At 45.5% G+C, this 57,028-nt stretch overlaps 2 protein-coding genes across 4 annotated transcripts; one reads left to right on the forward strand and one right to left on the reverse strand.

The window, feature by feature from the left end:
• The first annotated feature begins 1,982 nt into the window (after positions 1-1,982).
• Positions 1,983-14,621, forward strand: LOC142582671 (leucine-rich repeat-containing protein 58). The gene is made up of 2 exons (XM_075692602.1): positions 1,983-2,531; positions 12,828-14,621. The coding sequence occupies exons 1-2, from the start codon at positions 2,008-2,010 to the stop codon at positions 13,438-13,440; spliced, it is 1,137 nt and encodes a 378-aa protein (XP_075548717.1). The 5' UTR covers positions 1,983-2,007; the 3' UTR covers positions 13,441-14,621.
• A 7,730-nt stretch (positions 14,622-22,351) lies between these two features.
• Positions 22,352-40,555, reverse strand: LOC142582672 (uncharacterized). 3 transcript variants are annotated; one of them, XM_075692603.1, is made up of 6 exons: positions 39,966-40,555; positions 31,708-31,864; positions 30,483-30,638; positions 29,419-29,655; positions 25,009-25,167; positions 22,352-22,698 (listed from the first exon to the last, which is right to left on the reverse strand). In XM_075692603.1, the coding sequence occupies exons 1-6, from the start codon at positions 40,286-40,288 to the stop codon at positions 22,531-22,533; spliced, it is 1,200 nt and encodes a 399-aa protein (XP_075548718.1). In that variant the 5' UTR covers positions 40,289-40,555; the 3' UTR covers positions 22,352-22,530. The 3 variants fall into 3 exon arrangements, with proteins under 3 accessions (XP_075548718.1, XP_075548719.1, XP_075548720.1); XM_075692604.1 differs by lacking the exon at positions 30,483-30,638 and having other exon boundaries at positions 39,966-40,554; XM_075692605.1 differs by lacking the exon at positions 29,419-29,655 and having other exon boundaries at positions 39,966-40,554.
• Between the last annotated feature and the right edge of the window lie 16,473 nt (positions 40,556-57,028).

The following is a 57,028-nucleotide window of genomic DNA, read 5'->3' on the forward strand; positions in this document are numbered from 1 at the left end:
CGATCATTAATCGGCTTTTCGGCAGCCAAAATGCGCTCACGTAATTGTTCACTTTACGTGTGTGAAATTTTGTTTAAACATCCTTTAAAACATTTCTTGCCTTCCAGCCTCGGCGAGGAAACTTCATGTGCATGCCGAAAAACAACGCATCGCTTTTTGTTGCAACATAATGCGCGTTTGCACACGAGCTTTAGAGCTGTTTGAGCCACGGGCGCAGTCAGGGTTTTATTTCGGGGAATCGAGGGGAGTCCTACCTCCTATATGCACGTTCGTGTGTGTGTTTATATATACATATATATACACGCACATATACAAACTAAAGATTTCGGGTGGTTGCAACTTTATCTCGCTTCTACTGCGCCAGTGGTTCGAACATATGGCCTGTATTAAAAGGTGCCATCTTTCTCAGCACTTGCGAACAATTGCCGCATGTAGCTCGGGACCATCAGACAAAAAAAAGCAAATGGAACACCGCGCTACATTTGCCTCCTGCGCGCGCGAGGACTGGCTTCATTGCATAGCTGGAACATAATGCCGGACCTCTGCGCAACTCTGCCCCCTGCGGGCGCATATACAGGAACACTAGATGCAACGGCGGCTCATACCTTTGTGCGTGCTGCGTTCTCGCCACTCACTTTGCGTTGAAGCGATACACAGCACGAAGGTCACTTCGCTCGCTGCCGTTGCCACGCTTTCCCACGCCAGCGTTTTGACAGGGTGTGTCCGCGGTCATCAAGAGTGATGTGTTCGTGTTTGCTTGCGCGCTGACACCGTGCTTGTTAATTTAGATAGTAAGCGAATGTTCGCAAGTTTATACGGTCGATAAGAGTACTATCATTCGTATAGCTGTGTACGCAATACACGCAAAGTGCCCCGAGTGGCCAGTCGCGCAGCAATTTGCGTGTATTCGCGGGCTTCTTTCACGCCCGGAAAAAACAATTTTTATGTAGCATGTATAGCGCAACAGAAAGCTGTATCGGGAATGTTTCATGTTGCTCTACAATTTTCTCATTGACACTTTTCGTGTAATTATAATAGTTGAGAAGATGATTAATTAATTAAGACTAATTATGTCAGGCGGAATGCAAGAAACTATTCTAAGTATCTCCACGGTATGTGGTATTTGCATACTTTTAAATCTTGGTGCATGATAGTTCGGACACCCAATGTACGTGTGTGTGTATATATATATATATATATATATATATATATATATATATATATATATATATATATATATATATATATATATATATATATATATATATACACACACCAGAGGAGTCCAAGCGCAACTCTAAACCTTATCACTGTCAGTGCTTTGCACTTCTGGCGAACATGCCACAATTTTTTATTTAAAAGCTTGCTGTTGTCATACTTTAATAGATAAGGACATTATTTTTTTGCACGCGATAATTTTCATGCAAATCGGTTCACCAGTCACCAAGAACATTTCTGCATCTAGCGTGATACGGATTGTGCTCAAACTGAAAGTTATTTCTAATAAATACAAAAATATAGTCGAACTCAACTGACAGACCGGTGTTCTGAGGTAAGAAATGCGTCACTGGTGACTTTAACAAACCTTCATTAAGCAAGGAAAATACGTAAACATGATAGAAGAGCGATTGACACCAATGTGTAAATACGGCTTGTAAAAAGAGTATCATGACATTGATATACAATCTTGAAATAATATACAGAATATGTGAAAATAAAATGCAAGTTTTTATTTTCTTATCTAAAAAGCTCGGGTGCTTGTCCGGACAAGCTAGAGACGGAGCAGGAACTGACAGCTGCTCTTTAGTCTGACGCCGGTAGGCTCTTAGGAACATAAAAGAAAATAAATAAAGGCGGTGATAAGGTGCGGCGATGCGCACGTGTTTGCTGTGGACCCGAGACTGGACTTTGAAACGCGCGCGCAGAGGAAAGGTGAAAGGAGGACAGCCCTCATGACAGGTGACGTAATTCTGAGGTCAGCGAACGTCACCCGGTCTCTGCCAATCTATGCTCCCATCACATCTCATCACGCCTGGCTCGACGGCGCCTCTTGCGAAGATGGCTGTCGACTGGGGCGTCGACGAGTCGCCACCGCCTGTGGTGGACCTGTCTGGGCAGGAATTGAACGCAGAAAGCTTGGAATCACGACTGTCGGACGTAGCTGCGTCGCAGGAGGACGATGGCACGGCGCCGCGGTCGCTGCGGCTGGAGCGCAACCGGCTGGAGAGGCTGCCGTCGGCCGCCCTGGCGCCCCTGGGACTGCGGCTGCACACGCTAGACGTGAGCAACAACGGATTGACCAGCCTGGGTGAACAGCTACCGTGCCCTACTCTGCGCGTGTTGTTGGCGCGGGGTAATCGGCTAAACGAGCTGCCTAAACAGATGCCGGCGCCACTTCTGGTGCTCAACCTGTCGGGCAACCAGTTTACCACACTGCCCGACCAGCTGACTCAGCTTAACGAACTGCGACACCTCTACATGGGAGGCAACATGCTAGACCAGTTACCGGACTGCGTCGGAAACATGCTCAGGTAACTACCGATTCGCAGCGTCAGCTGTCATCTGCGACTCATTATAATACTACTTACAATGCGATGACGCGAGTGAAAGGGCTTCAGAATGAAAGTGATGATAGCGCCCTCTCGACAGCCGCTCTCGGCGGCCGCGTGTGTTTTTCTTGGCAGGTGCACAGCAGTTGCCAACACGCCGTGCGCAGTAGTTCTGATAGACCCCGTCTTGTTCCACGAGTCCAGAAAAGCCAGCGTGCCGAGCTCGTAAAGCTTTTAGGAAATATAGTTCCAACGAACACTGCTTTAATCACATGAACATGTTCCTTGGTCTGTACACGTTATTTCGTGCAGAGTATCGTGCTGGCCAGCAGCAATACCATCTAATTCATGTTGACAGTAATTCATAAGTTTTTACACAACCTGTTCACTGAAGTTTTTATGCTGAGAATGTGTCCTCAAACTGTACTTTAAGGCTGCATTTTGTTTGCACCACATAGAGTGCTCAATATTTCATCAGCTCTGTTGGAAACTTTACAGCACTGATTCCAAGCTGCTGTGATAACGTTTCTTTGTAGAGTTGGCCTGCACTATGTAGGCAGAGATATCTCACAGAGCAGCAGCAATTGCTTTGACTTTGAAAGAGAATGAAATGCAGATTTGTACACTGCTTAATCCTAATTCTTCTCATGCTTTGGTGTGTCACATGATGAGGTAAAGCGTAAAGTGATGTTGGACAAGAGCAAGTGCAATGGTCTGCAAACATACTGTTTATAATTCAAGGCATGCACTGTTATGTGTTATGCGTAAAGCAATAAGCAAGTGTTTGGTAGACTCTGCATGTTCAGAATCCATCAGTGCAATAAAGTTTTGCAGTGGGCCTGACAAGATAATGTTTGTGGGAACTACAAAGCCTGTATTTTTAATACACAATTTTTGACCACCTCAAGCAGCTGTAAATGCATAGGCTTTACTTAAAATTGTGTTCATGACTGCGGTTGCTTGCCTGTTCTATGTATACCCATGCCACTCGAGCACAGAAAATAACATTAACTTGCTAATGCCTTAAATTGTAATGCTATTTGCATGATGCCGCATGGACAAACCTAATGCCATTTGCCTTAATGTCATTCGCTATCTAATGTGTTCACCAGAACTAATTTCACTGAGAAATGCGTACCCTCGACTCTATACCTTGTGCAGTGTGGTACAGTTGAAGTATTTGAAAGAGTCTCTACCATGTAAAAAATCATTTCTACATAACAATCAACTACAATGCTCCTGCAACTAGTTGTTCTTGGTTTACTTCCTCAGGTCAGCATTGGCTTTGACTGGCCAAACCATAGAGGTTCTCACTATAACACCTAGAAGGAAATCTGGTGCCACCGTCTATGGGAGTTTCCTAAGGAGCGCTGTGCCATCATGGGAATGACGGTATATGTGTCTGTGAGGCTTGTGTTGGCTGGTGTTGTAAGAGGCTTCATCTAAAATGTGGATATGGCTACATAAATAACACATTCTGAAAGTAAAATCTTCATGAAATGTTTCCATTCATGCATATTACATCTTCCAGTGAAGTTTACTCACCAACAATGCATAACCAAGTGAAGAAAAGCAAGGACAGATGACAAACTCTTCCAAAACGAGCACGAATCTTGTCATCTGTTCTCCAACTGTAGCGGCCTGCTGATACGTTTTACGTTTCATATAATTGTACATGCAATAACAAGTTCCCATAGTTAAACAAAACATGTTTTTGTGTGATAATGAAGCTAAAACAACTTTCTACGTGCTGTTTTACCAGAAAATTAATCATTGTGACTGACAGAACGGTGCTTGCCTGGCTCTCTGAAAACGATGCCAATCCAAAGTCACAATATACCAGCATTCCCATGCATATCACAGCACAGCAGCGCCAGATTTCCTTCTAGGTAATATAGAGAGAAACTCTATGGGCCAAGCACCGTTCTGATTTTGGGCTTTGGATTTGACTTGGAATGGCCAAAGTTGCTGTGGTCGATGGCAACGTCGTAAATGACAGCTGCAAACTCAATATAACGACACTGTAGTATGCTTACTTTTATGATTCACTATTTGTAAAGGGAAAAAGTAAACTTGTAAATGCATATTTATTTTTATTTAGTACCTTAAAATTGCTCACTTCAGAAGATGTTGTCATCGACATCACCACATCAAATGTCGTTAAGTTTGGATGTGTAGTTGCCCCACGAAAAAAATTATTAGGGAACTTAAGGCATTAATGCATGAATGTCATTTTTTGTGCCTGTGTGGCACGGGTATTGGGTTACTTTATCATTGTACATTTTGCTTGTTTGACAATATCACTGTAGTATGGCAACATGGTTGTCAAAAAACTTAAAACTTGTATAATGTTGTCCTAGGTTTTACAAGCAAGTTTCACAACTTTCTTTTTGTCCTTTATTTTGCTACAAAGCATGAACACATATTCATTTATGTAAAGCAAAGCTTGGGGCAGTGTATTATGCACTGGTACTCAGCAGAGGCTTTTCTTGTGCTTATATATGCTGCTGTAAATATTTTAGAAGTGCATTATTTCGATGAGAGCGAAAAATGCTCATGTACTTAGATTTAGCTGCGCGCATAGGTACCAGGTGGTTAAAATTATTTAGTAGCCTTCCACTATGGTGTGTCTCATATTCAGATCATGTTCTTGGCTTGTAAAATATGAAAACTTAATTTTATTTTATTGCATTGTCGATCAGAAAATACTTGGTTCACATGAGCAGCACTGATTGCCCAGCCTGAGTATGTCCAATATCTAAGAAAACATTCTAAGTTGGGGCATACTTCCAGATTTTCAAGGCATTGGATTCTGTATCACTTCACTTTAGCGAGATAAAGATGTGCATAATAAACTTCTCAGAGCCATTAGCTACAGTAAAGAACGAGAAGAAAGGGGGTTAACCGAGGGGCCCAATTTTTATTAATCGTATCATGAGAAGCCAACAAACAGACGCCAAGGACAACATAGGGGAAATTACTTGTACTTACTAACTGAATTAAATAAAGGATAAATTCATGGCAATGAAAGTGGATGAAAAAACAACTTGCCGCATGTGGGGAACGATCCCACATCTTCACATTGCGCCTGTGATGCTCTAACCAACACAGCTATAGTAGCATCTTAACAAAGGCGCAATCTATTTTTTTTGTTGTTGTGTAACATTCTGAGCACTCTTGTACATCTTGCAGAGCACAAGGAAGTGAGTTCTTATAATTTTTTATCTTGTCTCATTCAATGTGAGTGATCTAGGTCCATTTAAGGTCCTTGCTTGCAGCAATGTGATTACAAACATGTTAGGAAAAAGCGTCTGTGTTGCAAGTCATACGTTTTCGTGTTACTACTTACCTTTAAATGACAAAAAATGCAGAGTGCATCTCTTCAGGACCACCCACATATTGCTGAAATGTACCATGCAAACACAGATACTCATTTACTCCTATTTGTCTTGCTCTATTATATTCTTACTCTCGGCTTACATTCTTCCAAATGAAGGTATCATTACTGAAGCGACTGGAAACCTAATTTACCCTCTTAGTGCACGCTCCTCTAAGTATTGCAAAGTTTGCAGTTTAATCGGTTATTTATTTCTGCGTGTTCGACTACAGCCGTGTCACAGGAGAATGCCTAGCAGCGAGGAAGACTTATGAATTAAAGAGTGTCTCAAAGGAAAATAGTTCTTGTGAAGTGATACAAAAACAATAGTTGCTGTTCCTTTGCTGTGATAGGCACTGACAACAGGGGGAACATTGGTCTTAGAAACACTCTTAGAAACAGAAACCTTTCAACTGCTGAATATAGCAGTGTCATTTCATGTAAGTATGGTGGTAAGGGCACAGCACTCGCTGCAGCTTTCATCTTTATTTGAGCAATCTTGCAGGCCTGTGTTCACAAAAATGTTCTTACGCTAGAACTGTTTGTAAAGGCTAAATACAAGTCAAGTGCATTGACATTATTAGTAAAGGTGGCCAGCCAGTGGCAAACAGCTCTTGCAAGCTTTGTGCCCTTGTACCTTGGGTGTAATTCACGTATGGGTCTCATTCAAAAGATGTTGCTTCTGAACAAATTGCTGTGACTAGATAAATGCTCGGGTAGTTACGAAGAAGATGTAAGTGCCTTATGTGGGTAGGCTGTGATTGTTCACGCTGCTGTAAAGATAAATTTTATTGACCTACAACAACAACGTATGTACTCTCGGCTGAGTCATTGAAACTTGCATACATTGACGTGGTGCATCTGTGTGTGTGTGTATATATATATTTCTCTCCTTCCGTGCGTCTGTTCAGTGTGTCGCAGGGAAGATAATCTAATTTAATGGTTGATAGGTAAACTAAACTGTAAAGCTGTTCTGTGAACGGCGTTTCTGGTTTCCTCACAGCGCCGTAAGTGTCAAAATGCAGCAATGTCCTGCTCTCACGTGACCACACACACCGTGTCACGGCATTACAATGCAGTATCTTCCTGGGAAACGAAACCGAAACTGCCGTAGAAAAGCTATTATGTTATATTATTTATGGCGCTGTGAATTTTGTCATCATTTTTTTTCTAGTGTTTAAATTATAGAAGTTGTAGTTAAGCAAAAATAATGAATATCGGAAATATCATGTCAGTACCCCTTTAAGCTGTTTTATCAAATTACGCGTTTGCATTAGAAAAAGTCGCAGTTTCGCCCGAAAAACGAAGCATCAATTGCGATAGCCAATTAGTGGACAGCTATACGAAGTAAGGATGGTAGTTTTATCGGCCGTATAAGAGTAGTAAACATAAGCGTACTAACTAAATTAAACATGGTGTCACACGTGCACAAGTAAGCATGAACACATCTCACTCGACCGCGGAAGTACTGCAGCAGCAGCGAGCAAATTGACCTTCGTGCTGCCTCTCGCATCAACGGGAACTAAGCCGGGAAAACGCGGCGTACGGCGGACTCTGCCCCGTCGTAGGTGGCTTTCAAGATACAGTGGCCCGGGCGGGCGAGCGCGGCCACTTAGAGTAGAACCAGCCTTACTTGAATTCCCGCCGGAGCCTTGTGCGCTTCCTCCCCGCTTTCTTCCCTTGCGTGCGCGAGATTGAGCCGCGATCGCCGGCTCACCCTCGTACGCTTTCACTGGCACATGCAGCATACGGCGCACGGCGACAATTTTATCGCCCTTGGATTTTATACGGAACCTCACGGCGACGGCAGAAATACGCCTGGAGTGTCCATATAATTGGTATGGCAATAAAAACTGACACTCTGTGAGAGGAAGCTTGGTAAGGGAGAAAAGACACGAGAGCGAAAGACTGGTGGTGACGCCGCCGTGAAGTTCTCGCACCAGCTTGCTGTAACGTCATGAATTTTGACACCGTCTGCTCGGATCTACTTAATCATTTATCTGTAAAGTAAGACTACAGTGCATTAAAAAAAAAACCATAACTCAAACAAGCAAGTTACGGTCACTTCTCTCGAGACAAAAATGCCCAAATACGAGATAATGCCTTTGACTTCGTAACGCTGACTTACCTACTTCTGGCGAGAAGTTCAAGTAAGAGAAGTTTCATTTTGTCCGCTAGTGACCGACCTGTTACCGCCTAATAAATACTGATAGAACCTTGAAATACTATTGTGTCTAAATTGCCTTCCTGTTCTACTGTTTCCTTAATTTTTAGAGACAATGTAGTAGAGTTAAATAGGATTTTTTTTCTGCGGGATAACTTGAATGGTTCAGCGTCGGCGGACATCAGAAATTGTGTGGCGACATCTGACGTTTTTATTAATTGCGTTGTAACACGTGTTGCAGGCGCCGAATTGAGACCAATGAGAACTCAATGTTGGATCACATATACCTGGTATCCATAATGCAGTGACTAGCTTTGAGAGAAACTTGCAGCGAAATGTCCGTCGACGTCCTGTTTATTATTTCACGGAAAGCCTTCCTTCCGCAGTGAGCGCGGAAACCATGCGCACGGAGCAGAATTTTGGGGGCAAATTTCGGAGACGGATATCTTAAAGCTGGTGAATTAGTATAAGGATACTAACTTAAGCACTGACCGGTTTCAAATTACGCGATTTCAACATGTGCCCTGAAATAATTAAATACAGAATTCAATCAGCGAATTTAGATTGTTATTCCATGATAACTACACAATTTCTAATGGCCGTATCGGCGCTCATTAATTCGTTACCGGAGATGACTGCCTTTATATCGCTGCAGCAACAGTTGTTCCATCTTTTCTTTAAAAGAATTTCTAGTTCTGTGCCAAAATAAACAGTATAACAAGTATTTCTATTATTTTTACATTCAATTTAACTATCTTTTTTAGCCGCCTTGGTAGCACAATTCTATGGCGTGAGATACATTATTCGAAGAAGTGGACACTAATTGCATAGAAAATCGCAGTAAATATACTGCTAATTATCAAAATATTATTCAACTACTGGCTATACAACTCTAAGAATTAAGCCTTACCTCATGAGCTCCTGTCTAGATGCATGGTAGCGGAGAAATCGCATTTCTCGGCATTGACTAAGCCAGTTGTGATCAGGTTTGTTACATTTAAAAGTGAATGTTAAAACCTATCGACTTAGGGAGTAGAGCTTTGATTTAGGCCATTTATGTTTCTTACAAAATTTCTAGAAAATCGAAAAAAGAAGTAACTGAAACAGTAGACTCTTTAACTAGCAATAAAAGATTATATAAGAAATTCTGGAATCTAATTTGTGGGTCGGTAGAACAAGTTCTTGCAAGAACAAGTGTTGTAATTCAACATCTTCACGTAAGCTCTAACGTATCACATGCGCCCGCTTTAAAAGCTCTAACAAATGCTGTCTTCTCTCTTAAACAGTTCAAACCAGTTCAACGGTTGTCTACTGAGAGCATTTCTTTCTTTTACACGGTTGTCACACGGAACACGTTCGATCGCGATCGAACCCGATTGGGGCCCAATTTCTCTATCGCAATTGGCTCCTTAGAGCAAGCTGCGGGAAGGAGCCAATCGGCGGTCTATAATTCCGATCCAGATCGGGCTCAATCGCGATAAAAAGCGGCCGTGTGACACCGGTATTACATGTATTTGAATTGGGAAATCAGGGTTGGCTGCCAATTAAAGCTTCGTCTCGGCAGTCCTGCTTCTTCTTATGCCCTCCCCCCCCCCCCCCCCCATTTCCGGACGTCACACATTCCATGACAAATGGCGTTCGCTATCCGTGGGAGAGGCTTAGAGGCAGCGATTTCGCTTTAAAATTTCGAATTAATGGCCCACATCAAGTCGCGATTGGTGAGTTAAAGCCGGCGAGTTCTTAAGGCGTGTCCACTTGGAACGAATGTTGAAACTAGTACTATGCATTTGAAATAAGTGCTGTCAAACTTGCGGCCAGTAGGCACAGTTGTCCCACTAACATTTAACCAATAAGCGCGTTCCAAAACTGGGCGGGACAAGTTTAACTAAAGAATAGAGGGTCTTTTAAGTGGTACACCAGTGCATTTCGTCGCACTATTTGCGCTGAGCCGTGCTCCCGCAAGGGCTGCAGATGATAGCGCCTACCCATTCCTTTCCCGCAACGGACCACTTCTCTGTCGCACTATTTCGTAACGCGCATCTCGAAAACTGATGCCAGCCTCAGAATTCGTTATTAGTGGATGTGTCTTGCGAACTCGCGCGCTCTGTTTCTTTAATTGTAATATGCGCCTTAAAGTCACTATACTATATAAAAAAAGTAGTCATTCAATTGCTAATTAGTCGGTCGTGCATTTGGACTTCACATGCAAGTAATGTACGCCTATTGAAGTAATATAGCTCAAGGAGGCACAATTGTGCTATCTCCTGCGGGTTAACTTTTTATGAAATTCGGTTGAGATAACAAGAAAGAAACACCTGGTATACGCTACTGTCACAAACTGACGGAACAAATGGGATGCTTGAACGTCGTTCTTGGCTCTGCACCAAAATGAAGGCGGTAAGCAGTCACGCCGTCGGCGACAACTTTCACTACACGAGCTCTCCGATAAAGCCCACATGGCCGCCGCGTACGTGATGCGCCCTGCGTATTCGTGGAGCGTCAGGGTCATGGAAACTCGGCCGCGGCGCGAGGCAGTAGTCGCACGCTTTCCGGTCCAAAGGTTGCGTACAGCACACACCCGCATTCGGAGTATTCGCGCGAGGGCGTCAAGGGCCCCGTGTCGCGGAAAATCCGGCATCCGGCGTCGTACAGCACTTCGGCAAAAATAATTTTTGCCCAATACGCAATTACTCGTTTACCACCGAATTTGCTCACACCTTGTCTTTCATTCTTCACAAAGTTATACCTCGGAATATTGAGAACGGCAGCCCACAAACAAATGTAATAATAATAAAAAGAAGCGCCGGCAGCGCATATCTTTTATGTTAGCTGCTCTCAGAGTGAAATATTAAAAGTGCGAAACAATAATAGGAGGTCGACTCATGCAAGAGGCCGCGTTTCTACCGGAAGGCTTGCCATCGTGCATAGCGTTCGTCGCCAGCGTTTCCCGGTAAACGTTACGGTTGCATCAGCTGCAGTTGCCGGGAAGCATGAAAAACAGTCCGGGGTCTTCGAATGCTATCGCTTTCCGCTGTTAAAAGTGAAGCTTAAGCGTCTGGTGTAAAGCTTAAGCCAGCGCCACGCATGGGCCTCTAACAGTCGACGTGCCACACCCTCTGCAGCGCAGACGTCATGCAGTATGTGATCTTTGGCGCTTACAAATTGCTGACAAACCATATTGCTTTCCTTAATTTCATTATCTGCTGGCCTCTTACAGTTGTGTGAGTGTGTGTCGCATACAAAGCATTCATTGACAGCAGACTTTGCAGACCTAATGAAAAAAGATATATTGCGTCGTAATATGGCTAGTATCGTAGACAGTAAGGTTTTTCTTTTTTTTTTTATGCAGTGATCGCGAAGAGCCCGCACAATTACACAACTTCTTTGTTAAGGCCCAGGGTGAATGATTATGCTGCGTATTCTAGGTAGTCCTATATCCAAGACCAGTCCGTTCTGAAGCTAGGTAGTAAGGTTCGTCTCCTTCCTTTTGCGCGATAGCGCATCGCTGGCCTTGTCAGAGGCGTGTCGTAAGATGGTGATATGATGACCCGGACTTGGTACACCTTGTCTGAGTGTGCGGGAGTTGATAGGTGCTTATCAGTTATCCGCTGAAAGGAATCGCGGCATTAGGTCGCGCGTCGACCATATTGAATATATTAGCGCAAGATCGGGCTTTGCTTTTCGCTTCCGTAGCACGTAAACGCTTCGAATCGCAAGTTTAATTGACAGCGGATATTTCGAATGTTACAATATTAAAATACTTTTGGAAATGGTAGCGTCCAAATATGCGATATGAACATAATTAGAAAAGGGTGGCGATGTCGGCTTGTTGGTGAAACTTGATGGTTGAGCGCAGGGAGACACAAGGACAACGGAAGACACATTGGAGGCACAGGTGCTACGAACAACAATGATCCTAATTTCCTTCACCGAATGGAACAAAATGCTACCTTCAGTCAGTGACGTCACACATCACGTGAAACACTTTTCAAACAAAAAAGAAAGCTAATTAGATTTTTCATGTTTGGCTCTCCAGTAACTTGGCTGCAAATCGATATGGCCGTGGCAATGAACTGACTGCAAAAACAGACTATAAAAGATATTAATTCCGAACTTTGCGGAGAAATGCATTGGCGTTCTAGTTAATTTTGTGCTTACAAGGACGATTTGTTAAAGTAACTGGAACGCCAATGCATTTCTCCACAAAGTTCGGGAAGCAATATTTAGAAACTGGTGTCATCCTGAGAATTCGTTCCAAGTGGATCCGTCTCGCCAACTCCACGGTAGAATTTGCAAATTGCGATATGGGCCATAAGGTAATTAGTTAAAGTGTAATTAGTCCATTATGTATTTCAGTTTCTTGTGCAAGTAGTGTCCGCCGCTTCGAGTAGACCACCTCATGAACTACAATTGTGCTATCTGCCACAGGCAACCTTTAAGAATTTTGGAAAGTCTTCGCTGAAACACCCTGCATATAAAGATAATTTGACTGAGAAGCTTGTCTGCCACTGTTAGGGGAGGGAGGCGTATAGGCATAGGTGTTATTTGCCAACTGATTCGCTCTCCCGCCTCTGTTTGCCAGCGCCATCCTCTAACGGAGGTTATAAAGATTCTTTAGAACCTCCATGCCCCCGCCCCCCCCCCCCCCCCCCCTGAAAAAAAAAAAAAACTTTGTTCGGCGTTGTGCGGCAAGAAGCTCCTAAGGGCCGCGCCGTGCTTCCCCTCTTCCCACGCGCAGCCTGGAAGCTCTGTACTTGGGCGGCAACCGGCTCGAGGAGCTGCCGGCCTCGCTGGGCCGGCTCTGGCGGCTGCGCAGCCTCTGCCTGAGCGGCAACCGACTGGCCAGCGTGCCGGCCTCGCTGGCCGACCTGCGCAGCCTGCGCTCGCTGGCGCTGCACGACAACCGGCTGCGCACGCTGCCCCCCGGACTGGTGCGCCTGGGCCAGCTGGTCGAGCTGAGCCTGCGCGGCAACCCGCTCGTGGGCCGCTTCGTGCACGACCTCACGTACCGGGCGCCGAGCCTGCGCGAGCTGGCGGCCCGCTGCGCGATCCGCGCGCGCCTGCACGAGTCGCCGGAGGCGAGCGCCTTCCTGCCGGCCAGCGTGCGCGAGTACCTGGCGTCGGCGCAGCACTGCGTCAACCCGCAGTGCGGCGGCGTCTACTTCGACAGCCACGTGGAGCGCATCCAGTTCGTGGACTTCTGCGGCAAGTACCGACTGCCCCTGCTGCAGTACCTCTGCTCGGCGCACTGCAGCTCTCAGCTGCAGGCCGACTCCTCGGCCTCCTCGTCGCACGCCCAGGATCCGGTGGAGGAGGACCCCGACCGCCTGCGACGCGTCCTGCTCGGGTGATCGCGGACGTTGGGCGCAGTGCGGGCGGGGCGATTGAAAAGGGACCACGTGGCGTGATCGATGGACGTCCGCGTACGAGCAGTGTGCGTGCCGTCGCTCTGCTGTAGACCTGATGAGATATACAGACACGTGAACGCAGTACAGGTAGCACCAGTGGCGTCGTATAAGTGAGGCCTAGCACCTCCTTTTCTCTTAGCTATATTGCCGCAAGGTTAGAAAGGTCCAGGATAGGTGGGTCACGTAACTATCACAATATGATTAACAATTTTATCTTCAGTCCTTGTAGATTTTCCCCCTTGTTCATAAATAGTGTTTGAAACACCGGACACAGTTCACAGGTGCAGGCGACTCTTCACAGAATGGTACAGCGATGGCTGAAAAGACTTGTGCTGCAAGTTCATCAATGACTTCGTTGATCAAACGGTGTATGGCTTGAAATGAGTAGTAGCCAAGAGAAACAAAATGCTGGTTCAAGTCATACGATTTACTATTTCTCAATTTCAGTATCCCCTTTAATCCTGGATATTAATTTGTGCTCCTTTGTTTTTCTTGCAAAAACGGGGGTCTCGCATTCAAGGCAGTGCTGTCCGTATTTAGTCAGCAGAAATGTGTATGAATGATATCTCTTACTATGAATTACGGATCCAATTTCTTTATATTCACTTTTTCATTTATGTGTACTTCACTGCACAGTGTAAGAAAGTGTATTTGAAGAAATCCATTCAGACCAGAATTCATGTGTACAAAAATGGTGTGCAGTGGAGTCATGAGGTTCTTATTTGATAAGTGCTCCTGCAGTTTTTAGCATTTGTGCACCAGTTTATGAACAAAGGCCACTTCATAGCTTTGTTGCACACACATTAATGAATAGTACGCATATCGTGTATTTATCAAAGTATGCATCTTCAACACGTGAGATGTGCCTTAGTTGCATGTGCCTGACTGCAGCCGAATAGAGGTTATATAAATATATCACCACATATAAACGTGTCACAACTGAGCAGGCATGTTTCAATAAGCTAACAATTGGAGTGGAGAAGTAGTAGAATTTGCCAACTTGCACAATTCAAACATTGTTGATAACGCATCAGCTGCATTGCCCTTTTGATTAGTTGATGCTAATCTTGTTTGCTGGTCTCAATATTCTTGCACTAAATAAAACCTTTTATAGTGTGACAAAGGACATCTTTATTTGAAAGTGATGATGGACAAGAGTGTTATTAGAACCGATTATTTGATTTTGTTGAGATGTGAGTATCCTTGCATTAATTTTTCGAAATGTGAGGGTTTCCTCTGTTCTCAAATCCTGTTAGTCACAATATTCTCCCTAGTTGCTTTGTTATGTGCAGTGAACACTTCATCTGAAGGCAGATAAGGAAAAAAGAATTGTGCACAAAAGATTAAATTGGATTGAAACTAAAATGCGTCACATTTCTATGTTGTTGGCTTAGATATTACTATCGGTGGACTGTAATGGTGCTGAACCAAACGCCTATGACTGGGTTTTATACCACGCTCCATCTCGGTTTGCAACGATGCGCATCCCTTTCGAGATTAGAGCTGGAGGGAGCCTGCCTGGGCCGATCGTTTAGCTGATCACAGAGAAATAGAATTATTCACGTGAGCATAAATCTGCTGGATCTCGGCCATACTCGCAGGTTCAAAGGTGAGAGCGCCACCGAGAGCTTTGAACTGTAGCGACACGCTCTGAACGAACCAGGCGCTGAATGTAAGCTGTGCCACTAAAACAACCAGTCTAACAAGAAAAGCGTGCGTGTGAAAACATCACGTGAGCAACTTTTCCAGAAATATGTGCCTGGTTAGTGCCCTCTAATGTAGCCCCAGAATGCTGGCAAATTTGCAGTGATGAGGCAGTGGGGATCGTTTCCGTGACGCTATGTGGATTGGGCCTGTTAAATCATCATAAAAGACATCTCTGAGCTGCCTGTGTGAGCTGCCGATCCCTCAAAATATGTTTATGTAATAGAGGGTTTCTCATGTTTCATTGAATGAGGTGTGTGCGGAAGTACTCCCACGTAAAGCCTGCCAGTACTGTAAAGTATTGTGTCACGCGGCTATGCCCACGACACACTTTCACATGAGAATTCTCAGATTCTCAGGTGGTTATTATACAATATTTCGAAGTATATGTTTAACTATTCGCCAAACGTTGCCTCTCGTTACTCGGGAGTCTCGGCCACTCGGCACGACTCGACATCGGCGTCGGTCAGAAACCTGTAACGAGCTATTCAAGCTGTTCGTCGCGTTGCTTTGAATGCTGCTGAAGCGTTTGCCTCTGACCGAACACAGCGTTCCGAGCAGCGTCGGCACATAGTTACATACAGCCTCGGCGCTGCGTTCGAACCAGTAAGGGCCCAAACATGGTCAATCTGCCCGTCCGTTCCGCCCTTGTTCGCCTGTGTGTGGACACCCAAACTCGAAGCATCCAACAGCATGAGTTCTACGTCACGCAAAAGTGATATTGTCGCTGGAAGCGATTCGTCCGAAATCCCTGTGTTCGGCACGATGGTGTAGTTTCTGTAGTGCTAGTGACAGCTTGCAAGAATACGAAACACACGCACATTTGTCGAGGAATACAGCTGCATAGGTCGCCAAGACACACCTCTTTACCACTGAGCACGCGCACGCATGTGAGAAAGAGGCTTCGAGTACAGCTTGCCGACATGCTTGCATTCGCTTGCTCATGCTCTTATTTTTTCACTCTGCCAATTTTAAGAGAGTGCTTAAAGCACTTGGATGCATGAAATGCCCTTTGCTTTCTTTTACATATATAAACCCACCAAAGATGAGGCATCAAACATGCAAAGAATGTAATACTTACTGCTCATAAACTTTCCAAAAAAATATAACCTTATATGATGTGCTCAGCGATGAATGAAGTTCTCACTGTGTGCAATAAAGTTGTGCATAAGTGGTTGACTTCAAGCAGCAAGGAATTGAAGGTTAAGCAGTGAGTGTACAATTCATTATGAGTGGCATAAAAGCAATTGTATGTATAGCGGTGACCTTATGCAGATATATACTCATGAGATGTTTCCAAAGGGAGTATTTATTTGAAAGCAAATAATTTATATTGCTGATAAGAGAACTTATTTTGCATGAAATCAAACAATTGTATTCTTTCTTGCCAGCCTGGGTGGCCAATCTGTTGCCACCTTACTACTTAGACATACCTAATTTAACATTTCAAAAATGTACAAAACATTACCAAAGTGCACAAAATTAAAGGGACACTAAAGCGAAACAACAAATCAGTTTAGACTAATAACGCATTGTTTGAGAACACTGCAGGCAGTAATTTCAAAATAATAGTTTGATTATTAGATGAGGAAATGAAGGTCAAAGTAACAGTATTTGAATTTCGCGCCGAAACCCTGATGCGGGTACGTCAATGTGACGTCAGGGATTCTAAAGTATGTTCTCGCATTTGGGCCGCGTTGGCTGAGCGAAGGTTCCCGAAACTTGCCATGTTTAATATTTCGTGCCTTTAGAACACAATGTAGTCAATCTGTACCGCTATATAATTAAGTAGGCCCTAGAAGATGCCATCGAAATCCGTGACGTCACAACAACCATGTGCGGGAACTTCATGGAGGCGTCGCCACCCGTCTTTCTTTCTTCCACTTTTTCTGGTTTACCAAGAGTCTAGCTGGCTAAGAGTGGTGTTTTTGGTGTCCTAGAGAGGTAATTTACTGATGCAGAAGAAAACATTTTTCTCCTTAGTGTCCCTTTAAGCAGTGCCATGACAGGCATGTTTACAGGCTTACCCATGACAGGCTTACCCATGAACCATGGGTAAGACCACCCTCTTTACCCATGGCAGCAAACAAGGATGATCGACTTGAGACTGTTTGATACTGTCAGCATCGTACATGCGTGTTCTATTTTGATTGCTCTACATATAAAAAGCAAGCTCACACAGGATGCACATGAGACATGAACTATTGTAAGCTCTACTCAGGTTATTTGAGTTAGTTGGGCATGGGCTGCATGTTGTTTATGTATTTATTCAGTAACAACTTAGCTAGCTAATGCACAGCCATATTTTGGGAAAATGAAGAAATGCATAGCATAACGTAAACAGCTGGCCACTACCTGCATTTATTTAAAAGCAAACCGAGATTATCAATTGACTTAGCAGTAAGTTCAGAGACCTCTCGTGGTGTGAAAAGGTTGATGTAGTTTGTAGTATTGTGTTTGTCTCTCTTAATTAGTAGCTGCTTCAACACGCACATGACAATGAAATGAAGGCTCATATGGTGGAAGACAGGGCCGCGCAAAAAGTGAGGAAACATTCATTGCCATTTTTTTTAATTGCATAACAAACCAGCGAATAGTTCCTTAGGTTCAGTTTCGTGAATAAAGCACAAGGTGTTCTGCGTAAAACTGGAAGATTGTTGTGATCCATTATCTATTCACCATTCAGGTAGCCAAATGAATGATACTCCCATTACCACTGTGAGAGCACAGAAATTTGCAGTCAAGAGGCTGCAATGGCTCAGTCTCTGTGCCAAATGTAAAACTTTTCCAGAAGAAAACACACACATATTGGGGAATTGGGTATGCATTCACATCTACTATTGAAATCCACACATCACAAGTAATCCTTCATTCCTTGGTGCATTGCTCACCATTGTACAGACTGTTTCAGCACTGTGTGTGTGCAGTAATATAACTTGGCAAATCAAAGCTGTGGTTATTCACTACACTGAAAGCAACTTCGCATGTGGGTCAGATAATATAATGCTCCTACATATGGGTCAGCTTAGTATTATCAGCCGCCTTGTTTACTAGTTGTTCACTGTTACACCTGGACTATACGGGGCCACTGGACAATGCTATGCAGAAACATCCCTTTACATCACGCTGAAATTAAGGTGGTGTAGATTTGCTGTCAGGATGTGCTTATAAGCATAACTGCTGAGCATTCGAAAAATTGTTTGAAATGTAAGGGTGGATGCTCAGCTTTGCAGGTGTGACATTTTACATTTATAGTGCAAGGCCATATCAATGGACAAGAAGGATACCGCATAAATGCTCGTGTTGTGACCCCGCAGTCGCAGTGGAAGTAGTTTACTGGGGTTTTTAGCTATAAATATGTGAAGCAACCTGTAAATTCAAAACTGTATTAGGTAAATTTAGACACCATGAAAAGCAACATAACACTAAGGTGTACACATTTTTTTGTCAGATAAGCTCTTTGTGGTGCAGGTCAAATATATATATGCGCTATTTGTAGCTGAAAACAGCATGCATTTCACATTTAGAGCTCAGATTGTTCTATGGAAAAGATTTTTAATGTGTCAGACATACATATGGTACCTTGTCCAATGCTTTGCACATAGATAGCTATGTTGGCACAGTGTGAGTAGCACATTCATAAGGTACTACTACATACGAAATCCATATTGCACCTCTCCTTTAATATTCTACCCTCCGACACAGATGTACAGACTGGAATTTTTCTTTATGTCAATATTCAAAAGGCAAACAGGTTTTCGGCATCACCCGTCTCAATCTTCCACACATGGCACTTATTGCATGTTCTGAATGTGCATTCATTACCGGTAGTACATCTTCTAATGTGAAAACAGTTCGGTTGACATAGTTTTACCTGTATATTTTTGAACTTACCTATAAGTTCTCTGTTCTACTTGTATATACCTCCTTCAGTACTGGTATTTGTGCTGTGCCTTCATTAGCGCAGTAAATGTTGTGAAAGCTGTTAATTCATAAAATAGGAAGGCTATCCAATATAAACAAGAAACTTGCAGGCAGGGTAATCTTGACAAACTGGTTGAGATGGTGGCACTATTCTACTTGTTATCACTTGCGATAGAATTATTCCCACTTGTGCTGCTGCATGGTTGCGACCAATATGCTCACAAGGTTTGAGTCATTCACATTTCAAGGGATGAGTAACTGTTGCATACATGCAACATGTTCCTCTGCCTATATCAATGACTTAACTACATGTAGCAGGTTCAGCTGAGTGATTATTGGTGTAGCTGAAGTGATGTATCATGCATAGTTTCCGCACACTACCCGATTGGTGAAAAGCATGCAGGAATTGGTCTTTGAGCTATTGGTCCAGTGGTGGCTTTTCACTTAACTGACTGTTGAAGAGGCAGATTTCACTTCATCGAAAGGCCCATGTGAGAATGAGCCTAGAACTCGTGCCACCAAATACAGCCACCACGTGTGACTGCAGAACAACACGCGACAGAACGATGAGCAGTGGGATTCATCTCACTAGTCCACAAAGAACTGTAGCTGCATTCAGTATTTCACTGCTGGTATACTAAACACAAATCTCTATACAAGTTGTTTGGATGGCATAATCAAGATCCCTCTAATAAGCGATCGCAAAAGCTAAATAAAAAGCTGCTGCCTCAGGTACTGCATTGGTCTAAAGTAAGCATTCTCACATGCAGAGGATACAGTCCATAAATTGGTTTACACATGGGTATGAAATGTAACTGCACCATGTGATAAAATTTAAACAAGATCAGCTGAATACCATATAGAACATCTTTAATGCAGTGTAGTTGGTGCAACAAACCTTGATATTAGAAGTTGTGCTGTTTTATTCACACACACATGCACGTAGATGCAAGGTACACATACATTTGTGTTTACATGTTACTGTGTGCATCAAATAAACAGCACAACTTGTACAAGACATAAAGACAAATTTTTTTTGTACCAGTCTAATTTCTATTAGCTACGCAGTGATTATTTTTCTCACATGCAGCAACTCAACTCCATGCATAAGTTAAGCTGATGTTGCTAATCTAAGCTAGACATGGGTGTCATTTCCAGAATATGATAAAGAAGTGACCATGTGTATGGGCCTAAAATTGATGGTCTGACAACCTCTTATCTGGCTGAGTAGTAAATTTGTGTCAAAAAAAAAAAGAAAGCACACTGACAAAACAGGGTGGCTAGCATAATATAGAGACACTGCTGGCAGAGTGACTTGAAAATTTTGCCAGCAGTTCATCCTCATTAGCTGGCTTCGACCACATAACTAATGCTGACGTAATTGTGAAAATTTGTGTTCACGATAAACTTGTGGCAGCCAATAGGCACGTTTTACATTGTGATAGCAGCCGACTTCTCAGGGGCAATGCACTGTGGCCATGCACATGCTGAAGAATGACAAGAGGCGAGGCACCTCTTTCCATAGTCTGGCAGCACAGCTGAAAACGGTTCAGTTAATGAATAGAACCGCGGCATGTGCAAAATAAAGATCAGTGAGATAGCCACTTACAGCGTCCAACGTCCTACACTCACGAATGATAGGCAGCAGTAAGCTTACAGATAGATGAAAGGGCACCGGAAAAACATTCAATGGACATACTTTGCAGGCCCAAGTGAGTTTAATGCACATTATTTGCTAATGACTAGTAATATGTACTATGTGCTAAACTGTAGTAAAAATCATAAGGAGAAAAATCGACTGTTTCTGACGCGGCTGTAGCTTAGGCCTTGCGTCCCCGCTTCGCTTCGAGCAAGCGCCATGTTTGCTGTGACGACACCCGACACCGTCCGCCTCGGACCAGCCAAGCAGGCGTGCGGACGGGAAAGTTGCGACAGCTCGTCCCTCTCCACTAGAGGGTCATCAGCACGCGGGCGGACTGGGCGGACGAGGGCGGAACGGACGGGCGGATTGACCATGTTTGGAACCGCTGCGTCCGCCCTCCTAATTCCTCCTCCTCCTCCAACCAAACGACGGCTCTCTCCCTCGCACAGAGCGCACTCACCCTTCTCGCCACAACGGTCGGATGAAAGAGGTGTCTTCCCGACATACCCCACACTCTAAGAACAGTTTACACCCTTTGGAGTGCCCCTTCTGCCACACAACGATAATCGTTATCTGCTTGATGCGTTTCCTTTCTTTAACGCTGCGAGCCCGGTACTTTTCAGTAACGAACGGCATGCGCGTTATCAGCATGATAGCATTTGATTATTGTTGTGTAAATGCTATCATGCTGATAACGCGCATGCCGTTCGTTACTGAAAAGTACCGGGCTCGCAGCGTTAAGGAAAGGAAACGCATCAAGGCAGATGACGATTATCGTTGTGGGGCAGAAGGGGCACTCCAAAGGGTGTAAACTATTCTTAGAGTGCAATCGCGAAGTACCGCTAATTCCTCCTTTAGAATGTTTCTGCATTCTACTTATATAGTATGAGCTGAATTGCTACTGTGCCAGACGCCCTTTGTTTTTCGAGTGACGGATTACGTCTGACATGTTATGCTGTCATGCAAGTGTACGTAAAATGTTTTACATTTCTCAAAGTTGTTCCGATTAATTGTCCGTATGAACTACAATGCATCCTCGCTCTGCTAACTTACACAGTGCAGTGCATTTGTGCGTGTGCGTAGTTGAAATCATAATGTGGTTACTATTTTATGAGCCCTTCCAAAAATATTTTTCTGCACATCGAAGATTCCTTCCGCGACCGCCAAGGTGAAGGAATAGAGGCTCAAATTTGGATCAATGGTACTATTCCGCACATCATCAGATTACGCCGTATTGTCGAATTGCCTAATCAGAGGGCCCCTATATATAGCAGGCCTCTGGGCCACTCTAGCTGAGAACATGGCAAATCCGACACTATGGCAGAATTTGACAATGTCGAGAATAATATCCCTGTACTATGAGCTCCTAGCGTGTTGCGCAGATGTAGGCGTGGTCATCATTGTGCAGTGGTTCACCATCAATGCGCTTACCTTTTGAATGTTTCTGGATGCCGCTGGAGAGATCGTAATAACACGTAAGCAGTTGAGAAGAACGTTGCAGAGTCCGTAGTAGGTGTAGATCTTTGTGACCTACTGGCACGTACCAACTCTGGGGGATTGGTCAAAAATCGGGTAGGTTGTAAGTAGGTTGTATGCGTGTTTTAATTTTTTTTAGGGGGGGGGGGAAGGGTCTGCACGTGCAGTGACAGCAGCGCCCTCGCATTCTCATGATGTCAAGCTATGCGGCTTATCAATCGAGGGGCCGTGTCACTTGCGACCCGGAGCGTTCCGCATGAATACTGAGAGCGATTGTAAGCTCATATCTATGTGGGCGTAATCACGTGTTCGATCCTTAGCGCAGAGGCGATGTCTCGCAAGGCTTCAGATGCCTCGGATGCCTCGCAGTCGGCCACGTACCCGAGCACTCCGTCTGTCAGCCCTTGAATCACTCCGATCATTCCGTCTACGATGCATCGCTGTTCTCTTTGATTCTGTGGGCGGAAGCACGAATGGGGAATTAAGCGCCAGACTGTACATAGCAGCCAGGAAGGGGGAACACCGACCACGTGCGTGATCGCCCATCCCCGGGCAAGTACGTGCCCACACCCAGAAAAAGAAAGAAGAAAACAAGTTATGGTTATGTAGCGGACGTGATGGAGATGTAGCTTACTCGTAAACGTATTACCGTTTACTGATTACTGGGCTGTGGGAGCCGTGGACTGCAGTAGAAGCGCTGGCCAGCGACGTCTTGTGACAACTTTTCCAACTACAACCTGCTTGACAAAACTTTGTTATGAGTGTTCTCGTCGAAGGCAAATTATTAAAGCACTGCGTATTGGTTATTCTGTCGCTAGCGAGAGAGGGAGAGAAAGTATGGTATATTACAAGTTTAAAGGGTGGAACCCTTAGTTAAGGACTCCAATGATCATGACGATGTTGCGGACCCGCGGTGGACCACAGCGGCTGTTGAACTTTGGGTAGCCACCATACGTTGCCGTTTCTTAGCAATAGCGACGCTTTAAACCAGCAGGTCAGTAGAATATCGTAGGTCGCATTAGTATTCGCTGTGTGTGCTCTGTTCTTAACTTCCGCATCACAAGGTGTAGCTAGTAGCGTTTTTACTGCCTTTCACCTAAATGCGGGAACCCGGTATTCTGCAAACGATAATAGGTGTTCTGTCGTAATACGTTTACGTACAACTTAACACTACGTAATGTTATGGTCACACGGTATAGTGGCCGCACCTTCTTCTGCGTTTTTCTCAGATTGACAACGATTTCAAGACCAAGAAAGCAAACACACTCCTATCCCGTGTGGACTCTTGCACTACGCGGAGCCACTTCAATGCAATATTGTCTTTAGTGTCGTTCTAACTTCCTTGCTGCCTAATATGCTCGTCATTACGACGAACAGTAACGCACTTTCGAAGTCGTTAGCATCGACATTCACAATACAGGCTCGCGGAGCGCGTCTGCCCTCTCGGCATTAGCAGAAATGGTTCGCAGCTGCGTCCATCGTATTGGTGCGTTGCCTTTATGCGTTTGAGTCTGGCTTCTTTTTACCTGGTGCATATGCTACATGGACGTTCCCACCATACGCATCTCATTGTTCGAGTCCGCACCACAAATTTCCGACATATGCAGCATTTCTCGCTGCGTACCATCAGGTTACGAACTAAATCGCATGCTTTTTCCCCTCGCCCCACAGTGCTGGATTGCATTCATAGTTTTCCGCTGCTGATGCCAGTGTTAATCGGCGATAGGTAGAACGCTCCTTCCCATTTGCTCTCGTTCTTAAACCTCTCGCTTGTTTTGTTGTCACCGGGCTAACAATTGTGTATTTTGGCATTGGTTCCGCAGTTGCATAGCGGCTCTATTTACTGCTCGCGTATAGGCAGCCGACATGTATTAGGCATCGGAACTCGATGTCTGTCTTTGCATGGGCTAGAAATCTCAAGCACCTGCGTTGTCACTCTGTCGGACAGGGTGGCACAGTCCGAGTGAGTGCGCGAGTGTGTTACGAGTCCGCAAGCTCACACAGGGTGCAGGACGTCCGTTCTACAAGCACGTCTCTATGCCAGCCTCTTACTCTGCAGGAGCGTTACTCTATACAGGGGCGGCTTAATGCTCCCGCTTACTAATGCAGCATTACTACAAAGCAATGCTAAACAGCATTAGGAGCATATACGCCATACAGGTTCACTACTGCCGAGTGTAGCTTAGCGCTACCGTGCTGATGTGACTGCGCTTCAGTTATGTTCACCGACGACGTCTGCGATGAGGAGTCGCTTGGTAAGCACCCGTCCACTCCAGCATACGTTGAAAAATCCCGATTATCCTAATATGATCGGCTGTAGTCAGATAAATTAACGAACCACCCTACAAGCTTATGGCATAATTTCACTGACTGTATGTCTGTACTACAAAACTACACAATAATTCGGGCTATATACACTGTGCACCTTGTCCAGTTCATATTTCAGGGGGGGGGGGGGGTATTCTGTAAGAGTCCACCTAGTGCACTGTCCATTTCGGCCGCTGCTTATTGCATGCAGCTGTACGAGAGATGAGACGAGTGGCCCTAGCCAACCAGCAGCGGCCGAAATGTAAGAAATGTAAGAGTCCACCTAGTGGACTCTTACAGAGTACCCTACCCCCCCCCCCCGCCAGATTGTCTCGTATAATTATTTTTCTTTATGAATTACAGGCGCTTCCGCTGAGAATGTTGTGGAGTTCCTTGAGACTGACCACTTATGTCTCCACTATGGGCGAGACGCTCGAGGATAGCAAGCAAGCTTATACCTTTCCTGCATCCGCCTCGCTTCTTGGGTCACCGCACTGTCGCCGTACTTCAGAAGCCTTGTTCGACCCTGCATTCGCTAATACTGCAGGAAGCGATCGCGGGTCGCCAAGCGGACCATGCCGTTCGCAGTTTAAGAAAAGCTCCAGTTCTTTTATGGCCTGAAAACGAATAAGAAAACAGTAGCATGTCAGTTCTCAGGAGCGATGCGTTTGTTTATTTGAAAACAACATTGTTATTACGTTGTTTTGAAGGGTACTTCCGCTATGGACTATATTCATGCCCTACCGGAAGGGAATGGGAAGTGGGTTGTCAGGGTGGGGCCCCTTTAGGTGGTATTGCACAGTGACGTAACTAGGGTTGGTAGTGCAGTGCGCTAGATATCTATCTAGCTCACTATCGTGGTATAGGAGAGTGATGCAGGAGTCAATGTTGCAAACTTTTTCCGAGCGTGTCGCTGAGGTGAAATCTTGCCTTTACTTTCAGATTTTAGGATTGCATTTCTTCCAGCAGGGTTAAGAAGAACACGGTTCAGGATTTTCCTAGCACAACGATGCATTTGGTCCAAGTTGCAAATGTTGTAGTTTTCAGCGCTCGTGAAAAGAGTGCTAAATTATGCGAAACGATCTTGGTCATGGTGTTATCACGGCAATGACAATTACGTTACCCTCTTGTACAGGTCAAGTACCTCGTTGCCGTCCCTTGATCTACGTCGAAGACTTGAGGTACGTTCGTATCCGCGTGAATGAGCCCAGCTGCTCCGATATGTGCGCCTTTATACTGTCACCGTGTCCTACTCACCTGCTGCGTTCTAAATCTAGCCATAAAATTTCTTTAGCACGTTTTGGTGACCGAATTTACTGCTCCGCTTGCGGAGGTCCACCAATCGAATGCACCTACAGTGAAACTGCAGCACCAGCCGCAGCATTGAGACCTGTTGTAATGGCTTTTATATAGAATAGACGAGATAAAGTGCCTTTTGTGAGCCCGGAGCAATTAACCGCAGTGTGTGTTTTATGCGAGCACAAACCACCGTTGCTTCATCATGGTCGCAAAGACCACGCGCCGTACAGCCAATTTCGATCGGCCGATTTTTTTGTATCTTTTCAGTAACAAATATATATATATATACCCGCCTATTCGCACGTAAGCACATGTGCGTGTGTGCATCGGCGATGCTAAGGATGGTACGTGTGAGGAGCTTTGCACTTCTGCTGCTGACGAGCGATATCGAGTTTGCGTCGGAGAAAACTGGATTGTCATGAAGAGCGGCCCTTCGAAATCATTGTCGCTCGTGCTTCGGCATTGCCGCATGCTGTCGTACTTTCATGCACGCTAAAAGCGAATGGAGCGAGAGGGGGGACGAAGGAGCTGTCACTGACAAGCGCGGGTTGCTGCGTAGGTGGAACGCGTGCAGTCGCAGCCCCTGGTGACACTGACAAAGCACACGACGTCCGGGTTTGTCTCCTCTGAATGTTTTTAAAGCGAAAGCTTTACTGGCCGCGAACTTGCGATTTCGTCGTGGCCGTGCTCCGAGGAGGCACATGACGTCACACCGCGTTCCTCGTCGTTGCGTTCGCCTCCGCTCGCTTCGCCAGCTGCGTCGCATGCCTGATAACATGCCGGAGGATTGAAAAGGAGAGCTCGCGTGCACCGCAACCACAGTTGAGGCGGCAGCATGGACGGCGACAATTCTGATAAGCAGGAGGAGGCCTGGAATCGACATCGGAACGAGGTGAATAGGATACGAATCGCCCAGGAAACAGACGAACAGTGCGCCGAACGACTGGCTAAACGCCGCAACATAGCTAGACAACCAGACTAACCTGGACTTGCAATCAAGATTAACCATGGCTAACCATGCTATGCCTTAGCTCTTTCGCTACGCATATCCTGGCATAGCCGAGCTAAGCCACTGCCAATTTTCTCTTGGCGTACCGGACGCGCGAGTGCGTTCCACGTGCACGATATCGTGGCAACCCTGCTGCTCGTGCAAACGGACAGCATAACTCGCACAAGCAAGCACGACTCCGACTTTGTGTAACACGTGAGAAACCAAAACGCATGCAGTTTCCTGCTGAAATAACTGAGAACTCCAGCGCTATAGTTTCTACGGCAGCTCGCGCGGCAGTTGCAAGAATGGCGATTCAGCCAATATGGCAATATTCCACGTAATGATAAGCAGCACGCACAAGGATTTGACCAAACTTCGTCCTTCTGGCTTCAAACGGCTTTGTGGCTTGGAAAATCGATCATTTTCAACAACATACGCAATTATGAAATGCAGCAATTTGCAATGACTGCGCGTGTCCGCAGATACTTACCCTGTTAGGAAAATTGAGTGCGTGGAAATTTAGAAAGATAAAGTGCGATAAGTAGCGTCACGAGAACGTTTGAAGCCACAAGCACGAATGTTACCACTATAATCCATGTACAAACTATCATTCCCATGATAGCTGAACGATCGTACATCGTCAGAGTTCCCTCTAATAATTTACGTACTAAATTGCCCTGTCAACTTGCGTTTCTGCTTCGTTTCTTCGCGTAGTGCTTTTAAGTCTGCGCGTTCTTAATAAAAATAAGCCAACTGTCGCTATTTATTGCTCTGTTTACGTAGTAAACTCTATGCTGGAGTGATAGACCCATGGTACAGACCTGACCTAAATGTTCAGCTTGGTACGAGCACTTTATACGAGTGCAACAAGAATTCTAATTCGTGTTTGTATACATATGTGAATCAGGTGCTCACTAGTTTCATAACAATCGAGGCGTTCTTCGGTTGTATAGCTATTGCTCCGGACGTATATGCGCAGTATTTGCCATGAGTATGCGGGCGGTGTCTAGGTTACTTTATAGGCCGCCAAGCACGAATGCTGACTGGCGTTCTCCCAAAGATCAGAAGGCATATGTGACATTTCTTTCTCTTTCGAAACTTTACGTCACTGGAGTTTCGGAGTGACAGTGGTGCCATTTCCCGCGGCGTTCTTTAATGCGAGTCTTATATATTCAAAAGACCTGCATTTAAGAACCTGAATACTAAAAAGGATTAGGTCAGCGTTCGAAAGAACACTCGCATTCCCATGCAGTCGCCCTTCTACAGAGTGCTTGCATTTAGCGTAAGCGTTAACATTTTTACACTCTGAGAGCTTATAAGGGTGTGAGCCGGACAGAGCGAAAATCATACGACAAACTAAAAGCACCCTTGATCACGTAAAAAGCGCCCCTAAGGGTGCTTTTGCTGCCTTTTACCCCCCTCATGCAAGGTTGATGTTAGTATGTCCCTAATCGGCTAAGATCCTTAACAACATCCTTAAGGGTTTTGCTTTGTAGCATGGTCGGTAGCTGCTCAGAATCCCACGGAATGCACTTGCCCATGATGTGGTGAACTAATGTTCACGATACCAGTGTCCCTCTGCTTCGAGGTTGGAAACTCCAACAGATGTCCTCACGAGTACACCTGATCACCAGATGCACTCCTTCCCGCCTTCCGTGTGGTCTAAAAGCTGTCTTTTGACTGTTTATTTCGTGTAGCAACCTGATCTGCACGATGTATCACCGGCAATTGTAATAACTACCATGCTAGTGCGAGTGTGCTGTGTTCCCCAGTGCTCTGGAGGTCGACCATTTACCGACCGAAGCAGAGGCGAGAAGGGCTGCGCGATGGGAATGCACCTCAGCAAACATTCTTCGCCACTCGTTGGAAATACCGGATGAGAGCAGTACGTATACGCGCTTTGGCGCACTACGTGTCATCATCATCATCATCATCATCATCACTACGATGATGATCACAGGGCGCCACGTGTCCCTGTCCGTAATTATATACAGGGTGTCCCAGCCTACTTTAGCCAGAGTTTAAAAATATGCGAATGCTGCTTAGTTGGAAAGAACCAGGGTAATGTTGTTTGCCGTCGTTTGAAGATTCTCGTTATTTTTTCATTTTGCCTAATGAGATAATTAGTCTTAATTAATCAATCAACTTCTCAAATATTATAATGAGATGAAAAGTATCAATGAGAAAATTCTAGAGCGATATGAAAAACTTCCAATACAGCTTTCTGTTGCTCAATACGTGCTACATAAAAGTGTTTTTCCGAGCGTGAGCACTTTGCGTGTATTCGCGGGCTTCTTTCACGCTCCGAAAAACTCTTTTATGTGGCACGTATTGAGCAACAGAAAGCTGTACCGGGAGTTTTTCGTATTGCTCTACAATTTTCTCATTGACAATTTCAATCTAATTATAATATTTGAGAAGTTGATTAATTAATTAATTAAGAATAATTGGACGGAATGAAAAAAATAATTTGGGTATCTCCAGGCGACGGGAACAACGTCGCCTTAGTTCTGTCCACCTACGTGGCATTCACACATTTTTAAACTCTGGCTAAAGTTTGCTGGGACGCCCTGTATACCTGGATAGCGAGGGCGAGGTCGTTGCCGCACTGCCTTGCTGCAGAAAGCTCCTCTACGTTGGCGCCCGCCAGGAGCTGCGAGCACTCGAACGCGTTGGCCAGCGGTTCCGTGTTGTACACTTGGTAGCGGGACCACTGCTGCATGATCGCTGTACTGTCAGCAGCATCTGTCTTCTCCTCGTCGTCGAAGTACGAAGACGAAAAGCGTTCCAGGCTTCGTGAGAACAGCTCCAGAACCTGTAAGCAATGCGGTACTGACACATGTACTTATTTCGCGTGACTCGCCATAAAGTTTTCGCACTGTGGAATAGAAAAGAGATGAGGTATAGAGGTGAGATAGATGGGAAGGTGGTGGGTCGTGTAAACGCCTTTACTGAACTATACTGTCTTCAGGGCCTGCCTTCGGCTCCAACATTAATGAAAGACAAATACTCTGGCTCAGTGCACGTGTAAGGTTCAAGCGTTATTATCTTAGCAGATGAAGCAACGAATCGGAATTATAGAACAATATGTTCAAGTGCTGAAACTCAATTGCGCTACGCGAACTGATTTGACGAGCGAGGCACCGGCAGGCAAGGGAGAAAAATCTGCAGCCTCGACAAGCATGGCTCGTCTTGTGGCATATTGGTACAAACGGTTTCGACAAGTACAACTCGACCTTAGCATTTAACTGGTTAATATTTAGGTATCCATGCTTTTGTGGTTATTTTATATTTCTGAACTACTGTTGAAACAGAGACGAAGACTGACGGTTTCAAGGCTCTCCGTGACCGGCCTCCCTGACATGGCCTTTAGCTCTTCCTCCTCTTTCTTGCATAAGAAATAAATAAATAGAATAAAAGTGAAAAAAAAACAACAACAAAGGATTAGATGAATTATTCTTTCCTACGACGCTCTTCGGACACTCCGACTGTACACTCTTTCTAGCGCGTTCAATACCGATTGAAGGCGACAACATCATTGAGGTGCCAAGTGAAGGCCCAAGGTGCCTCGTGGCGCACTCGGATAGATACAGCGACGACCGCACGATCAAATACCGCGTGCGTGGTTTGGAGACTACTCACCCTTACGTTTGCTGTGGCAGTCACAGTCTTGAAAGCCAGACTTAATAATGCATCGCTCAGCATCGTGTTGAGCTTATTCGTCGAACCGATCGCTTTCGCGTCAGCGCTGTCATCCGGCGCGGTGGTCACTATGTCATCGTGAAGCTCCTGCGCGATCTGAGAGTAATTGGCGAATTAGCAGTCACGATCAGCCACAGTTGTTCGATTTTCTATGGGCCTTAATAGCCTTTTTTGCTGTAATCAGTGCAACTGGACAAATGTTCAGAGTGTGTGTGCGTATTTTTACAGCCTTCGTTGAAATATGTGTACGTGTGCGTGTGTGTGTGTGCGTTTGTGTGATCATAAGCAAATGGTAAAACAATGTACATTTGATAATATCGCATTCGAACGCACCAAAGGACGCACTCAGTATACCGATCCTTTTTTTTTCTTTTCTTTTAGAGCTAGACCAGCTCAATGATTTGTGTTGTCGACATCGGATTCTCGATCTCTTTGCACATTTGGCATCATTAGCACTGGACAGAGAACACCACGCCGTCCATTAAAGGCTTGGTGCTGTGGTAAAGACATGTATTTCTTGTCCTTGCATGGTACTATGCACTTACGAGTATGTGGCACAGAGTTGCTATGGTATTTAACGACGTTCGTGTTTTTTCAACATTGTCCGAATTAAGTTTGTGCAACCGTGCCTACAAATAGATACGCAAAATTAAAGCAGCTTGCGTCGAAACAAGTATAACAGACCCTTGCAATGAGCAACCGTAGCAACAGAGCACAGCCCATTCCTCCCTGCCTCCTTCGCCCCCACACGCGTGCCCACACGCTGGAATTCGCAAGTGCTGTCTTGCCGTTGACTAAATTATTTTTTATTGAGAACTGCTCGAAAGAATGCCCCGGAAGGGGGCCCCGAATAATAGAAGACGACATGGAATATTGAACGTGCAAGGAAGGTATCAAAACTAGATTTATCCAGTCGTCTGCGATTACCGTATGCGAAGATTTACAGCTGAGAGTAAAAAGTCACTGTCCTCACTAAAGATAAATAGAGTAATAAACGGAAAAGCAGGGATTACTATCAGAACAAAATATCCAGCTTGGTACTTGCTACCCTATACGGGAGTAACGGCATCTGACCGGCTCACGTATATGTGTACGCAAAATTTGCACACCACCGAAAATGTATACGTAAATGCTGGGAGCATCAAAATGCACAGCCAACGCATACCTGCTGCATCTGAGCGACGCTTATCAATCGCCTCTGGTTGGTCCGCGTTGACTCGGTGTGCTCGAGTGGCGAAACGCCTTTCCTTCGAATGCGGGTGAAGAGGTGTGTCAGGGTACCAACCTCTCGGTGGCGGGAAGCCGTCCCGTAGAAGAGATCCCTGCGCGACACGAAGAAGCTCGCGCTTTGCCACTATGGTCACCTCCGCCTCCTTATACTTCACAATTCAACTGAGCTCTAAGGACACTCGTTATACTGATCGATGCTTATTGATAGCAGTGTTCAATTTTACTCGGCATGCATGCTTCCTCAGTGGCTATGGTGTGGGGCTGCTGAGCACGAGGTCGCGGGATCGAATCCCGGCCACGGCGGCCGCATTTCGATGGGGGCGAAATGCGAAAACACCCGTGTGCTTAGATTTAGGTGCACGTTAAAGAACCCCAGGTGGTCAAAATTTCCGGAGTCCTCCACTACGGCGTGCCTCATAATCAGAAAGTGGTTTTGGCACGTAAAACCCCAAATATTATTATCCCCGTTATTCCCACCTTCTGCAGAACAGTTTTACAGCTGCTCGCACTAAATTAAGGAGATATATTTTCTTTCATTTTTCTACTACCATCAACACCGCAGGCAACGCGGTTGATCAAAAGTGAAAAATGGGCGAGTTGGTATGGAAGCATGGCTAAATTCAGAGCGCGAACTACTGGGACACAAGTTGCAAGTAGCGCCGTGTCCTGTCCGTTCTTGTTCCTTGGCTTGTGTCCCAGTAGTTCGCGCTCTGAATTTAGCCATGCAGCATGGTTGGCTTGTCCCTATATAAAAATGGTACGGCTAGAGCTAGAGGTCAATAAATATGTATTTGCAATTTATAAGCTAGCTTGGGCACAGCCAGTATGGTCTAGCCTAGCAGCACTGCGTCGTCTTCTTCGTTCCATTGATGATAATCGTCTTTGTCTGTCGTTCTTCTCATAGCGCCGTGACTAATCCAGGGGTTAATCCAAGGGCGACTTGCGGTATAGATCAGTGGAATGCCTGAATTTGCCAATTCTTCGCGGACAACAGCCTGAATCAGGCAGATGGTCGGTCGGGAATCCTCGGAAAGGTGAACGAAAGAGGAAGATGGTGATCGATACCGCCTCGATTTCGCGACGCACCAACCGCACAAGGCTATCAGCTGTGGACGGCTGGAGGGACGCACGAGCGTCTTCGCCTGATGACGTAGCAGCGATGTTGGGAAGCAGCACAAACTCTTGGGTGATGCGACGGCTCTTCGAAACGTCGGCGCTCTGATAATTTCGCTCACGGTTAAGCAATCTTTGAACACAAGTCAGTTAAAGGCATAAGCTGCGATGCCTTTCAGGGCGTGGCCTACTTTGTCAGTCTCGGACATATCGGTATCGACGCGGCGGCAGAGAGCTAAAACCTCAAGGATGCACGTGACGTATGCACGATTCGGTGGCTGTCTTTGAGTCCGACAGGAGAGTTCTCGCGAAGCGGCGCGCTGGCGACCAGCGACTTAGCCGAAAATATATAACTGTTGCTTTAATAAGTCTCAGCGGGTCAGTTCGCCTTCATGATTGTTATACCAGAGGCGAGCTGTCCCCTTGAGGTAGACAAGCACGTTTGCGAGCATCACTGTCGGGTCCCATCGGTTGCGCGCAGCAACACACTCGATCGTACGTGCCAAGCCATTCGTCGACGCTGTCGGTGCCAGTATAGATCCCAGGGTCGCGCAGCTGGGTCAAGATGACCGACGGCTGCGGCGCCGCGGGCGTGGTGGAACCAGTGGCCTCATCTGTCGGCATATTAGGACGGCAGAGGACAAGTCCACTGCGGTGTTCCGTCGCGCGCCGAAGCCCCGCACCTCCACCAAAAGTAATACGTGCAGAGATAGAGATGAATAAAACATGTATTTGCTATTTACAAGCTAGTTTGGATACGATCAGTATGGTTGACGATGACGATGATGACGATTATGATGCCCGTGTAATATGGCTCGTATACGAGGGGGACTGGCCAAGAATTGGGCACCTGAACCTTTACGTATACTACAAGAAACGACAAGTGATGTGCTATTGAGCAGTCAAAACAAACAGATTAACAATTTTCATAAGGAGGACAGCTTATAATAGTAATGCTAATTAAGTCACGGATATCTCGAAGAGAATTTATAAACTTAGGAACTTAATGTCCTATTCGTTTTGTTGATTGAATGAAACCACAAACGGCATCAAAGACGTCCCCGTGGCTAAAGCCCAGTACTGAGGCACCGAAAATTAGTACTATTTCTGATGTAACTTTCCGCCTAGTTTAGCAAGCGGAATTTCAAGAAGTCCTTTTCTTAGTAATTTATGCCGGCGACATATTAAAACATAGTGTTCTATGAATTCTGTTTCCAGGCAGAATTGACACAGGGGCGATATCGCCAGCCCAGCCCTGTGTAAATATACGCGCGTATGTTTAATGGAGGGACACGGCAGCGTAATCTGGTGATCATTACTTCCGATTGTCTTGATGGACACTACGGGATATTGCGCGGAAATTTTAGGTGCTGAAATTCGGTACATGGTTTTATTGCTTCAATGATGTCTCTACGGATTGATAGTTTCCTTACCCGCCGTGGTTGCTCAGTGGCTATGGTGTTGGGCTGCTGAGCACGAGGTCGCGGGATCGAATCCCGGCCACGGTGGCCGCATTTCGATGGGGGCGAAATGCGAAAACACCCGTGTGCTTAGATTTAGGTGCACGTTAAAGAACCCCAGGTGGTCAAAATTTCCGGAGTCCTCCACTACGGCGTGCCTCATAATCAGAAAGTGGTTTTGGCACGTAAAACCCCAAATATTATATTATAAAGTTTCCTTATCTAATCGCTCTTATGTGTGCCGCTACTGGAAGAACTGATATTATTGGTCCACTCAAGGATGCTCGCGCTAATGAATCAGCCATTTCATTTAAATGTAATCCAAAGTGACCTGCAGGTACCCATAATAGTTTTACAATATTCAGCTGTGGAGGAACTAATGATAGGAACGTTTCTAGGGCTGGTGAATTGGATGAATCTGTAAGCGAAGTACGCACGGAAAAAGAATCAGTTATAATAACCGCACTGATTGCATTCGAAGGCAGTTTCCGCACAGCTAGAATCATTGCCAAGAGCTCAGCTTCAAAGACGGGAGTGAAATCGGGCAGGCTCAAAGAGAGTGATCACCAACCAAGCGAAAGCGAATACATGCCTACGCCCGCATTATCGTCCTTCACGGAAGCGTCTGTGGCTATTATGTCATTTGTGTGTACGTCTGCAAGGTAATCTTGCAACCGGTTTTTTAAAAGATCTGACTGACTGAAACTTAGGGTTTGGGGTAACAGTGTCATCAAGTTCAACATTAATATTCTGATTTGAGCCATCTATAATGACATTACTTCTCGAATCTTCACATGTAGACTATCTAATTGCTTTTGTACAAAAACAGTATGCGGAGATTGAAAACGTAGTCTGTAGTCTATGGCAGCACTCCGTCGTCCCCATCGTCCCATTGATGATGGTCGTTTTCGTCGGTCGTTCTTCTCGTAGCACCGTATGAAGGCGGCAGCTATTCCTAGAACTTGCAACAGCAGCATGCATGCTATGAAGCGAAGTTACCATTTTTCTAAGGTTCCCACCATTCCACAATGGGCCGTGATAATGAAGTTTGCTATAAAGAGACTGGAAGAAAAATGTATGAACAAGAATCTAGGGAGTTAAAGCACAGTTTAACGAGTTAACGTTGTCAGACGAATTATAGTTCTTCTGACAACGTGATAGTAGCTTTGCGGCATCTCGTTTCGGAATTCGGTTTAAAACGAACCGCAATCGTTTGTAAATAGTTCGCACCGCTCCGCGTTAATGGTCAGTGCAGCAATAACTCAACAGCAGAATACTTTAATGTAACCCCTCCCATTCACTCCCAAATTTAAAGAACGCTAGTACTAAGAGCCCAAAATAAATGTTTGCGTCTTCCTCGTTCACGTTGGAGGAAAACCTCACCAGACTGAAAAAAAAAAAAGAGAGAGAGCGAGAGAAAAGGCTCTACATCCGAGCAGAAAGAGACGCTCGAAAGGAGTAACTGCTTGTCCTCGGTCTCTCTCTTCAAGCCGCCTGCAGCAGCACCACCATGCACTGTCATTACCACCAATGCCATGTCACTGCGGTGATTTTGTCATCCCAATCTCTTGACTTCACGGCCATTTGATTGATGTTTCTTATGTTCGTTCTTTAGATAGCTCCGTATATAACAGCCGCGGACCCTTAGCTCAGTGGCATATGGCGTTGCGCTGCTGAGCACGAGGTCTCGGGTTCGATCCCAGCCGCGGCTGCCGCATTCCGACGGGGACGGAATGCAAAAACCCTCGAGAACCGCGCATTTTTTTGTGTGTGTGCACGTTAAAGAACCTCGGGTGATAAAAATTAATCCGCAGTTCCCTGCCACTGCGTGCTTCACAAACTCCCAAATTTAATTAATTTAATAAGCCTTCGTGCACAGTGTGGAGGATTCACCTCCGGGACCCCGAGACAACAAGTAGGGCTCAAGACGAACTGAGCTGGAGCTACACGGAACAGCTGCTTCGGTAGAAGACTCGACAGCTCGCCAGTGGCCCGAAGAAAGTCAGCCCATAGCTCACCTCACGGAGTGGACCAGGAATCCTTCCAAGCTGCGTGCTTTCAGTATGGGGTCGAGCACTACGGCCGAGCTGAACGCACGTGGATCGACGAAGCCTGTCGCGAATTTTCTCGGGGTCTCTTTGAGGTGGGCGTCGCTGTATTACAATGCGTAACCTGCTCGTGAAAGGGCCTCACGGAAGCGCATCTCGTGCGACAACAGTTGAGGTTTCTGCGCAAAGAATGCGCCGTCACTTCGTCGGTGGTCACACATCTGCCAGGCCGAAAGCGGTCTTCGCATCCAGAACATAACTACCATGCGCCCTGTTACGACCGGTAGTCAGGTGTTCGGAACGTGCCTCTGACTGCACTTTGCAGCGAGTCACTAGTCCCGAGGGGGCCAGGCAGAGGGCACGGCGGCAATATGACGATTAAGAAGGACGTTTAATTACATCGTTAGGTAGCGGTCAGCTCTACAAGCTTCCTGGTGAAGAGCGGCAAGCACTCTAGCTTGTGCTCAAGGCTGCTGAAGGCTGAAGATGCGTTCGCGGAGGCGTCCTTTATAGAGACTGGAACGCCCTCACTCAGGAGGGGAGAGCAAACGCCCTTCACGGTTGCGGCCGCGGCTCGGTACACGGCCAGCTCGACTGATTTTCTAACCGCTTCTGGCCCAGCAGAGGGAAATGCACTGATGCGCAAATACGCACACACAGGCACATCCGGCGTCTCCCTCGCTAAGGAGTGTATTGCCGCCTTCAAGAGGGGATGCACACACGAAACTTAACCGTCCCGCTCGCTGAAGGGAGACACCACTGCGGTGCCTACGCAGACATCAGGGCGTCGTGCGAGCCATGGGTAGCCAGCCTACCATGGGTAAGGGGTCGAGAAATGCGCGCACAAAGGCTAGCGTCTTTTCGCCGTTGCGGCCTCCTATAGGCGCTTTTCAACGGTTGCGGGCGGCTCGGCGCCCGGGCTGTCGCCGTGGCTCTGGCGGCGGGACAAATTATTCATCACACCGGCCACTCGTAACAGTGCATACCCTATACACCGAAACTGAGGTCAGAGCACGCTGATGTGGTGCGTCCGGAAGGGCCATCGCTGTTACCATCACGTTAATGAGGTGCACTCTTTGTCAAATGACTTTTGAAGTCGCTGCAAGCGCGTGACGGGACCGGACGGCGAGATACCGATACCGTCTGTGTAGAGTTTTCGTTGCTCTAAAGCATGCGAGAAAGCAACCCGGTGGGCTTCTCAATCTCGTGAGCTTCGAAAACTGAGCAGGGCTCGTCTATACAGGATTGCAACGAGGCCCTGCATGTGCCTGGCCTCGTTAAAGTCGACGCGTGGAGTTACTTCGAAACTTTCGACGAAGGCTGTACGCACACGTGCCACAAACACCTTCCGGAAGCACCCAAGAGTATCTGCCTCTCCGCAACGGCGACGCTACTTGAGGACACAGACTGGCATGAAATGAGCCAACCACAGCGGTGGAACGGGCGGATTCCTCGCACGCTGCATGCAATTAAGACGCTGCCGTTCCACACCGTGCAGTGTCTTTGCGTATTTGGCGCAAATACGCAAACACACTTTTCCGCATTGCACATCGTGCTTCGGTCAAAATGACGCGCGTCGAGCGTGATATGACATCCGGATATGAACTACGAAACTAAAGAAATGAAATAAAAGCAGTTTACGAAAGGGAACTATGTGAACGCTTATCTGCAGCTGCTGCGTGCTCCATCTGCTATCGCAAAAGGGTGGAAAATAACATTCCCTTCAAGCTTCGTTAACGGTAAGAGGTGCGCGCCTGTTAAAATCAAAACGCTAAACGCACGCACCAAACACACACATGCGCGCGCGCATGCTATATGGTGAACACTGGACAGGTATGTGTGGCCATACGCCCCGAGTACGCATGTGCAAGATGCTGTAAGCGTCATTACAGAATGTCACAAACATACATGTATGTACGCACTTAAAGGGGTACTGACGCAAGAATTTTGTATCCTTCCTTTTTTTCTCTTGTATTTTGTATTATCACTTGGCTGTCGCCCCAGTGTCATTTCAGAATGATAACCTATTATGGCAGTATCGATAACATAGAAATAAATAAATTGACATCACGGATTGCTCCACGAGAACCTTTGCTTTTACTTGTCCGAAACATAGCACAACAAATTCATGCATGCATCATCATTAAAACCGTAAGCAGCAGTTGCCTTCGAACTCTCGCTAATACATGCGCCGCATTTCAGTGATCCATGAACCATTCAGAGGGATAACAAAGTTATTCACTTACTTAGATAGTCATTTTCGATAGCTTATGCATCATTTTTTTTTTCTTAGAGGGGCCGTATACACCAGCGTTTTGGACAGAAACGCTTAATAAATGAAGAATTACGCACTACTAAAAGCAAAACTGTTTTATAAACTTTTCGGATGCATTCCGTTTGTTTTATATCTGTTTATCTGTTTTAAACTGTTTCACTTAAAGGGGATCGGATGTGTTGCGAAATAAACGCATGTACTTCGTTTTTTTTTTAAATTCGCATATAGCGACATATGCGTAGTTTCCACATCCAATCTACGTGTATGTCGTATTCCACCTGCGAGAAGCAGCGCTGGTCAGTTCTATATATAAGAGCCACGTTTCGTTTACTTTTGCCTATAGGGCGCTGCGACATGAATTGAGGTCTCAGCTGCAGAGGTGTAGCTTCGATCTAAGAGTATTGTATTTGCTGCAATCAAGTGGGGAAACCATGAAAGAACAGAATGCGGTGAGCAAACACCGTTTTACATAACTTCGTTGCGCGCGGGCACAGGCTAAATAAGTGTGTGGTGTTTCACTCACAGTACACTCGAATTGTCGCTTTATGCTACGTTTCCAACTTCATATATATTTGGCACTGAGGGTAGCGCAAAAAATAATAAAAAAATACATTCACAAGGGTGGGTACGTAGAACTGCGCCTGTCCTGCGTGCGTTCACTTGTGAATGTGCCTTCTTTCTTGCCTTCCTAGTATGTGTAACGCACTAGGCCACGAATAAGTTTTACTTCATATTTGTTGCAAGCAAAGAGCTACCATATCGCTGGTGGCTCCGTGTAGCCAGCACCAGAGCGATCGGCGCGAGCAGCCATTTTCTAGTCTTGTTGGAACGGGCAGTCTCCGGCTATATACCCCCTCAAAAAATTTATTAAGATTTGTTTGGCATAATAATGCTTGGTTAGTGCGTACACGTCACTGTGGCATAGTGAGTTTTCGCGATTTTGTGACGCCGCGTGGCATACAGGCGAAGCGGGCGAGGCCCGACATTTTTTGACGGAGTGCTAATCGGCCGGGAAAGGGAGCAGAAATAGACGGGAATAGCACAGAATAGCTCCACGATGACTGCACTTCACGATGTGTCGCCATCTGGTAACACTTTGCGAAACCCCAAATCATGCTACAGATAGCCAATTACCTGCAAAATGATTCGCATAACATACTTTCGATGTGTGGGATCTGCAACGTATTCTCTTGTTCTTCTTTTTCTCTGGTTTCCACCTGAGTTAACAAACTGGCACCAAGCCGCTCTATATATACGCTGTATATCCCAAGAGCCTCTAACAAACGTTATGGCTTACCTGACCTTTCTTTCCAGCGCGCTTTGTGTTCCTGTCGAGGTGACGGCCCGTTGGAACAGGTCGACGTCGCCGGCGTCTAGGACTTGCCGCAGGTCCTCGAGAAGGGCGTCCTCATCTCGGCCGAGCAGCCGATTGGCCTTGCTGAACGCCTCGACAATCTGACAGCTGCCAGTGAGAATCGTGTAACTAGTGGGATGCGGAGGAACAGCTTCCGCATGTCTCGTGACGCCCACTCTGCCGAAAGCAACCGTTATGGTTGCTTTCGGCAACCATAATGGTTGCCGAAAGGCTGGTTGCCGTCGAATAATTTTGCCTAGCTGCATTAAGCTGTTTGAAGGAAGAAAGGGGAAAATATAGAAAAGAAATGAAACTCAGGTTTGCTAGATAATCACTCGGTCCCATGAAAGGCATCCACGAAGTTCTGCATTCTCTGTACGCTCTGAACGTGTTTCACATCGTTTTCTCTCTCCATTTGACTCTCTGTCGCAATCGGCAATGCCAAGAACTAACATTGTTCCTGTTCAATTTTGCTGCAGAGACAGCCATCCCTACGATGACGTGAAACCCGCACGCTGTGGACCTCTTTGCCCGCCCATGGCGCCAGCGATATGCTCTTCTTGATGAATTCATTCATGAATTCTTGGCCGCGACCCAACTGCGACTTGCCTACTAGTTAGGAATAGTACGGTGAGCCTAATTTAGAGCCTGACTGAGGGAGAAAACCAAATCTCACCACGTGAAAGGCGCGACCTAACTCATTTAGGTATCCGACATCGGGAAGTGTATACGGTGTAAATTGTCACGTGCATAGGCGGAAAGTTTTCAAACTTTAGGTGGGGTGGAGGCGAGGGGGAAGGCTTCGGCATCGCCGGTCTCTGTCTCGCCCCCCCCCCCCCCCCGGAAAACTTCGGCGGGAGCCCGAAGCTCCCCGTCGTCGGCGCCTATGGCCACGTGTACAAACTCAGACACTCGCCCTTTGCAATGAGGAGAAATGTGGATCGTGTTGCAGACGAGAACCCTGGAAACGGTGTGTGTTAGGACGACACATTGTAATCTGAGCAATGTGGTGCAAAAAGTTGTGTCTCGTATCGACAAGATCGGTGCCGAGTTGAAGGGTTGCCAATTTTCATGGTACGCATATTTAATTGCGGTGCACTTCATATACTCTTCATGGCATGTGATAATCGTATGAGTTGTGTTCAAAAAGTATAAAACATTTGGTCAGCAGAAATACATATATTACTTAGGAATACGAAACTCTAATCATCTTGAAAGTAGTCTCCTTGGTAATGTACACACTTCTCACAACGCTCCCGCCGTTGTTCGAAACACTTCTGGAACGCGTCTTTTGGAATGGTGATCATCCGGGCCATCGCATTCCGCATGATGTGATTCTCTCGACTCAAATCGGGTTTCTTTCAGCGGCATCTTCACCTTGAGAAATAGCCATAAGTCACACGGAGCCATGTCGGGGGAGTAGGGAGCCTGACGAACCACAGGAATGTTGTGTTTGGCGAAGAAAGTGTGAATCAGATGTGCAGAATGGGCGGGCGCGTTATCATGATGGAGCTGCCAAGTTTTTGCTCACCACATATCCGTTCGTTTACGCTGCACATCATGAAGACGACGAAGGACTTCCTGGTAGTAATCCTTTGTGATGGTTTGCCTTGTGGTGCGTACTCGTGACGCACCACCCCACAGGAGTCGAAGGAAACGGTCAACATGACCTTGACATTCCTACGGACCTGCCGTGCATTTTTCGGCCTCGGGGATGTCGGATGTTTCCACTGTGGTGACTTCACCTTGGTTTCTGGGTCCTACCTATGTTCAAACCCACGACTCATCGCCTGTGATCACGGTGTTCAGAAAATTCGGGTTGCTGTTTGCATTGTCCAGCAGGTCCTGTGCGACTTCCGGACAGAGTTGCTTCTGGCCCATTGTTAGCAGTTTTGGTAGGAATTTCGCAGACACTCTCCTCATGCCCAAATCCTCGGTTGAAATTGAATGTACTGACCCAATGTTTACCCATATCTCCTTCGTAAGTTGTCGGACTATGATGCGACGGTCCTGCACGACCAAATTCCGCACTTGCTAGTAATGACATTCTCATTTCGGTTTGTTGAGGGTCTGCCTGAACGCAGTTCGCTGTCTACTGACGCGCGGCCATCTTTGAAGGCGTTATTTGTACGACTCCTTTATCCGTGAGGTGCTCGTGGCGTCGTCCCTGAAAGCTTGTTGAATCTTGCGAATGGTTTCGGCTTGGGTATCGGCAAGCTTTTGGCAAAGTTTGATGCAGTGTCGCTGCTCATGTTGTTCAGTCATTGTACAGCTTACTGGAACGCCGCAAGCGCTCACTCCACGTCCTCACTCATAGGCCGACTACCAGCAACTGACTGTTTCTGCGGGCGCAAAAACAATTCACACCATGCGCACGAATTTCCCCTCCATACGTCCACCGAGGAAAGCCTCCTGTGCCTCATTGGTTTACACGGGAATGAAGGAGGCTCGATGCATTTTTTTGAACACACACCTCGTATAGTCGTCCCTAGAAATGCGGCTGACAGTTCTCTCGTCGCTGATGTCGCTGATCGACGCCTTGTGACCAATGTCCGACAACCCATTAGGTGATCAATGATTTTACTTCGAAACGTTTCGGCCGTACCATGGCCGAAACGGACTCAGGACTCAGGGCTCAAGACTCACAACAACAACAACAACAACAACAACAACAACAACAACAACAACAACAACAACAACAACAACAACAACAACAACAACAACAACAACAACAACAACAACAACAACAACAACAACCGCGGGTGGGCGCTCTTGGGCGTGGCTGGCCATGTCTGGGGCCTGCTGGCTTGGACTGCGGGACCGCGCCGTCCCCGCAAGCAGTATATCACTCTCGCCAGCGTCCCAGTGAACATCACAACTCACACTGGAAGAGAAAAGTGAACTAGCTGCGCTGTACCTGTAAGTGCTATACCAGAAAGCCGCTCCTCGCACAATGAGAAGAGGCTTGGTGATAAGCTGCAGAAAAGAACGAAAGGCGGACGGGCGATGCCGCCTCGAAGTACCCGGCCGGACCTGCTCGCCGTGGTGTAGTGAATTGTGACGGCGTCAACTCGGGCACTGTTAAATTTGTTACGGTTAAAGATGGGCTGCATTGTATTCTGAAGGAGCCAAAAGACTGACATTAGCAAGTTACGAGAACATTTAGTGCGCTGGAATGACCCAAGTATACGAAAAAATAAAGGTGCTTCGAAATCCGTGACGCGACACTGACGAAACGGCGCGGAAGGTTTGGCACGGAGATTCCGGCAGAAAATTCGAAAAGGAACAAAAAAAGGTAATAATTTCTTTTCATAAGTATAATCAACCTATTGCAGCGAAATGAACTAAAATAGAGTTTCGAAATAATAGTGTATCACGTTCAACTGATATTGAGTGCTTCCTTTTAGTGTTCCTTTAATTTCGCCTACAATCGATAACAGTCGTTATCCTCTGTTATTGCTCCTTGTCAAGACATCATCCCTCGTTGTCGTATAAGGAATCATAAATATCGAGAAAAAAAAGAATCCGCTCATCCGTAATTGCGCCGCTACGAGGCTGAACGTTCCGTCATCGTTAGCAGGTTTTCCTCGTCGAACGACTGCGTTGCTCGCTTCGTGATGGCGTCAAGCTGGCGATGAACACTCTTCCATAGCAAAAACTAACGAAACACATTTGCATATATCGCACGAGTCTTAGCAAGACCACTGGTAGTCAGTTCTCTACAAAATTTGAAAAAAAAAAAATCTATACACATTCTCTGGCGTTAAAATTCCGCTGCATAAAATCAGTTCAGCCAGCACGTTGCTACTGCATGTGTTATCGACAGACACGGAAGTGATTTCAATGTGAAGAAAAGCAGAAAAAATTGCGCAATCGAAGACAAGAAGTGGCGCACGCCCAGGCACAATGCCAATAATAATACATTATCAAGGAAACGCATGCCGCCTCGTTTTTCAAGGACGCGCATATACAAATCGCCTCTGGCGTAGTGTGGCAGTTCCGACGCGCTCCTTGCATCGCTGGGACAGACGGGTTACTTGAACGAAAAATCACATTATACAATTAAATATTAATTAATTAAATAAACAATGAATTAATTAACAAATTAAGTAATTCGTTTAATTAGGTGTTAACACCAACAAAACTAAGGCTGTGCTATTTAGACCGAAATCAAAACAGGTAAATATGAACATAGATCTTATTTATACGGTACCAGAAAAACAGAAATAGTGAGTAGTATTAAAATTCTTGGGGTCACGTTTTCGCAAAATATGCTATGGGATATTCATGTAGATTCTGCTTGCACTAAACTGTCAAGTGTCGTTGGTATTTTATCCAGATGTAAGTCGATATTACCATTCAGCGTAAAAAAGCTGATATATAATTCTCTTTTTTACTCCCACCTCTCTTACTGCTTTTTAGTATGTGGATCTACCACAGTAACTAACTTAACAAAGGTGTACATCCTACAAAAAAAGATATGCTTCTTTTTGATGTTCCCTACAATGCTCATACACATAATCAGTTCATTAAAGCAGATATAACGCCTGTCTCGAAATTATACAGCTATAGACTAATTGTTGCGTTTAAGCAAGAATTAAAAGAAAATTGAAATTTTTTAAGCAACCTAGCCAAGCTGGAAATAAAGCCCACGTCCTATACTATACGTCAGTCTGAATACTGGAAGGTGGTCACTCCCAGTGCTAGCTATTCCATGGGTACACTATCGTTCATTTTGCTAACCTTAATAATCTGAATAAATCTGGAATTGATTTACGTCGTACTACAGTTCGTGAACTGCGCCACGTGATATGTTATGTCTTTGAACAACATTAATATTTATTTCCTTGTAATGTACTAAATCGAATCAATTTTGCGTTTTCTTTTTGTTAGATTCCTGTATGTTTCATGTATGCTCCTGTATTGCCTTGTAGAGGGGACCGTGGACTCTAGTCAAGCTGTTCGGCAGCTTTTACCCAAGGCCCCTCCATCGCTTTGATGGAAATAAAGATTATTATTATTATTATTATTATTATTATTATTATTATTATTATTATTATTATTATTATTATTATTATTATTATTATTATTATTATTATTATTATTAACACATACTGCAGCCCGACTTGGCTATCTCAGGAGTGGGTTTGCATATTGCATTAAACAAAACATTCTTCTGCACAAATCAACTTCGACACCGTAGGAATCATGATAACTTCAAAACAAAAGATACAATGAGTAATAATAAACACAGCATGAATTAAGTTAACTTATACAAAGAGAGAGAGAAAACAATGATAGGAAAGGCAGGGAGGTCAACCAGAAGAGCATCCGGTTTGCTAGCCTACACTGGGGGTGGGGGAAAGGGGAATAGAAAGAGGAAAAAAGGGAGAGAGTAAGCACTGCGTACGTGTGGGAGAGACACTATACACACGGGCACTATAAGCGGTCTCTTATGCCGGTGCACTTCAAGTATTGCACTAGTGCACGAATCGCTTTTCGAGCCAGTTACGAGTGTGGCCATGGTCCGAGTATCTTTGACTCGGTGAAAGGTCTCGAGTCCAGTCGGTGTAAAGTTGCCCGCAGAGAGAGGCGTTGGACATCGTAGCGAGGGCACGTACACAATAGGTGCTCGATGGTTTCCTCGCACCCACAGGAGTCGCGCATCGGGCTCTCGGCCATTCCCAAACGATAGGAATACGCGTTCGGGAACACCACCCCCAGCCACAAGCGGCACAGCAAGGTTGTTTCGCCGCGGGAAAGTCTACGTGGCAGTTGCAGCCGTAGCGTGGGGTCCAGGTTATGTAATCGGCAATTGAAGGCACTTGAACTCAAGAGATCTTGTGACTTCTTGCGTGCAAGTAGGCGAAGTTCCCTGGCAGCGTCCGACCTCGCCAAAGGTGTTGGACGCGGCTGGATATCTTCGTGGGCAGACCGGGCAGCCTTGTCAGCTAGGTTGTTGTCGACGACGCCACAGTGAGCAGGAATCCATTGAAATAAAATGTGGTTTCCTCTTTCCAGAGCATGGTGGTGTACTTCCCCGATGTCAGATATCATCTGCTCGTAATCCATTGAAATATAATGTGGTGCCCTCTTTCCAGAGCCTGGTGATGTACTTCCCTGATATCAGATATCATCTGCTTGTAAGTTCTGTGATGTAATGCAGATTTGATACTGTGTAGAGCTGCCTTAGAATCACAAAATGCGACCCACTTCTCTGTTAGCTCTTCGGTGAAGTACGTCATAGCGGCATGGAGAGCTGCAAGTTCTGCCGACGTAGATGTAGTCATGTGTGACAATTTGAATCTAACTGTAACCTGCCTAGCTGGAACGACGAATGCGGCAGTTGAGCTGGTAGGTAACGCCGGACCATCGCTATATATATGAATGAATATATATATATGATACGTCTGGTGCAGTAATAGGAGCGTAAGTTGCTTCAGAGTCGGCGATGGATGATAGGACTTTTTTTTGTAATTCCAGGAATAGTGAAATTCACTTTAGGCTGTCGCAGGCACCACAGTAAAGATGAAGGCTTTGCCGCCGGTGTAAAATATGTCATATGCACTCTTGATGAGCGCTAATCACTCGTGAAAAGGTCGCTTGAGGTCTCTCGGCTGGTATAGGAAGCCAAATGATGGTCGGGAATCCTTGACAGATGGCGAATGTGCGCCCTGAGGGAGTCGACAGCTACATGTGTCTGGATTATATGGTCTCCCGCGAAGGCAATTGTTGCTGCTGTTGAGGTGCACCGAGGCAGCCCTAAACACATGCGTAGGGCTTGACCTTGTATGCTCTCCAAAACGCGAAAGTTCGTCTTGCATGCATGCATGCATGCATTTGACAACACTGGTAGACTGTAACGTAGGAGTCCGAGAAACGATACCCTGTACAGCTGCATCATAGAATGGACTGGTGTACCCCAGTTTTTCCCGCGGAGAAACTTGAAGAACTGATCAATGGCAACTAACTTCTTCAGATAGACGCAGTGAGGGTTCCACGAGAGGTTGCGGTCAATGATGACGCCCAAAAATCGATGCGTCTTAACATAGGATACAGCTTGACGATTAATTGAAAAAGGATACAATGCCATTTGTTTGCGCGTGAAACTAACAAATGCGCACTTTTCAGTAGACACACTGTAGCATTGTTCTCGGAGATGAGACGCCGTCATGGTTACCGCCCGCTGAAGCCTGGCTCGTACCTGAGGGTGAGTCACCGCAGAGGCCCAGATGCAAATGTCATCGGCGTATATTGAGACATGAACTGTCTGCGGTAGGTACTCCGCTAGTCCTACCAGGATGAGGTTGAACAAAAAAGGCCTCAACACTCCACCCTGCGGCACACCGCGGCAGATGTAATGGCCTGAAGTTGGGCCGTCTTTGATCTGTAAGAAAAAACACCTCTCAGTCAAATGGTCCCGAATCCATTGATACATCCGGCCACCAACTCCAATAGCCTTAAGTGAGTTCAGTATGGCCTCATGGGCGACGTTGTCGTATGCTCCTTTTATATCTAGAAAAAGTGTCATTGATAGGCGCTTGAGGCTTTTTTTTTATTTTGGACCCAGGTTACGATGTCAATGACGTTGTCGATGGACGAGCGACCTCGACGAAAGCCCGTCATGGCGTCCGGACAGATGTTGAATCGTTCTAGGTACCAATACAAGTGAGCAAGAATCATTCTTTCCATCACTTTTTCGATGCAGCTCGAAAGCGCAATCGGACGATATGATGAGAGCTCGAGCGGAGACTTTCCAGGTTTCAGAATGGGGGTCAAGCGGCTCGATTTCTGTTGTTTAGGAACGGCACCGTTCTGCCAGGACTCATTGTAGTAGTTGAGCAGCTCATCACGTGCTTCATGTCCAAGGTGGCATAGGGCAGCATACGTGATGCCATCAGGTCCTGGTGACGAAGAACGCCTGCAGGTCGCCAACGCAGCATCGAGCTCTTCGAGTGCAAATAACACCTTCATTTTTGGTACGCGTGCCTCAGGGATGTCATTCAGTGCTGCGTCAGTAATGATGGCCACAGACCCAGCAACCCGTGCACAGAACTCTTCAGCCACTTGAAGTTCCGAGCGGAGTTGGTAGAGAGTCAGAGCAGCAAAGAGCTTCCTTTGATGCGGAGATGAGCGAAGACCCCTAACCGTTCTCCATATGTGCGAGAGCGATTTTCTGGGATCAAGCGACTGACAGAAAGTTTTCCATCGCTTGTCTTCCAATTTATCCATACGACGTTGGACTTTCTTTTGTATGCGTCGTGAAGCCCTCAGATCCAAGACGGATTTCGTGCGCCGATACCTCCTCTCCGCCTGTCGGCGTGCCGCACGCAGCCTCTCCAGTTTTATGTCCAAGTCTGTTCGCCTTGCTGACCTTGTGAGCGAGCAGATGGATGTTTTCAATGCCTCTGCGATTGCTTCTTCGATAGTGTGTCCATGGAAGGCCTTCCCGACATGTGTCATCCATATCCTTCTTAAACTTTGACCAATCAACTGTACTCAAGGCAGTAGAGGAGCGTTGCTCAATCTTTATGTATGTCGGAATATGGTCGCTTCCATGTGTTTCCATGTCCGTAAACCATTGGACGCTCGAGGCAAAGCGCCGTGACACCAAAGCTAAGTCCAAGCAGCTACTATAGGTCGTGCCTCGCAGAAATGTAGGGCTGCCGTCAATCACACAGCACAAATCATGGTCGGCAGCAAAGGAGGCAAGACTCCCGCTTTTGGAGTCTATTTTAGTGCCTACCCATAGCTTGTGATGCGCGTTGAAGTCACCTGTGATAACCCAGGGGCCATTGTTCATTAGTAATATTTTATTAAGTCGTTCGCCGTCAAAGTGACCCGCTGGGGATATGTAGGCTCCAATTAGTGTAAATGACACATCCTTTTTTGGACATTCAGGTAGACAAGTTTTCACCCATCTGTTTAATACTTGTTTGTCTACAGGTGTTTTTCCAGACAAAATGAAGCTCGCAAAGGTTTCGGTGTTGCATAAGTCTGGAGACAGAAACAATTTATCCAATTACAGACCAGTGGCAATATTACCTGTTATTTCGAAAGGTCTGGAAAAAGTTATTTGTAATAGAGTGACAACGTTTTGTAATAGGTTTTCGATTATAACGTCTCAGCAATACGGTTTTCGAAAGCAGGTGTCAACCGAACTGGCTCTATTGTCGCAAAAAGAGTACATACTTAATGGATTTGAGGAAAGGAAGTTAACCCTTGGCATATTTGTCGATTTTTCGAAGGCGTTCGACAGGATTAATCATACCACTTTATTATGCAAATTAGCACATTATGGGTTTCGTGGAATACCTTTAGAATTACTAAAATCATATCTCGAACAAAGAAAACAGTGCATCGCTATTTCAGGCGAATATTCATCTTTGCTTCCTGTGAAGGCTGGGGTTCCGCAGGGCAGTATACTGGGACCGATCTTATTCAATCTTTATGTTAATGATTTAATAAGCATTAGTGATCAAGCATATTTTGTTATCTATGCAGATGATACCAGCATTTTCTTTCAGTCCAAGGATATTAAGGAACTCGCAAGCTTAGCAAATACTACCCTTGATAGATTGTTTCAATGGAGCACAGTAAATTCCTTAAAAATAAACGCAACGAAAACCAAATGTATTTTATTTGCGCCGGTGCAAAAGCAAATAAATCGTTGCTTGGATATCTATTTTGACAAATCTAAAATTGAGCTTGCGAAACAGGTTAAAACACTAGGAGTCGTCTTTAACGAAAATTTAACTTGGGACGCTCATGTTGACCTTGTAGCTAAAAAGTTGGCGAGGGCATGTGGAATGATTTGCAGAATGCGACAGGTGATTCCACCGAAACTCAAGCTTCTTCTATATAATGCCTTATTCCTCCCGCATATAAACTACTGTAACCTTGTTTGGGGGACAACATCTCAAACAAACATTCACAAATTACTTGTAATACAGAAAAAAGTTATTCGCCATATCGCAAATGCCCCATACAATTCCCATACGCGGGATTTGTTTCAGTCGCTTAATGTCCTTCCTGTCAAGCATGCATACATATTTAACCTGTTCTTAAAATACAAGAGCAGCTTAAGACGCACAAATGAGCATTTTCTTCGAATGAGCTGCCTCAAAAAATCATTGCAGCTGCCGTACAGCGTAAGGCAAAGAGAAATATGGGATTTGCCATTTTCCCGAACCCAAAATGGTTTTAACAGGTTACGATATCGTGTACCATTCCTGCTAAATAGCCTTGAAAAGAGGCATATAGACCCGAGGACCATCACTAGAAAACAATGGAAAGAATTTTTAATGGCAAACGACGGTCTTCAACTTTAAAAAAAAAAAAAAAAAAAAAAAAAAGGGGGGAAATGGCGAAGGGAAAAATGCAATGTAAACGTTTTCTATTACAGATCACTTGTTTTCGTATTACCTTTGTATCATTCTTTTATTGTCTGTACGACCTGAGTGAAAATGGTCTAAATTTGACCAGAAGTGCGTATTTTTTTTTCTTTTTTTTCCTTCCATTTCCTCTATGTTTTCAGACATGTTGGCCTGTACGTGGGATGCTATTGTACGTGAATACATTTGTCATACATTCCTTTTCCTGCATATGTTTTCAGACATGTTGGCCTGTACGTGGGATGCTATTGTACGCGAATACATTTGTCTTGCTTTTTTTCTGTGAGATGCAACACATATATGTAAACAATATGTATTTACAATGAGTGTCAAAATCATTTCGCTGCCAGTCAAACAGGGGCAAGGGCCTCGTCAAGCTGCTTGTAGCAGCTTTTTTGCTCTTGTCCTAGCATTCTTTTTTTTCATACGCGGAAGAATGCTGAATAAAGATTTGATTTGATTTGATTTGATTTGATTTGATTTGTCGTCATGAGGCTCTACCGCGTTAGTGACATATGTTAAGTCCATGCGGATGTAGATGATTACTTTCGTGCTCGCACCACATGTGGACGAGACGAAAGATTCGAACCGGACAGTCTGAGTGGAGTTGATGTATTTGGTTCACAAATGATCAGTATGGGGAAGTGATTTGTAAAAATGAATTGGCGAAAGTCTGCTATTCGGGTCCTTAGACCCCTGGCATACCACTGGAAGATCGACGCACTTTTAACTCCAGTGGGGAAGGGGACTATTGGTCGAGCCATGATGCTTAAACGATGCTAGCAAGCACTGGATTTAGTGCATCCAGTATTTGCAGAGCACTTCGAGCTGCTGGGGTTTGCAGCTTGTTCAGTATGGCGCGCATTGTATTAATTAGCCATTGCAGCATATCAGCCACCTGCCTGTCTTGGTCGCACAAATCGCCGACAGTAGACGTCGGGGGTTGTCCAGCAAAAGTTTGCTGTGATTAATTCTGTTGGTGAATGCTGTCGTTTCGGTAGAGCCGGCCAAGATTCGGCAGATGTGGTCTTCTCAGTGGACTTGCTCTTCGCGGTCCTTTCCACATTGTCTGTCCTAGGCGGTAGAGGAGGAGTTGGTGTTGTAGGAAGTGGCATGCGTGTCGCAGAGGCAACAGCCTTCCTTGAGGAGCGCCGGCGACGTGAACGTCGCTTCCTGATTTTATCGGCGGCTTCGCGATGAGATGAATGATATCTCACCATCTCTTTCAAGATGGCCATTTCCTTCTTAATATGTGGGCATTTCTTAGATGAAGCTTCATGTGACCCTCCGCAGTTTGAACACTTCATTACGGTTGCGCCACATTTATCTGCAGCGTGGGGCTCGCCGCAGCGGGGGCATGCTGCCTGATTTTCGCAGACGCTGCTCACGTGTCCCAATTTCATGCATTCGCGACACTGAAGAGGTTTCTCAATGAAAGGCCGCACTGCATGTCTGAAGTGTCCCACTTTAACACCCGAGGGTATATATTTACCCTTGAATGCTATCGTCACGCAGCTTGAACTGCCTAGCCGCTTAACATCAACAATGACCTCATCATTGGCTTGCTTGATAAGAATCGGCAAGCCGTTATTAAGGATGGCGACGCCTACGTAGTAGATAACGTCGGTGAGTACGTCAGATCCCAGAGGGATGTAAGAGCGCACGTGAACGCCATCGAGGTCCGTTACGCTGCGTAGAGTGATCATAGCAGCCGCATGCTGGACATCAACCGCCAGTAGATTTTTTCGGGTGTTCACTCGAATGTCCGATATTTCATTTGGCACCAGGGCTTCCAGTGACATCAACACAGATTGCCTGTTAAGTAGCTTCATGTTGACGGTGGGAAGCAGGGGCACGACTATGATGGTATTGGCGCCCGGCCTTTGCGTGTGTCTTACTGTTTGCGTGATTAACGATGAGGACGTCCTGGTGTTCCTTCTCTTTGCTCTGCGGCTCTGCACAAGCTGGAAGTCGTCATCAGAAGTGTCCTCACTGCTGAGAGAGTAGACATGGGTGTCCTCGCTGTCGCTGTCGCTGTGCTGACCGATCCGCTTTCTGGAGGCGGCCGCCGCTGACGCCGCCGTCGCCGGCAGACGTGCGAGGTCGTTCACTTCCATCACGACCGAGCAGAGAGCGAGTGCCAGCGGATGAACTTAGGTTTTCATAGAAATAAACTGGAGCTAGAAAGAACAGCGCTGTATCAAAAGACACTTCGCCGTCGTTTCACAAAAATTACACAAAAATTCCTCTAAAGGCATGCAGTGACCTAATTTCACCTGGTAGTAAGTTCCATTTTTCTATTGTACGAGGAAAGAAGCTAAACCTAAAGAGGCTAGTACGCGGTTGAAGTGGTGCAAGGTTAAGTTTGTGGCTATTCCTAGTAGGTTTCAATTTATCAGGAGACAGATAGTTGTTCTTTAATGAGTAGCGTGGGCTGTTAATGAGATTATGCAAGAATTTAAGGCATTCACGATCGCACCGCTCGGACAGAGGTTGTAGACCTAGTGCAACAAGGTGAGACGGGGTTGAGAAGTCTTAGTCATAACGGCGGTATATATTACGGACTGCTTTGTATTGAACTGATTCGGGAGTGTTAATGTCCGATACTTTATAAGGATTCTAGATGGGGCAACCATACTCGAGAATGGGTGGGATAAGCGACTTATATGATAGCAATTTTGTTTCACGCGGAGCTTTTCGCAATGTACGAGTTAGATAGCCTATTTTCATTAGTGCTTTATTGCATGTGCATTCAATATGCATAGACCACAACATGTTAGATGCGAAGATGAGGCCAAGGTACTTGTATTCAGACACCCGTTCAAGGGCAGAGCCATTAAACGAATAGGTAAAAAAACAGAAGTGCGCTTACTAAAAGATAAAGTGACTGTTTCTACACAGTTTATATTCATTTGCCATTTGTCGCACCACCTGCAAAATTGCGTAAAAGAATTGTTATGTGAAATGTGGTCAACATTCGTGTCAATTACGTTATACAGCACACAGCCGTCAGCATAAAGGCGGATTTTTGCGGACACATGATTCGGCAAATCATTAATATATAGTAAGAACAAAAATGGTCCCAGCACTGAAGCCTGGGGAACTCCGGACGTCACATTTACTACAGAGGAGTTTGAGCAATTAAACGAAACACACTGGGAACGGTTATGCATAAAAACCTAGCGATCCAGTCAACTAAGGCAGAGTTAATATGTATAGCGTGAAGCTTATGGAGAAATTTTGATTGTGTAACAGTGTCCAATGCCTTGGAAAAGTCTATGAAAATGGCACCTATTTGATGTCCAGTGTCGAGAGCGTGTGAAATGTCATGCGAGAATTCTACGAGCTGAGTTCTTGTACTAAATCCGCGACGAAAACCATGCTGGGCATCACTCAAAATGTTATTATTTTCAAGAAATTCCATAATATGCTTAAAGATTATATGTTCAAGAAGTTTACGTGATTGAGACGTTAATGAAATCGGACGATACTTTAGTGGCGACTCTTTGTTGCCGGATTTATACAAGGGAAGAATTTTCGCCAATTTCCAAACAGCGGGACTGTCGAAGTAGATAAAGATTTTTGAAAAATTACAGCCAAATATCGACTACTCCAAGCACAATATCTAACAAGAAAAGCGTTAATGCCATCAGGGCCACAGAATTTTTTAATTTCTAAGCGCAAGATTAAATTCAATACACCTTCGAGAGACACGGTAATATCGCCAATTGAGTAATGTGAGGCATGACTGAAGGTAGGTATGACGAAGTTATCATTTGTAAATAGCGATTGAAAATATTCGTTCAATGCGGTAGCGATCATTAATGGATCATTGGAAGGGTCATTATTTATAACAACTGTATTTGTGGAGGCTGAGCTGGGTAAAATTGAAGCCCAAAATTTTCTAGGGTTACTTTTCATTAGACGTTGTAATGTAACCCTGAAGTGGAAGTCCTTTGATGAATTAATTTTGAGGCGCAGTTCCGCATTGGCTACGTTAAATTCGGCTATTTTAAGGTGATCACCGCTTCGTTTTAAACACCTTAACCTGGCAACGCGACGCGACGGGTGAAGTATATCACGCGAAATGCCGGGAAGATTAGGATTTTTCTTTTTTGTTTTCATAGGGACGAAGCGTTGGATGCAGCTTGCCACAATTTTTTCAAAATAAGCCACCAAGAAGTTAACATCATTGTATTCGCTGAGACGTTCTAAATCATCAAAATAATCATAGAAGATCAATAATAGATGCATCGTCGGCGTGTGAAAAATCAGGTATAGTAAAACAAAATGAGTCTTATGAACCGGAACGGAAATGGATACCAGAACGGCCTTGTGGTCTGAAATACCATATGTAACTTCACATTCGAAACCATTATCTAAAAGGCGGGGACTAACAAAAGCTAAGTTTAAAACTGCAGCGCCGCTTGTGTTCGATTCAACAATTTGCTTTAAACCAAAATATCTAACAAAATGTAACAGCGCTTTGCTTATTTCCACATCATAGCCGGTGAGCGATAAAGATGGCCATAAAATACCGGGGGTGTTAAAATCATCAGGACAGATCAATCTTGAAAAAGACAAGATACGCTCGTGCGTATCTTGAAGAGGACAAGATACGCTCGTGCGTGATTTAGTTAAAGCGAGCAGCTGAGCTATGTTCGATGACGGCGGGCGGTAGTTAACACCAATTACTATAGAAATACTTCCGAAAAAGACCGAGGGGCCCCACTTTTATTAGTCATATCATAAGAAGCCAACAAACACTGGAACACTGACACCAAGGACAACACAGGGAAATTACTTGTGCTTAATAAATGAAATAAAGAAACGATAAATTAATGGAAATTAAAGTGGCTGAAGAAACCGCAGGTGGGAGCCGAACCCACAACCTTCGCATTTCGCCAATTTATTTTCCATTAATTTATCGTCTCTCTATTTCATTTATTAAGCACAAGTAATTTCCCCTATGTTGTCCTTAGTGTCAGTGTTTGTTGGCTTCTTATGATATGAAAAGACCTTACACCAAACTGATTCGGTATCAGGTGGGCTAGGGACTATCGAAAAGTTAAGGTCAGACCAGAAAAATAATGCAACGCCATCTCCTCTTCCGTGACGCCGATCAGTTCTAACAACTGGAAAACCTGGAGGTGCCATTTCGCAGTCGCATATGTTATAATGCAACCATGTTTCTGTTACACCCCCAATATGGGGCGAATGGGCGGATATCAGTGAAAGGAAATTTGGAAACTTGTTACTTAAGCTTCTGGCATTAACATTTAAGATACATACGTAGGGGTTCTTGTGGTTGGTTACTCGTGCGTCAGGGGGTAATAGTGAAGACGTTGGAAAAAGCTTTTGAAGGGCGAGAGAGAACCTTAGTGAAGGTGTTAGTATGATCGTCCCAATTGTACCTAACTTTATCAACAAATGCGTGGTCAAAGCTTAAGTGAACGATGGAGCCATTATCCCGAAACGGCTCAGACGCTTCCCATACCTTTTTTTCTAATTGATCGTATGCGCATTGAAGAATCCTCGGAAATACGGAAGTTAGAACCTTTAAGTGAGGGGCTTGCTGTAGGATGCGTGTGAGTGAGGTGTATTCGGAAGTACGGTGCCCCACTTAGCTGCGCGCACGACGCACTTTCAGAACTTGAGAATTCCACGGGTGGTTGTTGCGCAACGGCATTTGGATTTATGTGTTTCATTATTTGCCAAACGTGCCTCTCGTTGTTCGAGTCTCGGGCGCACGGAAGTATTGATCGGCAATATCCGCGTCGGTAAAAATCCTCATAAAACGAGCTATTCAGTGCTGTTACGTTGCCTCGCTTCCAACGCTGCTGCAAGGTGTGCCCCCGAACTTTTTCTCGTGAATGCCCCAACCCACCCGCTCCAACGTCCCGTACTCAACCCTTGCCAGTGGGAAGTCGCTCTTTACAGCGCAGTCCTCGAAGGCCAGGGAAAAGTGATCGATTGGGCCAGCCGGATTGCAGAAACAAATGGGGCCCCGGACCAAAGGCTTCACTCTCATAGGAATAACTAAAGAATAAATAGTTTTTTTTTTGCTATTACTACTTTTTGGAACGCGACGCAGCGTTCCGAGCAACGCCGGTACATCTTTCCACGAAGCCTTCACGTGGCGTTCGAACGAATAACCGCTGCGTCCGCTCTCGCCAATGGTGACGCTCTTGCTCACACATGCAGTGCACTCTTCGCTACAGCGGTCAGACGGTGGAGGGGTTTTTCTCGACTCACCCCAATCGCGAAGCACCGCTGCCCTTCCAGGAGAATGTTTCCGCATTATTTCACTGAATACCACTTCTGTGGCAGAACATGCTGGTATCAGTCGGTTGTGCTTTGCTGAACTTATACTGTGCCCGACGCCATTTGTTCTACTAGTGACGGATTACCCACTTACCTTTATTTTTTGTAATGCAAGTGTCTTGAATGTGTTTTCACATTTTTCGAAGTTTCTTTAGGTTACTATGGTACTTGCAATGCCATGCTCGCTCTGCCAACTCACACATAGCAGTGCTTTATATATATATATATATATCTGCGCGTGCATGAAATCATTTTATATTTATTCCTTTTATTAATTAAACCTTGGCA

The sequence above is a fragment of the Dermacentor variabilis genome, chromosome 5 (genome assembly GCF_050947875.1).
Source record: "Dermacentor variabilis isolate Ectoservices chromosome 5, ASM5094787v1, whole genome shotgun sequence".
NCBI lineage: Eukaryota > Metazoa > Arthropoda > Arachnida > Ixodida > Ixodidae > Dermacentor > Dermacentor variabilis.

What these genes read in the sequence shown, in the direction of transcription:
- LOC142582672 (XM_075692603.1), bottom strand. Translation starts at nt 40,288, where the DNA reads ATGCAGCTAGGCAAAATTATTCGACGGCAACCAGCCTTTCGGCAACCA. An exon ending in GCGTCGCTCAGATGCAGCAG is followed by an intron (nt 30,639 to 31,707) that starts GTATGCGTTGGC and finishes AATTACTCTCAG; the next exon opens with ATCGCGCAGGAGCTTCACGA. An exon ending in GCGAGGCGGATGCAGGAAAG is followed by an intron (nt 22,699 to 25,008) that starts GTATAAGCTTGC and finishes TTCCGCCCACAG; the next exon opens with AATCAAAGAGAACAGCGATG.
- LOC142582671 (XM_075692602.1), top strand. Translation starts at nt 2,008, where the DNA reads ATGCTCCCATCACATCTCATCACGCCTGGCTCGACGGCGCCTCTTGCG. An exon ending in TGCGTCGGAAACATGCTCAG is followed by an intron (nt 2,532 to 12,827) that starts GTAACTACCGAT and finishes TCCCACGCGCAG; the next exon opens with CCTGGAAGCTCTGTACTTGG.